Here is a 72,089-nt window from a genome sequence, read left to right on the forward strand (position 1 = left end):
CCACTGCCTCCACCCTGCTCTCCTCCACAGAACTGCCCCTCCTCCTGAAGCCTGCCCCTCAACTCACACGTTCCTTATAGGACCTCACTGGCTAGTGATGACCTCACAGGCCTTCTCACAGTTTCCATGGCAGGGTAACGATGCAAACGTGCTGCTGCCCTCAGAGATACTTCCCTACCGGTTCTCCACCAGAGACCAATCTCTTTGGTTGTCTGAGAGAGAATCCCTCACCAGACCTTCTGCATTTACTCTAACCTGTCCTACGTTCCCTGAGAGGGCAGTGCACGAGGTACACCGACACCGGGCATCTGTCCAAGAGGCATGGTGTACGCACAACTTCCCCTGGCTGCCACATGTTCCCTGGGGCTTGCCCAGCACATACACCTGAGCACTTTCCCAGCTGTAACGAATACCAGTGACCCGCGGCACCTTCAAGGACCCACAGTGCTCACTGCTGAGGACAAGTGAAAGGTCATCCCTGGACAAGTGTGCAAGAAGGTTCTGATCTTTATCAAAGGAGCCTTCCCCTTTGGGCTACAGGATGCTTCCATTCAGACCCTTTCCTGATGGGCCTCTTAGCAAAAGACAAGTGCGTTGTTGTTGGCGAATGGTCAATGGAGCAGTTTGAGGAAGAGGGCCACCCTTGAACCGCACCTTCAAACCCAGGCACCTCTGTGCTGTCGTGTAGACATCTAGATCGATCCCGTCAGACACATCCCATACTGAGCGGCTGAGTACTAGGGCCGACGGTGGTGCCCTATTGATGGCAGGAGCGAAAGAACCAAGGGGGCGTGATGAAGTGCTAGTGAGACCGGAGGGCTGAGGAGATGGTGTCCCAGGAGGCTGGGTTGATGTGAGCCTAGACATGGTACTCAGAACCCGGTTCTGAGTCTCCCGATCACTCTGCCTCAGTATGTGGCCTGTTCTAATCGAGATAAAAGGATCAGAGGACTAGAGTTCCGTGTGGTTGAAACAGGCACTGTAAAAATGGGACCCAAGAGGGGTTGCCAAGATGGGAGGCGTTCTGAACCAACTTATATTAGATTACCTTTTTGCAAAACTTGAACGATATTTCCATTAAAGCCTCACAAGTGACAGACTGCAAGAAATGTTTTCTCTGTTGTGGAAGGGAGAGATGGAGAGGATCATGCTTGCAATGACTTTTCGGTTCTACTGTTTTCCCTGGAAACGGTGAAGGGACTCCCTCATCTGCTGCAGCCGTAGGCCCTAGGAATCGCTTTTGCAGCCAGGGTCCCTTCTCCAGGGACTCAGAGAGGTGATGGGCCAAGGCTGTGTTTTGGATGTCCAGTAGATGAAAGGTCTCTGGCCAGAAACTGGGAGAGACATGAGAGAGGGAGATTCGGCCAGGAGACTGTGCACAGCAGAAGGGACTGATCACTTTTGATTTTCTTTGCTGCAGCAGCGGCTCCCGTTCCTCCTCGTACAGCTGGTCACTGCCACGTCCTCAACCGAGGGTGTGGGGAAACGCAGTTGGGCTGCCATGGGGACACATACTGCCAGGCTGGTGGCTACCGGGCCTACGGGGATGTTCCTTCGGCCACGCCAGCAAAGGTGGAAGCGGAGCAGGAGCCAATCGCCAGAAGTGCGCCCAAGAGAAAGCGCGCTCCGCAAGAGTCGGACGAAGATCTTTGCTCCCGACCCCAAATCCGGCGATTGTAGCATGGTGCCAGGAGGCAGACTCCACAGAATCTTGCTGGCTGAGCCATTCTCAAGAGAGGGCCATGGCAAAGCTCACAAGGTTACCACCCGACCCCCCCCCACAACCCCCCATTTCCTGCTCCCCGAAGCAAGAACAGGATGGAGAGTCAAGCAGCACGCACCCTGCCCCGAGGTTCACATGCTCCTTTATTCCCAGCCCCTTCTGTCCCCAGTGGCGTCCCCTACTGCTCGGCAAAGTGTTTTTCTGTTACAGATTTCTAAAGGTCGCCACAGCTCAGACTTAGGTCACTACCCCTGTGCTAGGCACTCCTGCCACCCGGGAAAGGTTCCAAAGGTGGAGCAGCTCCAGGGGGTGCCAGGGATCAGAGCAAAAACTTGAGAGGCTGGGGATGAAGGAGTTTGGGCACAGTCCCTAAAGCATCTCAGTGGTTGAGCTTCTGTGAGAAGGCACATCCCCACTGTGTGGGGAGGTGGTGGGGGGAAGGGGTCCCTAGAGGAGGCAGCTAGGGGGAGGGCCTGAGGCTGGAAATGGGGAATGGCGTGCGGCCTCTGAGCGAGCACAGGCACTTAGCCCTTGAGGTTTCTGGGAAAGCTAGAGCCACAAGGGCCACGACAGAAGGCAAGTGGAGCAGCAGAAGCCAGGTGCCAGATCTCTCCTCAGAACCTATACTTTTCCACGAGGCCGGGCCTTCCACACTGAGGTAGGAGCGATCCTGGCCAGAAGGACAGCCAGCGGCAGCTCTGGGAGGAAGGGTGCTGCACTGGGGGCTCTGCTGCCATGGAAATGACTTCATTTCCTTCCACTCAAATACCGTATGGACTGGGTTCCTGCTCTGGTGAGTACAAGGGTCGCTGACTCTCCCCAGAAGGTTGTTCAGTTCACATCCCCAAAGTCCCTCTATTCGGGCCCTGGGGGGCGTGTAGCAACTCCTGAGGGCGCTCTTTCCTGAGGCTGGCTGACCGAAGTGGGGGAGGTTCCTGATAGGTCCCAGGTGCTGGTTGAAGTCCCCAGAGAATGGTCATGAAGGCTGGAGAGTCAAGTAGGTGGAGAGAGAAGGCCGGGGGCAGAGGGCCCCTACCTGAATCCAGAGCTCACAAGGTTATTACCCCCCACCATTTCCAGAAACTATCTCTTCCCCCATAGCAGACCCAATGGCCCGGTACCGGGAAACCGGGAGCCCAGAGCACTTGTGGCCACAGAGACACTCGCACGCAGCCCTCGGCGTGGGCTGGGCCTGCTGCAGGCGGATGGGGATGAGGTGTGCTCCCGGGAGGCCTCAGGCTGAAGGTGGCCCCCTGAGAGAAGCACCCCAGCTTGGACAGGAAGTTTAGAGGCGGGGGAGAGCAAACTAGGGCGCCCCCTCGGAGCAGTGGGAGTGGGAAAAGGGCCGGGGGCAGAGGGCACCCGCGATGGGAGGCAAGTGGACTCTCAGGAGAGGCCAGCTGAGCCCGCGGAACCTGCCTCTGAGCAGGGTCAGGAGGGCAGTGCTGCCCTGTGGCTTCCGGGCTTCGTGGATCACGGCTCTCCGCACACGGGTCGTTGGGTCCTCTGACCCTGTATCGCCTCCCTCAACCAGGGCCCCTCCCGAGGCTGCGCCGCTGGGTGGCCTGTGTCGACGGGCACAACCCCATCGCCCGCCCCTCTCAGACCCGCCGCCTCTGCCCACCTGCCTGGCCCTGTGCAGCTTGCGACCCGGGGGGCCTCGAGGGTCCCCGTGCACTCCGCCAGCGGCCTCTGCTGGGTCTGCTGCTCCTGCTGGGTCTGCTGCTGCGGCCGGTAGCCCGTGTGCACATCACGCCGGCCACCTCAAGCACCCCAAGTCCGTGGGAGCGCTCGCGGGCCCTGATGCGGGACTTCCCGCTTGTGGATGGGTGGCTGCAGTGTGTGAGGGATGCTTGGGGCCGTTGGGGGCCTAGCCTGGCCCTTGGCAGCGGAGGAGGTCCGGAGATGCCCACACAAGCATGGTGTGAGGGTCCCTCAGGCTGCCCCAGGCCAGGCAATGTATCCTGCCTGATCCCAAGAACTAAGGGGCCCACGCACTTGCCTTGACCTCCCTCCAGCCACAACGACATGCCCCTAGTCCTGAGGCAGTTGCACCACAATGGGCTCCAGGCTGTTAATCTGCGCAAGTTCAGCCACGGCCACACCAGCTTGGACGAGCTGAAAGACGGTCTCGTGGGTGCGCAGGCACCAAGGGGACACACAAGGTGTCACCGTGGCTGCTGGGGAATAGTGGGGTAGTTTGGGGGCCTCCGAGAACACAGGTTAGTCACATTGGAACTATGTTACCATAGTGACCTAGAAAGTGCCATGCCATAGATGCTGGGGGCTACAGGGGTCACCGTGAGCCACCCTGACGGGCATCCAAGTACCACAGAAAAAAAACTACGCGTTACAGGTGACTTCTGGGCACAGTGAGCGCTGTGCCAGCTGAGGAGGCGATGAGAAGCCCAAGGAGTTCCAAGCCCCAAACCAAGCCCTGGCCTTCCCTCACTTCTGGTCAGCCTACGTCCCACGCCACACCCACCAAAGGGATGCCGTGCGCCTCACCCCGGAGCAAATCGACCTCGTCCGCCTCACGTGTGCCTCCTATTCTGCGCTCGAGCTTGTGACCTCAGTTAAAGGTACACGGGGGACTTCCCTGGTAGTCCAGAGGTTAGGACTCCATGCTTCCACTGCAGGGGACTCGGGTTGGATCCCGGCTCACCGGGGAAGAGGCTCAGGTTCAAGGGCTCCTGCTTTGAACCATCTTCTACTCAACATGTAGAAAACAAAGCCTTGATCTGCCCTCCTAAGCCTTGTCCTCTCTCTCCAATTATGGAGTCAACAGACACTTACTGAGCCCCTAAGATATGTCAAGCACTGGTAGGCACTGGACATAACCTGATGAGACAGGAGGGAAAGGTTCAGTAGAACACAGGGTTATAGAAAAGGCACTTAAAAATATGTGAGAAATTCAAACTGTGTATGGTGCTATGAAGGAGCAGTTATGTAAGGCTGTGGGAGTCTACGTCAGCAGGAAAGAGATGGATGCGGCTTGAGGAGGGCCTCCCTTAAGAAATAAACTCTGGGGACTACCCTGGTGGTGCAGTGGTACAGAATCCGCCTGCCAACACTATTTACGGTGGCCAGGACAGGGAAGCAACCGAAGTGTTCATCGAGAGATGAACAGAAAAAGAAGATGTGGCACATATATACAATGGACTCTTACTCCGCTATAAAAGGAAATGAAACTGAGTTATTTGTAGTGAGGTGGATGGACCCAGAGTCTGTCATACAGAGTGAAGTAAGTAACAAAGAGGAAATCAAATACCGTATGCTAATACATATATATGGAATCTAAAAAAAAAAGGTTCTAATGAACCTAGGGGCAGGGCAAGAATAAAGACGCAGACATAGAGAATGGACTTGAGGACTCGGGGAAGGGGAAGGGGAAGCTGGGAGGCAGTAAGAGAGTAGCATTAACAAATATACAATACCAAATGTAAAATACCTGGCTAGTGGGAGGCAGCTGCACAGCACAGGAAGATCAGCTTAGTGCCTTGCAACCACCTAGAGGGGTGGGATCATGAGGGTGGGAGGGAGATGCAGGTGGGAGGGGATGTGGGGATATACCTATGCATGCAGCTGATTCCCTTTGTTATACAGCAGAAACTGACACACCAGTGTAGAGCAATTATACTCCAACAAAGACGTTTAAAAACAAAAACAAAAAAACAATCCGCCTGCCAAGGCAAGGGACAGGGGTTGGCTCCCTGGTCCAGGAAGCTCCCACATTCCGCGGAGCCAGTAAGCCCGCGAGCCACCACTACCGAGTCCACGTGCCACAATTAGTGAGGACCGCGTGCGCAGAGCCCGTGCTCCGCAACATGAGAAGCCACTGAACTGAGAAGCCCGTGCACCACAACGAAGAGTAGCCCCAGCTCGCCGCAACTACAGAAAGCCCGCGCCCGGCAACGAACACCCAACGCAACGAAAAATAAATAAATAAATAAATGCATTCATTAACCAAATAATCAAAAGTTATATTAAAAAAAGAAACAAACGAAAAGCAAAAATCTCTGCTGGGAATTCCCCGGTGCTCCGGTGGTCTAGTGGTTAGGACCCTGTGCCTCCACTTCAGGGGGCCCGGGTTCAATCCCTGGTTGGGGAACTGAGATCCTGCAAGCTGGCATCGCAGCCCAATTAAAAATGCAATAAAATAAAATATAACTAAATAAAACAAGAAAGCATCTCTGATTCAAGGTCTAAAGGGTGAGAAGGTGTTTATCGGGCCAGTATGTGGGCAGAAAACGTTTCCCATTTCAGTAAGTAGCACCTCCATTTACCCAATTACACACCCTTAACCCACATTCTCCCCATCCAATTCATCACTAACTCCTATTCACCTCCAAGCCATCACTAACCTTCCAAATAGGACTCTAACTTCCCTGCTTTACTCCACCTCCAAGGCCACCACTGTGCACAAAGCCAGTCTCCTAATGAGTCTCCCCAAATCCAGTGCTGACCCCTCCTAGCCATTCTCTTACACTAGCCAGTATGGTGTCTGAAAAAGGCATCTCTGCCAACCCCACTTCTCTCTTTATACCCTGCAATGGCTTCCCACCAAGTTTAGGATCAATCACAAACAGATGATGGACTGCCGGCTGAAAGACAACAAGGAGGTAGGGAGGGTGTCAGGTTAGAAAGAGAGATGAAGGGTCTGGACAAACAGCGAAAAGGGCTGAAAAGAAAATGATCAGCACTTGCACAACAGTCCTGATGCAGGCAGGAAAAATGCAGCAATAGTGAAGGCATACCAAGAGCCACTTTTGATTTCTGCAATGCCCTTTGCAGTTCCCCACGTGCTTCATTGATAACTGTGATTCTCAAACCTAGCTGTACATTAGAATCATCTGGGGACATTTGAAAATCTACCAATGGCCAGGCCTCACCCTAAGCCAATTACATCACAATATACAGTTCACTGGGGCAGGAATTTTGTCGGTGTCGTTCACTGGACATATGAAAACTAAGTGGCACATACATGCTGCTCAGAAAATAGTTCCTGAATGAATGAAGGAAGGAAGGAAGGAAGGAATGCACCACTATCACCTGAGATCCAAGGAAGAATTCTTTTCAAACCTTAGGGAGTCACCAGGCAAGGACAGTTACCATGGCAGCCGTGGGAAACACAATACCAAGTGACACTAACACTCCCAGGAGCCCACACTGGTTTCCACAGTAAGTAACCTTTCTCGTTTCTAAAGGACTATACTGGGAAATACGCATCTCAGTAACAGCTAGAGGTTACTCAATGTCTGCTGGGAGCAGGAGGAAAAGACAAGGGCCTTACACACTATCGAAAGCCACGACAGGAAGAAACTAGGGGCCACGGGCAGAGACAGACAGGCTCCGACAGGCTCCAATCGCTGTGACATTCCGAGGTGATCCCATTGGAAGGGCTCGAGCACGAGAAAGCAGCCACTAACCAGCTACCCTGTCTCAGATATTTGGAGAAAGTCAATGCAAGTACATACCTATGCATTATTCCTTTCTGATCATTCTTTCACTGTATCCTTTCGGGCTTTGTGCAAAGCGATTCTTTCTTTGGTACCTGAAAAAGGAGTGGCACGTGTCAACGGATGAAACATGTCAGAGCAGACCTCCAAGGAGCTCTGCAGCTCAAGAACGAGGAGCTCCGAGTCCTGGGAAAGAATCGTGAAAGTAGTGTAGAATCACAAGGTCTTAGGACATCCTTTATATCAGCCCCCACCCGCTATCATATCACCAATCAGTGGGCATCAGCCTATACAGGAACTCTTGAACTCTGCAGTGACAGACAACCCAGCACTCTCTAGACAGATCAAGGCATTGCTCGTTGCTACAGCAGTCTATATCAAATTCACAATCTGACTCCCTGGCACGCATCACTCCCAGGCTGCCTTCTGGAATGGGACACCCCAGGGCACACCTCATCTCTTTTCCATCTGGCACATTTCCCAAACACATGAGGACAATGTTGTTCTTCCTAAAGTTCTCTGCTCCCACGTCACCCTCCTAAATCACTCCTTCCTGTGTTTAGGACTTTCAGGAGCCCCCAAGGGTTTCGCACCCCAAGGACATGACAAGCATTGGCATCAACGTGCCTGCTACAGATTCTGGGAAAGGGGCAGGGCCGCACAACAGTCTGGCAAATGTGACTGACTCCCTGACGTGAGAGTACATCAGACAACCTCAGCCTCTCTTCAGTCCTCAGCCTCTATCCAAGGTTTCTCCATAGCACACTATTGACATTTTGGGCCAGCTCATTCTTTTGGGGTGGTGGGGAAAGGCTGTCCTGTGCCTTGTACGATATGTGGTACCATCCTGGCCTCTAACCACTAGATGCCTGCAGCACCGCCCCGACCAGATGTGAACCAAGGAAAATGTCTCCAGCCATTGTCAAACGTGCTGGGGGAAGGGTGAGGGCAAAATCACCCTCACTCAAGAGCCACTGCTCTATCCCATGGCGCTGTTCACCCATGAGTACTCAAAATGCTCTCCTCTGCTGGCTTAACAGCCAACCCTCCAGAAAGTCTATCGTGTATCAAAATGCTAATGGAAATTGAATAGTATTTATCTCTATAACGGTATCTCCTGACACCAAAGGAATACTCTTTCTCCAGATGGTAAGAACCTCCCAGGTGCTTAATCCGCATTTACCTTATCTCCTACCCCAGGCACTGGAAATGACAGAAATGATCTGACACCCATTTTCGGGATCCGTTCAAGAAGTACCAGTAGTGTAAGGCTTTCTGGCAACCTGAACAACCGAACTCACGTAGAATATCCTGCCTGACCCTGGCTTTGTGAGACAAGCCGCAAACCTGTAGCAGGACCCTCCTCGCTGCTATTTACGGAATCGAGGCAGCTGACTGGAAAGCCGGTGGAGGTGAACAAGCCAAGAAAGCAGTGGGCTCAGCATGAGAAGCTGGAAAGGGTGACAAGGGAGGGGAGAATGAGCCTCAGCTGAAAAGAAAGGGGAAAAGTACCAAGCGATGATGAGTTCTCTTGACTGAAGAGAAGATACGCTGAAGGCCATCAGCTTGCCCTCGGGGCCACCCTCAGCTCTCTGGGGAGCTCTAAGGGAAGGGTGAGCCTGGATCTAGGACTCCGGACTCCTGGTGTCGGCCCCCAGGCCTGACCATTCACTCAGACTCTCAATAAATAACTTGTATTCAAAGACCTTGCACGGGGACCCCATCTGGGAAAACATCGCCACACCCTCATAAGTTACAGGGGGAGACCCGAACTGGCCAAGCCATGACAGGAGCTGTGAGGGTGACAAAAGAGCATTGCCGGGATGCGACATCGGATCACCACAAGCCCTCCGCCCTCCTGGCTCCTAATGCCAGGGCCCCATCACCGCGTATCCTCGGACCCCCATCCTCCCTCCATCGCGCACCCTTCCCCAAGTTTGGCCGGGGCCTGGAGTCACCAGCCCCTGTTCGGACCTACCCACCTCGCCGCTGCCGAGTTCTACACATCCCGCTCCTTCCACGCACTTTGCCAATTCCACGGCCCTGACTGAGCCGCGCCAGCCACCGACCGCCAGAACTTGGCGCGCCCGTGAAGTGACTGTCGTGTGCCTCTCCCGCAGCAAGGGGAATAGGGCTCTGGCACCCCGGCTGCAGCTCTTGTCGCTCGTGTCTCGGTTGCTTCTGGCGCTTCGCCCGGACCTCACGGTCCGCGGTGCCAACGAGCCCCGGCCCGTGGTGCGCAACCCGCGGGCTCTACAGTGGCAGCAGGAAGAGCGGCAGAGCGGGCAGCGGAGCCCCCCGCGACCGGTGCTGAAGCGACCCGGGCCGCTGCTGATCTCCGCGTGGCGGCCCGAGTTGAACCAGCCGGTACGCCTCATGCTGGGCCCTTGTCAGCCCGCGCCACTGGCTTTGCGCGGCTGGAGGAATCCCCGCGCCCACGAGGACCAATTCTCAACATGTAGAAAACAAAAATAAAGCCTTGAACTTCCCTCCTAAGACTTGTCCTCTGTCTCCAATTAGGGATTCAACAGACACTTACTGAGCCCCTAAGATATGCCAAGCACTGGCAGGCACTGGAGATAAAATGATGAGGCAGGAGGGAAAGGATTAGTAGAACAGAGGGTTATAAAAAGGGAACTTACAAATGTCTGTGAAATTAAAACTGTGTATGGTGCTCGGAAGGAGCAGTTACGGAAGGCCGTGGGAGTTTGTGTCAGCAGGGAAGAGACTGGTGGGGCTTGAGGAGGGCCTCCCTTAAGAAATAATCTCTGGGGACTTCCCTGGTGGTGCAGTGGTTCAGAATCCACCTGCCAGCACAATTTACAGTAGCCAGGACCGGGAAGCAACCTAAGTGTCCATCGACAGACGAATAGATAAAGAAGATGTGACACATACATACCATAGAATATGACTCAGCCATAAAAGAAATGAAACTGAGCTATTTGTAGTGAGGTGGATAGACCTCGAGTCTGTCATACAGAGTGAAGTAAGTCAGGAAGAGAAAAACAAATATCGTATGCTACCACATATATATATATAAATGTATATAAATGTTCTGATGAACCTAAGGGCAGGGCAGGAATAAAGACGCAGACAGAAAATGAACTTGAGGACATGGGAAGGGGGAAGGGTAAGCTGGGACGAAAGAACAGTAGCATTGACATATATACAATACCAAATGTAAAATACCTAGCTAGCGGGAAGCAGCTGCACAGCACAGGGAGTTCAGCTCAGTGCCTTTCGACCACCTAGAGGGTTGGGATCAGGAGGGTGAGAGAGAGAGACGCAGGAGGGAGGGGATATGGGGATATAGGCATGCATAGAGCTGATTCACTTTGTTACACAGCAGAAACTGACACACCAGGGTAAAGCAATTACACTCCAACAAAGATTTTTAAAAACAAAAACAAAAACAAACAATCCGCCTGCCAAGGCAGGGGACATGGGTTTGCACCCTGGTCCGGGAAGGCCCCACATGCCGCGGAGCCAGTAAGCCTGCGCGCCACCTCTACCGAGCCCACGCGCCAGAACTACTGAGGACCGCGTGCATCATAGAGCCCATGCTCCGCAACATGAGAAGCCACTGCACTGAGAAGCCCGGGCACCACAACGAAGAGTAGCCCCTGCTCGCCGCAACTACCGAAAGCCCACGCGCGGCAATGAAGAACCAATGCGACCCAAAATTCATTCATTCATTCATTCATTAACCAATTAATCAGAATTTATATTAAAAAGAGAAAGAAACGAAAAGTAAAAATCTCTGCTGGGAATTCCCCGGTGGTCCAGTGGTTAGGACCCTGTGCCTCCACTTCAGGGGGCCCGGGTTCAATCCCTGGTTGGGGAACTGAGATCCTGCAAGCTGGCATCGCAGCCCAAATAAAAATGCAATAAAATAAAATATAACTAAATAAAACAAGAAAGCATCTCTGATTCAAGGTTTAAAGGGTGAGAAGGTGTTTATCGGGCCAGTATGTGGGCAGAAAACGTTTCCCATTTCAGTAAGTAGCACCTCCATTTACCCAGTTACACACCCTTGACCCACATTCCCCACATCCAATTCATCACTAACTCCTATTCACCTCCAAGCCATCACTAACCTTCCAAATAGGACGCTAACCTGCCTGCTTTACTCCACCTCCAAGGCCACCACTGTGCACAAAGCCACTCTCCTAATGAGTCTCCCCAAATCTACTCCTGCCCTCTCCTGGCCATTCTCTTACAGTAGCCAGTGCGGTGTCTGAAAAAGGCATCTCTGCCAACACCACTTCTCTCTTTATACCCTGCAATGGCTTCCCACCAAGTTTACGATCAATCCCAAACTGATGATGGACTGCAGGCTGAAAGACAACAAGGAGGTAGGGAGGGTGTCAGGTTCGAAAGAGGGATGAACGGTCTAGGCAAACAGCGAAAAGGGCTGAAAAGAAAATGATCAGTACTTGCACAACAGTCCTGATGCAGGCAGGAAAGAAAATGCAGGAAGAGTTAAGGAATACCAATAGCCACTTTTTATTTCTGCAATGCCTTTGCAATTCCCAAAGTGCTTCATCGATAACTGTGATTCTCAAACCTCGCTGTACATGAGAATCATCTGGAGAGATTTTAAACGCTACCAATGGCCAGGCCTCACCCCAAGCCAATTAAATCAGCATAGACATTTCACTGTATTGCATTTTATTCCCTGCCCTCAAACATCCATTTAGACCCAGGAGAAGGAGAAGGGGATGTGACTAGCAATAGAGAGAAATTTTCTGCACAACAATGGCCATGGCAAGCTTAGGTGCTTTGGGTGAAATCTCTCTGGGAAGTACTGGCAGTGGAAGAAAAAGCCAAACTGACACACAAGTATTGCCTGGTGTGCATTTCCAGCCTCTGCCTTCTTTCTCATCTCTTGGTGGCAGGTGGAGGAAATGGAGAAAAGCTTAAACTGCTTTATAAACCGGCAGAAGGTTATAGCATCCTCTCACTATCTCTGCATAGGTTCTAGTCTCTGCAGCACTACAGAAGCTTTGCCCAAAGTAATGAACAGTTCAAAGTCAAATGTAATACTTCATCAGACGACTTAAAAATGCTTGCACACTGGAAAGAATTGCAGAGAACACAAATGGACCCAGAGCAACCTTTGCCAAAAGAGAATAGTGTGCTCAATGTACAGCCATAGCTCTTTTCCACATGAGCAAACAGTCAGGAGGATAAAAGAACTTGGTCAAACTCACACAAGTAAGTAGGACAGAATCTGGTCTGTCTGTCCTAAGCGTTGTGTTCTTTAACCACCAGGCTAGCTTTTCTCAGATCTGATTCATGCATACTGTAACCATATACCTCTGTTTGCCTCGAATCTTCCCTGTTTATACGTATGCCTGCTGCCGTTTTAAATACGGCCCACTTGGACTCCCCAAAGCAACCGAGAAGACACAATCATTTGGTCACTCTATACATGGACCACTGTGGTGGGGCTGCCCAGGAAGCTTATTTAAAAAGTGCAGCTTAGGGCTTCCCTGGTGGCGCAGTGGTTCAGAGTCCGCCTGCCGATGCAGGGCACACGGGTTCATGCCCCGGTCCGGGAAGATCCCACATGCCTCGGAGCAGCTGGCTCCGTGGGCCATGGCCGCTGAGCCTGCACTCCGCAACGGGAAAGACCACAACAGTGAGAGGCCCACGCATCACACACACACACACACACACACACACACACACACACACACAAGTTGCAGCTTCCTGAGCCCTACTCCACATCTAGATAAGTTTTCTGAGGGTTGTCTCAAGAATCCAGGTACAAGTCTTTTTAAGTGCTTTTGTGGAACTCCCCAGGTGAGTCTTTCACTCTCCTGAGTTAAGAAACCGTTTATTCGGCCTCCCCCAGATGCCCAGCCAGGTCCTGTTAAGGTTGGAATCCCCGCACCACATCACATGGATGCTCCCAGCCAAGTCATCTCTGGAGCCTTGGAGAAGCTGAATGGTCTCATGCTGGCCCACCTGCCACGACAAACCTCCTCCAGAGCATTCCCCTTCACACTTCACCTTCTACCACTCCCAAAGGCAGTCTGCTCCAATGAGGCCTGACTTCGTCTGTCCTAAGGGGCACCCGCTGATTCAAGAACTTTAGGAGAACAAGGTGCTGTGCTTCTCAACCAGGGTGGCCCAACCTCTAAAATGGTAGTCCAAGCAGTCTCTACCTCCTGGGCACATCCCCTCTGCAACAGCCCAAGTACACGAATGTCCCATCTTTGCTTTCTCAAGGTCGGCAACAGGGAGTCCCCTCCTAAAGAAGGTCCTCTCTCATTGCCACACTATCCAAGGCTGCCCCAAATGTGCTTCCTCCCTGTGGGCCTGCTCAGGCTAAGGGCAGAGTCGTCTCTTTAGTCTCTGAGTCGGAGCAAATCGTCTTAGTAACACCTCTTCACGGTGTTGACCATGTCTTTCACGGGGGCTGCTGCTGAGCCTTTCTCTCATCCTTTCATGGTGGAGAGAGGGAGAGAGAGGATTCTAATGATATTTACCTCTAGGGGAGAGGGCGAGTGTCATGATTATGTGATCATTCGGTATGATGTCCTTTCGACAGGAATTTGTTTGGACTTTCACGTTAAAGTGGGCCCAACATTCCCACTTTGTGGGGTCATTCAGCACCCTCATTTTGCACCTTTAACATCTCTCTCAGTATCACCTTGGAAATGTTTGAAATGGCATGAGCTCTTCCTCACGTTCCTATCAGCTGTGAATCCGGGGGCCCAACATGAACCTAACCATTGAGTGCAACACGTCTCCACGACCTGTGTTAACACTGGGGAGGCCCCTTCACCTCTAGGGTTTTTGAAGCCCTCGGGTGTTAAAATGGGAGGGTTCTATGAATTTATATTTGGGGCAGGACAAGGTCGAGAAGAGTGTGTCTCTGCTATTCTTCTTCCAAAATGGAATGTCTGCCCTCTCTTCCCCATTGGTTCACATGTCACTTGTCCTTCAGGCCCACTGCCAAGGAGCCTTCCCTGATTCCCCAGTCCACACAAATCTCTGCCTCTTAGGGTCAGGGACGTACAACCTAGCTGCCTCCTAACGTTCATCTTGCCTCTCAAGCCGATCTCAGGATGTGGGTCTCTCTTGCCCTCCTGTGGCCCCTGGGGCTGTGCCAGCCCACCGGCATGCCCCACGTGGGGTGTCTACTAGACTAGGGCATGGGTGGGGAGGCCCCGGTGTGAGGGCCCAGGCAGAGTACCTCTGCCTCCACCCTGCTCTCCTCCACAGAACTGCCCCTCCTCCTCAAGCCTGACCCCCAAGTCACAGGTTCCATACGATGACCTCACTAGCTAGTGAGGACCTCACAGGCCTTCTCACAGTTTCCATGGCAGGGTTACGATGCAAACGTGCTGCTGCCCTCAGAGATACTTCCCTACCGGTTCTCCACCAGAGACCAATCTCTTTGGTTGTCTGAGAGAGAATCCCTCACCAGACCTTCTGCATTTACTCTAACCTGTCCTACGTTCCCTGAGAGGGCAGTGCACGAGGTACACTGAGACCAGGCATCTGTCCAAGAGGTATGGTGTACGCACAACTTCCCCTGGCTGCCACATGTTCCCTGGGGCTTGCCCAGCACATACACCTGAGCACTTTCCCAGCTGTAACGAATACCAGTTACCTGGGACACCTTCAAGGACCCACAGTGCTCACTGCTGAGGACAAGTGAAAGGTCATCCCTGGACAAGTGTGCGGGAAGGTTCTGATCTTTATCAAAGGAGCCTTCCCCTTTGGGCTACAGGATGCTTCCATTCAGACCCTTTCCTGATGGGCCTCTTAGCAAAAGACAAGTGCGTTGTTGCTGGCGAATGGTAAATGGAGCAGTTTGAGGAAGAGGGCCACTCTTGAACCGCACCTTCAAACCCAGGCACCTCTGTGCTGTCGTGTAGACATCTAGATCGGTCCCGTCAGACACATCCCATACTGAGCGGCTGAGTACTAGGGGAGAGGGTTGTGCCATAGTCATGGGAAGGACGGAAGAACCAAGGGGCGGGGCGTGATGAAGTGCTAGTGAGACTGGAGGGCTGAGGAGATGGTGTCCCAGGAGGCTGGGTTGATGTGAGCCTAGACATGGTACCCAGAACCCAGTTCTGAGTCTCCCGATCACTCTGCCTCAGTATGTGGCCTTGTTCTTATCGAGATAAAAGGATCAGAGGACTAGAGTTCCCTGTGGTTGAAACAGGCACTGTAAAAATGGGACCCAAGAGGGGTTGCCAAGGTGGGAGGGGTTCTGAACCAATTTATGTTAGATTATCTTTTTCCAAAACTTGAACGATATTTCCATTAAAGCCTCACAAGTGACAGACTGCAAGAAATGTTTTCTCTGTTGTGGAAGGGAGAGATGGAGAGGATCATGCTTGCAATGACTTTCGGGTTCTACTGTTTTCCCTGGAAAAGGTGAAGGGACTCCCTCATCTGCTGCAGCCGTAGGCCCTAGGAATCGCTTTTGCAGCCAGGGTCCCTTCTCCAGGGACTCCGAAAGGTGATGGGCCAAGGCTGTGTTTTGGATGTCCAAGAGATGAAAGGTCTCTGGCCAGAAACTGGGAGAGACATGAGAGAGGGAGATTCGGCCAGGAGACTGTGCACAGCAGAAGGGACTGATCACTTTTGATTTTCTTTGCAGCAGCAGCGGCTCCCGTTTCTCCTCGTACAGCTGGTCACTGCCACGTCCTCAACCGAGGGTGTGGGGAAACGCAGTTGGGCTGCCATGGGGAGACATACTGCCGGGCTGGTGGCTACCGGGCCTACAGGGATGTTCCTTCGGCCACGCCAGCAAAGGTGGAAGCGGAGCAGGAGCCAGTCGCCAGACGTGCGCCCAAGAGAAAGCGCGCTCCGCAAGAGTCGGACAAAGATCTTTGCTCCTGACCCCAAATCCGGCGATTGTAGCATGGTGCCAGGAGGCGGACTCCACAGAATCTTGCTGGCTGAGCCATTCTCAAGAGAGGGCCATGGCAAAGCTCACAAGGTTATCACCCGACCCCACCCCACAACCCCCCATTTCCTGCTCCCCGAAGCAAGAACAGGATGGAGAGTCAAGCAGCACACACCCTGCCCCGAGATTCACATGCTCCTTTATTCCCAGCCCCTTCTCTCCCCAGTGGCGTCCCCTACTGCTCGGCAAAGTATTTTTCTGTAACAGATTTCTAAAGTTCACCACAGCTCAGACTTAGGTCACTACCCCTGTGCTAGGCACTCCTGCCACCCGGGAAAGGTTCCAAAGGTGGAGCAGCTCCAGGGGGTGCCAGGGATCAGAGCAAAAACTTGAGAGGCTGGGGATGAAGGAGTTTGGGCACAGTCCCTAAAGCATCTCAGTGGTTGAGCTTCTGTGAGAAGGCACATCCCCACTGTGTGGGGAGGTGGTGGGGGGAAGGGGTCCCTAGAGGAGGCAGCTAGGGGGAGGGCCTGAGGCTGGAAATGGGGAATGGCGTGCGGCCTCTGAGCGAGCACAGGCACTTAGCCCTTGAGGTTTCTGGGAAAGCTAGAGCCACAAGGGCCACGACAGAAGGCAAGTGGAGCAGCAGTGGCCAGGTGCCAGATCTCTCCTCAGAACCTATACTTCTCCATGAGGCCGGGCCTTCCACGCTGAGGTAGGAGCGATCCTGGCCAGAAGGACAGCCAGCGGCAGCTCTGGGAGGAAGGGTGCTGCACTGGGGGCTCTGCTGCCATGGAAATGACTTCATTTCCTTCCACTCAAATACCGTATGGACTGGGTTCCTGCTCTGGTGAGTAAAAGGGTCGCTGACTCTCCCCAGAAGGTGGTTCACTTCACATCCCCAAAGTCCCTCTATTCGGGCCCTGGGGGGCGTGTAGCAACTCCTGAGGGCGCTCTTTCCTGAGGCTGGCTGACCGAAGTGGGAGTGGTTCCTGATAGTTCCCAGGTGCTGGTTGAAGTCCCCAGAGAATGGTCATGAAGGCTGGAGAGGCAAGTAGGTGGAGAGAGAAGGCCGGGGGCAGAGGGCCCCTACCTGAATCCAGAGCTCACAAGGTTATTACCCCCCACCATTTCCAGAAACTATCTCTTCCCCCATACCAGCCCCAATGGCCCGGTACCGGGAAACCGGGAGCCCAGAGCACTTGTGGCCACAGAGACACTTGCACGCAGCCCTCGGCGTGGGCGGGGCCTGCTGCAGGCGGATGGGGACAAGGTGTGCTCCCGGGAGGCCTTGGACTGAAAGTGGCCCCCTGAGAGAAGCACCCCAGCTTGGACAGGAAGTTTAGAGGCAGGGGACAGCAACCTAGGGCGCCCCCTCGGAGCAGTGGGAGTGGGAAGAGGGCCGGGGGCAGAGGGCACCCGCGATGGGAGGCCAGTGGGCTCTCAGCAGAGGCCAGCTGAGCCCGCGGGACCTGCCTCTGAGCAGGGGCCGGGAGGGCAGTGCTGCCCTGTGGCTTACGGGCTTCGTGGATCACGGCTCTCCGCACACGGGTCGTAGGGTCCTCTGACCCTGTATCGCCTCCCTCACCCAGGGCCCCTCGCGAGGCTGCGCCGCTGGGTGGCCTGTGTCGACGGGCACAACCCCATCGCCCGCCCCTCTCAGACCCGCCGCCTCTGCCCGCCTGCCTGGCCCTGTGCAGCTTGCGACCCGGGGGACCTTGAGGGTCCCCGCGCACTCCGCCAGCGGCCTCTGCTGGGTCTGCTGCTCCTGCTGGGTCTGCTGCTGCGGCAGGTAACCCGTGTGCACACCACGGCGGCCACCTCCAGCACCCCAAGGCCGCGGGAGCGCACGCGGGCCCTGATGCGGGACTTCCCGCTTGTGGATGGGTGGCTGCAGTGTGTGTGGGCTGCTTGGGGCCGTTGGGGGCCTAGCCTCGCCCTGGGCAGTGGAGGAGGTTCGGAGGTGCCCACACAAGCGTGGTGTGAGGCTCCCTCAGGCTGCCCCAGGCCAGGCAATGTATCCTGCCTGATCCCAAGACCTAAGGGGCCCACCCATTTGCCTTGACCTCCCTCCAGCCACAACAACATGCCCTTGGTCCTGAGGCAGTTGCACCACAATGGGCTGGGCTCCAGGCTGTTAATCTGCGCAAGTTCAGCCACGGCCACACCAGCTTGGACGGGCTGAAAGACGGTCTCGTGGGTGCGCAGGCACCAAGGGGACACACAAGGTGTCACCGTGGCTGCTGGGGAATAGTGGGGTACTTTGGGGGCCTCTGAGACCACAGGTTAGTCACGTTGGAACTATGTTACCATAGTGACCTAGAAAGTGCCATGCCATAGATGCTGGGGGCTACAGGGGTCACCGTGAGCCACCCTGACGGGCATCCAAGTACCACAGAAAAAAACAACGCGTTACAGGTGACTTCTGGGCACAGTGAGCTGAGGAGGCGATGAGAAGCCCAAGGATTTCCAAGCCCCAAACCAAGCCCTGGCCTTCCCTCACTTCTGGTCAGCCTACGTCCCACACCAGACCCACCAATGGGATGCTGAGCACCTCACCCCGGAGCAAATCGACCTCATCCGCCTCACGTGTGCCTCCTATTCTGCTACCAGGGGACTTCCCTGGTAGTCCAGAGGTTAGGACTCCACGCTTCCACTGCAGGGGGCTCAGGTTGGATCCCCGCTCACCGGGGAAGAGGCTCAGGTTCAAGGGCTCCTGCTTTGAACCATCTTCTACTCAACATGTAGAAAACAAAGCCTTGATCTGCCCTCCTAAGCCTTGTCCTCTATCTCTAATTATGGATTCAACAGACACTTACTGAGCCCCTAAGATATGTCAAGCACTGGTAGGCACTGGACATAACCTGATGAGACAGGAGGGAAAGGTTCAGTAGAACACAGGGTTATAAAAAAGGCACTTAAAAATATGTGAGAAATTCAAACTGTGTATGGTGCTATGAAGGAGCAGTTATGTAAGGCTGTGGGAGTCTACGTCAGCAGGAAAGAGACGGATGCAGCTTGAGGAGGGCCTCCCATAAGAAATAAACTCTGGGGACTACCCTGGTGGCGCAGTGGTTCAGAATCCGCCTGCCAACACTATTTACGGTGGCCAGGACAGGGAAGCAACCGAAGTGTCCATCGAGAGACGAACAGATAAAGAAGATGTGGCACATATATACAATGGACTCTTACTCCGCCATAAAAGGAAATGAAACTGAGTTATTTGTAGTGAGGTGGATAGACCCAGAGTCTGTCATGCAGAGTGAAGTAAGTCACAAAGAGTAAAACAAATACCGTATGCTAATACATATATATGGAATCCAAAAAAAAAGGTTCTAATGAACCTAGGTGCAGGGCAAGAATAAAGACGCAGACATAGAAAATAGACTTGAGGACTCGGTGAAGGGGAAGGGGAAGCTGGGAGGCAGTTAAGAGAGTAGCATTGACAAATATACAATACCAAAGGTAAAATACCTGGCTAGTGGGAAGCAGTTGCACAGCACAGGAAGATCAGCTCAGTGCCTTGCAACCACCTAGAGGGGTGGGATCAGGAGGGTGGGAGGGAGACGCAGGAGGGAGGGGATGTGGGGATATATGTATGCATGCAGCTGATTCACTTTGTTATACAGGAGAAACTGACACACCAGCGTAAAGCAATTATACTCCAACAAAGACGTTTAAAAACAAAAACAAAAAAACAATCCGCCTGCCAAGGCAGGGGACAGGGGTTTGCTCCCTGGTCCGGGAAGCTCCCACAGGCCGCAGAGCAAGTAAGCCCGCGAGCCACCACTACCGAGCCCACGTGCCACAATTACTGAGGACCGCGTGCAGAGAGCCCGTGCTCCACAACATGAGAAGCCACTGCACTGAGAAGCCCGTTCACCGCAATGAAGAGTAGCCCCGTCTCGCCGCAACTACAGAAAGCCCATGCCCGGCATCAAAGACCCAACGCAACCAAAAATAAATAAATAAATAAATAAATTCATTCATTAACCAATTAATCAAAACTTACATTTAAACAAATCCCAAACACATGATGGACTGGAGCTTGAAAGACAAGAAAGAGGCAGGGTGTCAGGTTAGAAAGAGGGATGAAGTGTATAGGCAAACAGCGAACAGGGCTGAAAAGGAAATGATCAGCACTTGTGCAGTAGTCCTGATGCAGGCAGGAAAAATGCAGGAATAGTGAAGGAATACCAATAGCCACTTTTTATTTCTGCAATGCCTTTGCAATTCCCAAAGTGCTTCATTTATAGCTGTGATTCTCAAACCTCGGTGTACATTCGAAACATATGGAGAGATTTTAAACGCTACCAATGGCCAGGCCTCACCCCAAACCAATGAAATCAGAATATACAGTTCACTGCGGCAGGAATTCTGTTTCGTTCACTGTCCATATGAAACGTACCTGGCACATACATAGTGCTCAGAAAATATTTCCTGAATGAATAAATGAATGAAGGAATGTACCACTATCACCTGAGATCCAAGGAAGAATTCTTTTCAAACCTTAGGGAGTAACCAGGCAACGTCAGTTACCACGGCAGCCCTAGGAAAAACATTACCAAGTGACACTAACACTCCCAAGAGCCGACATTGGTTTCCACAATAAGTAAACCTTTCTCATTTCTAAAGTACTATACTGTGAAATATGCATCTCAGTAACAACTAGAGGTTACTCAATGTCTGCTGTGAGCAGGAGGAAAAGACAAGGGCCTTACACAGTATCGAAAGCAATGACAAGAAGAAACTAGGGGCTGTGCGCAGAGACAGACAGGCTCTGACTGGCTCTAGTCCCTATGACATTCTGAGGTGATCACATTCTAAGGGCTCGAGCATGAGAAAGCAGCCACTAACCAGCTACCCTGTCTCAAATATTTGCAGAAAGTCAATTCAAATACATACCTATGTATTATTCTTTTCCGATCACTCTTTCAGTGTATCCCTTAGGGCTTTTGCAAAGCGATTCTTTGTTCTGTACCTGAAAAATGAGTGGCACAGGTCAATGGATGAAACATGTCAGAGCAGACATCCAAGGAGCTATGTAGCTCACAAATGAGGAGCTCTGAGGTCTGGGATAGAATCGTAAAAGTAGTGTAGAATCACAATATCTTAGAGCATCCTTTATATCAGCCTCCCTCTATCATATCACCAATCAGTGGTCATCAGTCTATACAGAAACTTTGCAGTGACAGACCACCCAGCACTCTCTAGACAGATCTAAGCACTGCTAGTTGCTAGAGCAGTCTATATCAAATTCAGAATCTGACTCCCTGGCAGGCATCAGTCCCAGTCTGCCTTCTGGAATGGTACACCCCACGGCACACCTCATCTCTTTTCCATCTCGTCCTCAGACCCCGAATGGCCTTGAACGATGCTCTGCGGGCTTTGTTAGCTCTTCACAAGCTAACAAAGTGAAGGCTTTTAAGAAGAGGAGTGGCATGACTGATCACATTCCCCATGATCACGGTGACTGCTGGATGAAAAACAGACTGTGGGGGCCACGGTAGACACAGGCAGATCAGTTAGGAGAAGGCTCTTCAGTCACCGATGTCAGAGATGATGGTGGCTCAGGATGGAGAGATAGTAGGGGAGGTGGTGAGAAGTGCGCACATTCTAAAGATATTTTGAAGGTAGAGCAACAGGAGTAAAACGAAGAAAATCAAAATCCCATGTTCCAGAGATAACTGTTACTTTATTTATTCTAAGCAAACATGGTCCCCTCTAAAAACCACAAAGCTTGCCAAGGATACTCTTCTCAGAGGTACTAACTCTTTACTCCTCACCCTACTCCAGCCTGGCCTCCCCCTCTGCCACTCTCCCAAAACTGCTCTGATTAAAGTCACCAATTCCCTCGAAGTTGCTCAACCTATGAGACACTGACCTGTCTGTCCTCAATCTTGTTTGGCTGGCAGCACATGGCATGGTTGAGCCTCCCCTCTTCCTTGATCTCTCTCCTCCCTGGGTTCGTCGACCGCACACTCTCCCAGTTTTTCTCCCTACCCCTGCTTTTCACACTCTTGCTGGTTTCACCTCTTCTTCTCACATGTTGAGGGTGCACCTTAGTCGGGGACCCTCTTCCCTTCTAATTTCACACATCCTCCCTCACAAATTTATTCACACCCATGGTTTAAAATATTGGCCATGACCATCTCCAAAGGCATCCCAATCTCACAACAATTGCGCAAAACACATCCCCACTCGGATGTCTTAAGGGCATCTTCTACTCAACATATAGTAAACAAAGCCTTGATCTTCCCTCCAAAGTCCTGTCCTCTGTCTCCATTTCTTTGTTCAACAGACACTTACTGAGACCCAAAGATATGCCAAGCACTGGTAGGCACTAGACATAAAATGATGAGGCAGGAGGGAAAGGTCCTTTAGAACACAGGGTTACAAAAAGGGAACTTACAAATATGTATGAAATTAAAACTGTGTATGGTGCTAAGAAGGAACAGTTATGTAATGCTGTGGGAGACTATGGCAGCAGGGAAGAGACTGATGGGGCTTAAGGAGGGCCTCCCTAAAGAAATAATCTCTGGGGACTTCCCTGGTGGCACAGTGGGTCAGAATCCGTCTGCCAGCACTATTTACAATAGGCAGGACAGGGAAGGACCCTATGTGTCCATCGACAGACGAATAGATAAAGAAGACGTGGCACATGTATACAATGGACGACTACTCAGCCATAAAAAGAAATGAAACTGAGTTATTTGCAGTGAGGTGGCTAGACCTAGAGTCTGTCATACAGAGTGAAGAAAGTCAGAAAGAGAAAAACAAATACCGCATGCTAATAAATATATATGAAATCTTAAAAAAAGGTTCTAATGAACCTAGGGGCAGGGCAGGAATAAAGACGCAGACATAGAGAATGGACTTGGGGACTCAGGGAGGGGGAAGGGTAAGCCGGGAGGTAGTAAGAGAGTAGCATTGACAACTATACAACACCAAATGTACAATAGCTAGCTAGTGGGAAGCAGCTACACAGCTCAGGTAGATCAGCTCAGTGCCTTGCGACCACCTAGAGGGGTGGGATCAGGAGGGTGGGAGGGAGACAGAGGAGGGAGGGGATGTGGGGATATACGTATGCATGCAGCTGATTCACTTTGTTATACAGCAGAAACTAACACACCAGTGTAAAGCAATTATACTGCAACAAAGATGTTTAAAAACAAAAAATACAATCCGCTTGGCAAGGCAGGGGACACGGGTTTTCAACCTGGTCTGGGAAGGTCTCACATGCAACGGAGCAAGTAAGCTCGCGAGACACCACTACCGAGCGCACGCGCCACAACTACTGAGGACCACGTGCATAGAGCCCATGCACCGCAACATGAGAAGCCACTGCACTAAGAAGCCCGTGCACGGCAATGAAGAGAAGCCCCGGCTCGCCGCAACTACAAAAAGTCCATGCCCGGCAACGAAGCCCCATGGCCACCAAAAATTAATTAATGAATTAATTCATTAATCAATTAATGAAAACTTATATTACAAAAAGAAAAAAAATGAAAAGCAATAATATCTGCTGGAATTCCCCGGTGGTCCAGTGGTCATGACCCCGTGCCTCCACTTCAGGGGGCCTGGGTTCAATCCCTGGTTGAGGAACTGAGATCCTGCAAGCTGGCATCACAGCCCAAACAAAAATGCAATAAAATAAAATACAACTAAATAAAACAAGAAAGCATCTCTGATTCAAGGTCTAAAGGGTGAGAAGGTGTTTATCAGGCCAGTATAGGGGCAGAAAACGTTTCCCATTTCAGTAAGTAGCACCTCCATTTACCCAATTCCACATCCTTAACCCACATTCCCCACATCCAATTCATCACTAACTCCTATTCACCTCCAAGCCATCACTAACCTTCCAAATAGGACTCTAACCTGCCTGCTTTACTCCACCTCCAAGGCCACCACTGTGCACAAAGCCAGTCTCCTAATGAGTCTCCCCAATGCCAGTCCTGCCCCCTCCTAGCCATTCTCTTACACTAGCCAGTATGGTGTCTGAAAAAGGCATCTCTGCCAACCCCACTTCTCTCTTTATACCCTGCAATGGCTTCCCACCAAGTTTAGGATAAATCCCAAATAGATGACAGACTACAGGGTGAATGACAAGAAGGAGGTAGGGTGTGAGGTTAGAGAGAGGGATGAAGGGTCTAGGCAAACAGCGAAAAGGGCTGAAAAGAAAATGATCAGCACCTGCACAACAGTCCTGATGCAGGAAGGAAAATGCAGGAATAGTGAAGGAATACCAATAGCCACTTTTTATTTCTGCAATGCCTTTGCAATTCCCAAAGTGCTTCATGTATAACTGTGATTCTGAAACCTCGCTGTACATTAGAATCATCTGGAGAGATTTTAAAAACTACCAATGGCCCGACCTCAACCCAAGCCTATTAAATCAGAATATACACTTCACTGTATTGCATTTTATTCCCTGCCCCCAAACATCCATTAAGCCCCAGGAGAAGGAAAAGGGGATGTGACTAGCAAGAGATAGAAAATTCCTGCACAACAATGGCCATGGCAAGCTTAGGCACTTTTGGTGAAATCTCTCTGGGAAGTACTGGCAGCGGAAGAAAAGGCAAACTGACACAGTATTGCCTGGTGTGCATTTCCAGCCTCTGCCTTCTTTCTCATCTCTTGGTGGCAGATGGAGGAAGAGGCGAAAAGGTTAAACATTTTTACAAAACCGGCAGAAGAAGCTTATAGCATCCTCTCACTATCTCTGCATAGGTTCTGACCTCTGCAGCACTATAGAAGCTTTGCCCAAAGTAATGAACAGCTGAAAGTCAAATGTAATACTTCATCAAACGACTTAAAAATGCTTGTACACTGACTGGAAAGGGTTAAGTTGCAGAGAACACAAATGGACCCAGAGCAACTTTTGCCAAAATAGAATATTGTGCTCTATGTACAGCCATACCTCTTTTCCATATGAGCAAACAGTCAGAAAGATAAAAGAACTTGGTCCAACTCACACAAGTAAGTAGGATAGATTCTGGTCTGTCTGTCCTAAGCGTTGTGTTCTTTAACCACCAGGCTAGCTTTTCTCAAATCTGATTCATGCATACAATTACTATACACCTCTGTTTGCCTTGAATATTCCCTGCTTCTACATATGCCTGCTGCAGTTTTAAATATTGCCCACTTTGACTCCCCAAAGCAACCGAGAAGACACAATAATTTGGTCACTCTATACATGGACCACTGTTGTGCGACTGCCCAGGAAGCTTATTTAAAAAGTGCAGCTTAGGGCTTCCCTGGTGGCGCGGTGGTTGAGAGTCCGCCTGCCGATCCAGGGGACTCGGGTTCGTGGCCCGGTCCGGGAAGTTCCCATGTGCCGCAGAACGGCTGGGCCCGTGAGCCATGGCTGCTGAGCCTGCGAGCCCGGAGCCTGTGCTCCGCTACTGGAGAGGCCACAACAGCGAGAGGCCTGCGTTCTGAGAAAAATAAATAAATAAATAAAATATGTTTTTAGACCTGAATGTATTATCTTTTCTTTCCTTCTAAGGTGCTATTATTTTTGTTCCAAGCATTATCAGTCTACTAGTGACCCTAAACTAAAAATTTCAGAATTACATTTGACCCCTATTCTTGCTTCTGCTTTTCTTACATCATCATCAAGTATATAGATCCTTACTATCTTATTAGTCCAGTATCTTTGCTGCTCTCCCAGGTTCTAATTTTTACTTCCCAATCCATATCCAGGAGACCAAATAATCTTCTCAAAGACTGCTTTCATGCTATTCCCTTTCACAGAAATCCTTCGATGGGCTCCTGTTTATTTTTACTGCCACACAAGTCCAATCTCCCTCTACATCTTTATTACAAATAACCCTCTTAAAACTATAATTTTAGACCGGAATGAAGTGAAAGTGTAATCATATAAACCAATTTTGACACAGTGAATCCATATCTAGGAATTTATCTTATAAAAATACTTGCAATGCAAAAAGATACACGTATGGGTTGGCCATAAAGTTCGTTTGGGTGTTCCATTAAGATCTTATGGAAAAATCTGAACGAACTTTGTGGTCAATCCAATACAAGTATACTCACTACAACATTTGTGAAATGTAAAAAAAGTAAAATAAATTATCCATTGAAGTGACATTGGTTTAGTAAATTATGGGACATTTATTTAAAACAATAACACAGAGCTGTTGAAAAGAAGCAAATCTATATGACCTGACTTACAAGGATACCCATTTTATATTGCCTCAATTTCTTGGGAAAACCCAACAACTCATATAATAATCCTTACTCTCCCATGGATAAACGTAACAAACTTTAACAAACAAATTTAAAACAGAAAGATAATACCTGCAGAAAATTCAAGCACTGTAGATACGTATAAAGAAATAAAAATTATTTAAAGTCCCATCACCTAGGGGCTTCCCTGGTGGCGCAGTGGCTGAGAATCCGCCTGCCAATGCCGGGGACACAGGTTCGTGCCCCGGTCCGGGAAGATCCCACGTGCCGCGGAGCGGCTGGGCCCTCAAGCCATGGCCACTGAGCCTGCGCGTCCGGAGCCTGTGCTTCGCAACGGGAGAGGCCACGACAGGGAAAAGCTTGTGTACCGCAAAAAAAAAAAAAAAAAAAAAAAAAAATTCAGGCAAGACTTGTTATCTACATCTTTTCAGTTAAACAGTTGCTACCTTGTAACAAAACTGTAGAATGAAAATTAACTGTTACATAAAACTGTTAATAATTATATACAAAATTAAAATTTTTATTTGTATCGCCAGTCTGCCCTCCAATAAGGTTATACCAACTTATTCTTACATTAAAGCATTATTTGAGAGCATGTGCCCTCACGTCTCCAACTAGAAACTCTCAACCCTTTGTAACTGTTGTCAAACTACTAGTCAAAAGTAGTATCTCTGATTTTGTTTGCGTATTTTTGAATACTAGTAACATTGAATATCTTTTAAAAAGCTTACTGGTCATCTATATTTGCTGCTTTAAGAACTGTCAGACTTTTACCCATTTTTTCTAATTAGATTGCTTATGTTTTTATTAACTGCATATTCATATTAGCCTTCTGTATGTTACAAATATTAGCCCCAGTCCATCATTTGCTTTCAATTTTAGCTTTGTGCAGTATATGATTCACTTTAATTAGTCATTTTTATTTTATGCTTTCTAGCTTTTGTAGCATACCTAGAAGGGCTTTCCTCATAGCAAGATTACATTAATATTCAGCTATATTTTTTCCCAAGTTATAGAGTGTTAATTTTCACATTTACATTTATGAGCCTTCTGGAATTTATTAGGTCTAAGTTTATTTCCAGATGGCTAGAGACCAATTCTGTCACATGGATAATGAACAGTTTATCTTTCCCACACAGATCTAACACCAATTTTATCATAGATTAAATTCAAAATATACAGGTCTATTTCAAGACTACGCTTCAGTGATGGGCTTATCTATTGCTAAGATTTTACCATAAATTTAAGTTCTTTTAACTTTATACTATGTTCTGTTATCTGGTAAGTAAAGGTTCTCAAAAAACTTTTCCATAATTTTCCTTAGTATTATTACATATTGTTCTAGGTTAACTTGAGACTAATTTAAGGCTTAAAAAAATCAGGATTTTGCTTGTGCTGGTACACTGATCTAATATATTTAGAAATAAATGACATTAGTATTCTGATGAGTCTGCCTATCCAAGAAATGTATGTATGCCTATTTATTTTTTAAGTCTCTTAGAAGACTTATTTTAAGCCTGCTTCATCTAAGATTTGAAGATTTCTTGATAAATTAGTCATATGTTACCTGCTGTTACTATGAATGGAATTGAAAATATCAGTTAACATTTATTGAGCACTTATTTTATGCCAGGCACGGTGCTAAGCATCTTTAATTATTTCATTTAATTCATCAATTCTATGCCTTGTTTCACAAATGAGAACACCGAGACACACAGGGAATTAAGTAATTTGCCAGATGCCACATAGCTAGGAGTGGAGATTTGAAGCTGGCAACCTGGTTCCAAGGATGATGCCTTCCATTAAATACTCTGAACTAGATAATTTTGACTTGTGTTTTTCAAAGTATAAAAAAAAGGACTTCTTCCTTCCAATCTGAATTCCTTCCAATGTGAATTTGCATTTGGGGAACAAAACATCAATAAAAAATGGGAGTTCATAACTATAACGTGCTCAGTCTTCTAAGTAGTCCATACCTTCCCATCATAAATAGTCTCCCATGTTGCTCTTTTCTTGCTTCTTGGACATTCTTCCATTTCCTGCATGGCTACTTCATATTCCCCATCTAAAAGCTGTAAGCGCCTGTTACACAAACACATACACTTTAAAGTAACCTGACTATTATTGTAAGTACACAAATTCTACATCTTTAGATTTATACTAAAAAGCACTTATTAAATTTATAAACTAGCTTACATGCCCAACAAGACTTAAAGATATACCTACACTCCATTCCTGACAAAAGAAATTTTAATGATTTGTACTGATAATTATTACTAGAGAATTATTTCATTACTGTAGCTACTCAGATATAACTTTAAACATTTAAAGTATAATAGGCCTAAGGTCTTAAAACTTGCTAAGTTTTAAATGTTAAGTATAAAGCATGTGCGCAGGCTTTATACTTTTAAAAACAAGGTAACAACGGTGTTATAATACTTGCTTTAGGGAACAGCTAAGAATTAGGTCTCTGTTATCTTTAACTACTGTAAGTACTTGAACTAGAATTCTTGACTTTTATACTTGACCAGTAAACTAATTAACTGTAAGATCCTGGGGGGCACCTGGCACATACAGGTGCTCAATAAACATTTCATAGGTGAATGAATAAATGGAATACTGGTTGAATCGATGAAATTCTACCCATACTCACAGTATACTTTTAATGTGTGTGTACATATCTGTGTGTGTATACATAGTTTATGTTATTTTCTCCATACAATTAAACACTACTAACCTAAATACCATTCTTCAACCATACTCAATAATTAATTGTATATCAAGAATCTGGCATCTCTTCATCAGTCTTAGAGAAATTCTGTTAGGTGGTATTAGCTGACATTTATTGAGTGCTTACTATATGCCAGGCACTATTTTAAAGACTTTACAGAGTTCATTTAATCTTCCCAACACCTCTATGAAGTAGATGTTATTACTCCATTGTTCAGAAGAAACTGAGGCATAGAGAGGGTTAAATAACTTGCCTTAAGATGACACAGTAAGTAGCCAGAGCTAGCAACAGAATCTAGGCAATCTGTCTCCAAAGTCTGGCTCTTAACACCGCATGATTTTGAGCCTTAAGAATTCTTGTCTTGGGCTTCCCTGGTGGCGCAGTGGTTGAGAGTCCGCCTGCCGACGCAGGGGACACGGGTTTGTGCCCTGCTCTGGGAAGATCCCACATGCCGCCAGAGCGGCTGGGCCCGTGAGCCATGGCTGCTGAGCCTGCGCGTCCGGAGCCTGTGCTCCGCAACGGGAGAGGCCACAACAGTGCGAGGCCCGCGTACCGCAAAAAAAAAGAAAAAAGAAAAAAAGAATTCTTGTCTTTATGCTGTGCTACTGAATTTATTCTACTTCAATAATTTATCAACAAGGCTGTTCAACTTAATAATTTAGAAGATAATTTTATTTACTAATTTGAATAGGTAATACATTAGTATACTTCTAAAATGGAAAGGACTTTTTCCTCCTGCATGTTTACATGGCTACATAATATTCTATTTTATGGCTGAACATGTGATAGCTACAATCCAATGTACTCTCCTACCTGTAGTCTATGAAGAGGGCCTTTTCCCCCACAGCCTCATCAACAGTGCTTTATCAAGTTTTTTGATATCTGTCAAACTGCTAAGTGAAAAAATGACATCTCAGTGTACTTTTATATTCAGATGTTTTACCTTTTAGTTGTTTAAAAACCATATATATTCTCTTTTCTTGTAAACATTTTCACGATATCCCTTCCTCATTCTTCTACTGGCCTGTGGTGTTTTTCTTTTTACTTAGTATAATCTTTTTATATTAAAGGAATGAGGCATCTATCTATACATTATGAGTTGAAATTAATCTTCTCCTGACTTGTTATCTTTATTTTGACTTGGCTTATGATGGTGTTTTTGTTTTCAGAAGAAGGTTTTTTTTTTATTTCACTCCATATTTCATACTCTTTCAATATGGCTTTTGAATTTTAGTCATTCTTTAAGGAGACTTTAGCTTCTCAAGAGATTATAAAAAGAATTTTTAAAACATCTAACTCCTCAGATCTTGGTTGGCAAATACTTCTCCTCTACTGAAAAGAACTATGACCCTTTGAAGAAACAGCCAATTCCAGAGCAGAGGTAGGAAAAGGAGAATGTAAAGCCTGGAATATCTAGAAGAATATTGCAGAAAACAAGAAAATAAATAAATAAAAACAAGTCAAAGGGACTTAGGAGCCTGCTTGGAGGGGCTCCTCCTCACCAAATTTGGGACAATTTGAGCATTAATATAGCAACATCAATAGATTAAAACAGACTGAATAAAAGTGGAATTCGTTAATCCATACTGATTTAAAAAAAGGTTGAGAAAAGGAACGTTCTTCTTCACAGAAAAATGCCAACAAACCAAACATGGAAGAACTGATAGAAAGTTACCATGTGGCCACCGCCATAGAATAATTTATTCAAGTAAGAATCATCAATGGATGCTAAACTATTGCGTTAAAAAATAACTGTTGGGAGAAAAAGGATATTTATCCAGTTTCATGTATTATTACAGAGGTTGCATATTAATTAATTAAAGTGAAAAGGGACCATTACAATGGAGAAATATGGTAAACACCACTTTAGCCAAGCGATCAAACCTAATATCAGCTGTGTCTGTGACGTCCACAAAGAACACATCACCAATGAGTGTTCCTGCCCAAAATGTTTAACCTGAATCTAAACATAAAGAAACAATCACAAAAGTCCAAACTGAAAAACATTCTGCAAAACTACACGCCTGTATTTAAAGTGTTGTTACAAAAGGCAAAAAAAAAAAAAAAAGGCTGGAAAATGGTTCCAAATTGAAGGAGACTGAAAAGATATGGCAACTGACAGATCGCAATCCTTAACTGGGGTGAGTAGGGAACAGAAAAGGACATTATCGAGGAAACTGGGGAGAGAGTACTGTATTTTTGGTATCATGTTAAATTTCCTGAATATGATAGGCGTACTGTGGTTATGGAGGGAAATGTCCCTGCTCTTAGGAGATACACGCTGAATGAAGTGTTTATGAATAAGGAATGAAATCCAGCGTCATGATCTAACCCTCAAATGGTTTGTCACAAAAATACACTCACAAATAAAGCAAATGTGGTAAAATGTTAACAACTGATGAATCTAGGTGAAGGGTACATGGGTATTACTACCTGCATTGTTCTTTCAACATGTTTATAGGTTTGGAAATTTTCAAAAGAAGTTTGGGGAAAATTCTCCCATGATTTCCTCTTGGTACTTTTTTAAAAAGCAGTTTCTTTGTTTTAACGTACAAGGAATATGTTAATACAAGGAAGGTAGAAAGAATTCTTAAAAGAATGTACCCTTACCCTCACGCTGCCTAAAATATATAGAACATTTACCAACACTGATGAAGCCCAGTGTGCAACAACAGCCTAATTGCTTCTCCCACAGACACAACCCCTATCTCTTAGCATATATGTTTCTGTTGTTCTCCATTTAAATTTTTGATCTACATTCAAATTTCTGACTTTAAAAAAACACTATATTGGTTTCTGCTGGTAACATTAAGCGACATTAAGTGATATATTCTAAGACAATATGGTAGCAAAATCCATGGCATTATTCCTAATCACCTTTGCTTTCCCATTAAAAGCCCTATAACCTGTCTTTACCCTAGTGGCTAATAAGTGGATTACATTAAAGCAACAAGTTACTTTTTAAAGAGCAGGAGAAACACACTCATTGCTTTTCTTGGCTCTTTCTCCTATACCTGATGGTGGACTGTGTTAACTACCAGTGAGCAGCCTAGGACAAGAAATCATGACATATTATAAGTTTCACCCTTCAACCCTATCAAAAAAGAATACTGTATTTGCTTCCCAGAGGTTCTTTTACTGGCACTAAGATGCTTCATTCCCAACTGAAAACTGCAGAGATGATTATAAATCCAAGTGCTCCTTGCTACCCTGTGCCAAATGCACACAGAGCCAAACGATGATCTCACACACTTTTCTTCCTTAACTCTAGTAAATACATAATCTCAAGATTTGCATGGGGCCCACTTTATTCAGGTCTCTGCTCAAATATGACCTTTCCTCAGAGGCTTTCTCTACAAAACCACCATTTATTCTCTTTATTTTTCTTCACAGCATTCCCACTAAGTGACATTAGTTGATACAATTTTGGGGGGTGGTGTCTATTTCCTCCACTAGAAGTTAAGCTCCATGAGGGCAGGGGTTTTGTTGCCTTCTCACTGCCTAAAACAGTGTCTGACAAAGAGGACACACTCAGAAAATACTGGCTGAATGAACAATCTTAACTGAGCCGTTCAAATAGTTCCTCGTCTGTGTTTATTGCTTTCTAGGTGATAAAGACAAAAGTTCAGTATTTGCAAATTTGTTTTTTCATCCATAAGAATAAAGAGAAACAAAGGCAAAGAAACAGTATCATCACTATATTCTGCTTCAAAATAAAAACATTTCTAAAACATGGGAGCCTTGCTTGTCCATCAACATTACCTGTTTTTATCAAATACTGTCATTTGTGCAACAAATGTTTTTCCCCATCTTCACGATTTCGTTTTCTTCTAGCTGCAAGTTCTTCATTGACATCTGAATTTGACAAACATTTCTCATGAATCAAATATTCAAGCAAAAACAGATTTATGATATATAGTCCCTTCACATAACATACTACATTTATCCCAAATGAGGTACAAATAAACTTAAGTTGCAATATAATAATATCCAAACACTCTTCAACTTTATGTCTCAACCTTATGTGTATGTCCTTACTTTCTGATATTCATTGACACTATTAACTCCACATTTTTGCAAATGTTATTTTCTGTTCAGAATGATCTTTATTGCTAGGCAAGGAGAAAAAACCCTCCTCATTCATGGTTACTTTCCAGGAACTTCAAAGGATACTTCAAGACTCAAAGATTATTTCTTCCAAGCTGCTTCTCCCCTGAACTTCACAAATACCTCTATTATACCACATATCATTTAGCTGCAATTATATTTTATGTTTATCTCCATACTCTAGGTTATGAGCCTTTGGAAGATGGGACTGGACTTTTTAATCATCTCTGTGTTCCCAACACCTATATGTTGTTTGAATGATTACCTCAAAGGTGGATTCAGAACTGTTGGGAGGATACAAGGATAGATGTATGTTAACTGTAGACTCTAAGTGGTGGGTAGATAGGTGCTCACTACCAAATTCTTTTGCCTGTTCCATATGTATGAAATTTTTCACAATAAAATGTTGAGGGGGGAATGAATTCATTGTTTGCTGAGAGACTAATTTAAACACCAGTCTTTTCCATCCAGTGTTTTATATATACATATATATATATATGTGTGTGTGTATTTTCATTTTGCTGCATGAAATGTTTCATCATACAACAATGAGAATTTTACAGATTAAATACCTAGTACAACATAATAGCCAAAAGTCTAAGAGCAAGGCCAATGTACCATAAAATTAAGTATCTCATTAGACTATAAGAGATTTGCAAATAAATAAAGGCCATGCTATTAGAACACATGCATTTATTTCTAGTTCTGTACCACTTTTCCTTCTAAATAATTATGAAAATAACTAAAAAAAGAAATATTCTGTACACAATTACGAATACTATGAAGATGGATTAGTTCAATCATTTTCACTGATCACCTTAATCTCCAACAACAAACTCTAGTAAAATTATTAAAATAAAAATTACCAATATTTTCATTGGTTTCTCCATTAATCATTCCATTAAACTCTCTTCTTCCTGGACAAGTCACTCTAAATAGCAATGAGTAAGACTTCACCATATGGCTGTTACTAGGTTCAAATTCATTACTGGAAACTGCAAGGGACGGGAAATTTCCAGGTTTTGTTTGATTGAGGTCAGGATTCAAAGGCACCTGCTTTTTACCTGTAGGAACTTGTCTTATTGGACAACGTACATCCTGCAAAGGCAAAGATTATTATATTTATTTATGCATATGCAATTGTAAGAATTACAATAAAACCTCTAATCACAGCTATAGGAAATATGGTATAGGCCGTGATTTCCAAATGGCATGCTAAAATTCTAACCATACATCTGAAAATTGTGATGAAGCAAAAAGAAAATTTGGATCAACTATCTTTCAAATATTAGCCCAATTGAGGATATCCTCAATACAATGAAAACAATGATATAATAGTATATCTAATATTTAGCTGATGGTCATCAGAAAGTTTTAAGTTAGAAATATAGAACTAAAACCATGCTTAAAATATTACAACTCATGTAAATTAATCTTTTCCCCTTAAATATTCTATTTTAACAAAATGACTGATAGGACTATTAGAAATGAAAAAAGATTATTACAATAACCCCACTGTCAAAAACACTGAGAAATAGTAAATCCATATATTTAAATAATTGTTTATAAGAAGTAACATTAATCATCTTATGAGTAATGTTCTGTAATTATATAACTAGTTATGCCGAAAGAACAAAGCTGAAAAATTGCAAGATGCAGAAGACCTTTTTAACAAGAAAATATAGTACATATTTTAGGTAACTTCTTTTTAAAAACAAACAGAATACATGCTTATGGTCTTAAAAGTTTGCTCTACAAGAATATAAAATGAGAAAAATAAAAGTCGCCTCCACCCCCCTCCCCGGGTCTTATACTCCAGAGAAGACTAATATTAGCAATTGGTTGTATTTATCCTCTGAAGAAAATATGTATGCCTATTACTTTTTTTTAAACACAAAAAGGATCATACTATAGTTACAGGCACATTTTTTTGTCTAAATAATAATATTATTTTGAATTTTCACATCACTACTTGTTGTGTATGGGTGTTGGGTGAGAGCGTGGAGTATTACTAGCTAACTTTATAGAGTTTTTAATATGTACTTACACTGCTGTCTCCCATCACCTTGGTCTATTCCATACCAATGCTCTAGCACAGTTTTCACCATATCACCTTACTGTGATTGATTTTGGAAGAGCATGAGCAATCAGAACCTCTATACAGGTCATTCCTCGTTTTTTTGGTTTCACCACATGGCTTGTGGGCTTTTACTTCCCCGATGAGGGATGGAGCCCAGGCCCCCTGCAGTGAGAGCATAAAGTCCTAACCACTGGACCGCCAGGGAATTCCCTCCCATTCTTAAAATACCCAAGGACTTAAGGCTACTAAAAGTATCTCTGTTGGCTTTGGTGGGTTGCCCAGAAATTTAACCACCATAATACTTGTTTCGACGGTGAAATGATTTCATCTTATAAATAAAAACTTGAAGCAATATATTTATAAGTTAATGGCTGATAATTCTAGAAACAGAAATTTCTTTGCCTGAGAGTAGTGTTACAATATAATCCTTTTGGGAAAAACTCTCTCTTAGACCTTATTTAAAACATTAATGTGTACAAATAGCTACAAAAAATAAGCTCAGAGGCTGAAGTGGCAGGAAGCAACTGAATTTATGTCCTAAGATGCTAAAAGATAGCTTCTTCCCTTCACTGTCATACTCCTGTAACAGAAGGTTCTATGCAGATACCTATAGCCAGATTAGAAAAAAACATGAAGATATGGGAGGTTGGCAAAAGAGCTTATCAGTTTTACAATTCAGCCATCAACATATTTAAAAGCTTTTAAGGTTTATATGCATAAACAATATATATGCATAAACATATTCAATGAAAAAAATTATTCCATTTCATCTACCAGTAGCATCCTATACATTACCTTTCCTTTTTTGTGGCAAACTTTCACAAGCAGGACTTCCAGGGTAACAGAATTTTGTTCATTTTCTGAATTTTGTGATGGCTTATCTAAATAGAAAATCAATACTTTAAAATCTATTTTACACTTGATCTTAGCCAAAAGGCCGAGAAATGATTAAAATCTATTTTTAAAAAAATAGTATTCATTTTCCTAAGAAGTCTGAGAATTTACAAAAAAGACTTCCTATAGTGAAGTCTTCTCAGAAGTTTACTCATTCCTGTTTCCCAAAATCAGTTTCAAATTTGACAAATACAGTTAAGGCTTCTTAGTAGAAAGCACAAATGAAATAGTTCAGGCGAGGTAACACACAAAATAAACATTAAAAATTTTTTTCCTTCTTCTAAAATCTATCAGAAAAATTATTTAGTTTAAGATACATTTAAATTGAACTGGTTACTATTTTTACATATTTCATTTCATTTTGAATGCTCAGATATTTAAACTTAAAAGGCTCTTTGATTTGATCGAAACTTATAACCAAAGGGATTAAAAAAAGTTTTCAAAAAATATTAAACATAAAACTTACATGCCTAAATGGGATAGCAAAAATTAAGATATTATTTACTACCTAGGGAAATCTCTTGGTTTATAATGTTTAGGAAATTTAATTTTAAAGTAATAGTCTATATTCTCTATATCAATGAACTCTAACAAAGGTTTCTGCAAATTAAGGTTCCAGAATACTTCCCTACAGCTTGTCTTTAATCCCAAAGGCATTAATAGTCCAAAAAACTTTAATATTTAATCATTCATTCATCATTAAGTTCCTAATATATTGAACTACTATGTACACTTCTATATAGTTCTCTATATATTACAGAAAAATCTATAAACATATACAGAAATAAAATAATTTTTGTTCTGAGATTTTGGACAATACTTCTTTCTACTTGAAAACATTCTTCTTACTCAGGGTATATACATAAAATACATTTCAATCAGTCTCTTGAAAGTTGCAGCCAGGATAAAAATAATTTAATATACCAAAAAATAACTGAATATCTAAAATGCAGTAACAAAAAATACTCTCTGAACAATACTCACCATGAAAATAGTACCCTAATAATCTTTGTGTATTCATTCTAAGCAGTCTCAAGTAGTAATTGCTAAACAAAAGTCTTCATTTAAAAACAAAAGAAAAAATAATCATATTTTAGGGATTGTGATGTTGCTTTTCTAACCTGATTTCTTAAAAATATTATTTCTTGGGCTTCCCTGGTGGCGCAGTGGTTGAGAGTCCGCCTGCCGATGCAGGGGACGCGGGTTCGTGCCCCGGTTCGGGAGGATCCCACATGCCGCGGAGCGGCTGGGCCCGTGAGCCATGGCCGCTGAGCCTGTGCGTCCGGAGCCTGTGCTCCACAACGGGAGAGGCCACAACAGTGAGAGGCCCGCGTATCACAAAAAAAAAAAAAAAAAAAAAAAAAAAAAAAAAAAAAAAAAAAAAAAAAAAAAAAAAAAAATATTATTTCTTTAAAAAAAACTACAAATATACCTTGAATAGACAAAGGAGGCAATATATCTGCTTCTTTCCAACTTCCACTCATTTCAAAGTTACAATGGGAAATTATTTTCTGGAAATAGAAGTATCAACAGAGTTTACTTTCTCATTTACTTCAGTAATATCAAGAAAATAAAGTTTAAGTGAATTTGTGCAATTTTTGAACTTTTTTGCCATGTAGATGGGAAAGAAGTTTATCCTACCATGTTCCAGTTAATTTCAACTAACTAATTCAAGTAAATTCAATTACTATTAATTAAATAATATTAATTAGTAAATATTATTCGATTAATATCCATCAATGATTTCAGTGATGAATAATTTATATGTTTTATAGAAGTCCCTGAGAACAAAGGGCAAACAAACCTATAAAATTCAAATTATAAGCTTCTAAAGTATTAGAGTTCATGTACTTTTTAAGTATCACAGAAGACAAAGTATGATGAGTGATTAGAAATATGATCTCTACAAGATGATTATAAATGATTTAGGAGGAAAAAAACATGAAAATGCTACTGAGGTTACTTAAATAGACCAGATGTAAGGCAAAACTATAAGTAAAGTTACATTAGCTGCTAATACAGATATGACCAGACTTCAAATTTCTTACATTAAAAACCTGACTAGTTATCAAACTGTTCTAATATAACCATTCTGCTTATTATTAAACTTTGTTTCTTACTAAACAATACCAAGGATGACCAACTTGACCTGTTTCTTATAAAGGTTTTATCCCATTACCTGATTATTAAAGGATACACACACAAATTTAAGATGGACAAGCCTAGAGGCATTTTATTCATTCTGAAACCAACGGAAACTTTACCCAGTATGCTTTCACCTCTTTTAATGAAGTAACATTTACGACTATATAATTTTCTTTATATAATATCTAACACATTGATATATCCCATTGGTAGCAGTGGTTGTTTCAGTTGTTTTATTATTGTATTAAAAATACTCAAAATGTTTATGCAGAAAGGGCTCTACTCAGGAGACTCTTCACCTATTCCAGGTTCTAAGGCAATTAATTACAATTCTCATCATTAGTCTTTATAATTTAAAGTTTGAAAAACGTTGGAAATAAAAAAATGACAAAAATCTAAGAAATTGAATTTCATTACAAGTCCTTCCCGTTATTTTCTACTTACAATCTTTGGAAAGATGATGGCTCTCAGTTGGGTAAGATAATGTTACACAGCATTTTTAAAACTGTGATACTTAGAGCCCTAAAAGGTACGGTTGAGCGGTAAGAGCTGGGATTTCATCTATTTAGATATGAGCCAGATGAAGCTAACATTTACCTTCAAGAATGATCCCACACAGCACTGATTATTTTAATAATTTAAAAATCTACTTAAAACTTAAATAGACAGCAAGACAGCAATAAGAAAACAAGGCGATGAACACAACCTTATGTATAAAGTCTACCTACAATTTTTAAAAAACTTTTAAGGCAGAGTTTCTTATTTATTTATTTTTATTGAAATGTAGTCGATTTACAACGTTGTGCCCACCTCTGCTGCACAGCAAAGTGACTCAGTTACACACATATATATTGACACATTTTTTTTAATGCCAGAGTTTCTTAAAACTTGTTCCTCAGACAACCTACTTCTGAATTACCTTGGTGCTTTATTACAATGCAGACTCCTAAGCTCCACCAAAACCCTGCTAGATCTGAGTCCCTGTAGGGTCCAGGTATATGTATTTCAAACAAACTGTCAAAATGCTTCTACACACACTAAAATTTAAGAACTACTACTTTTAAAGTTTAATGAGTTGCAAGTTACCTCCTCCATATCCCACCATTGACCAAATAAAGCAATAATTGAAACTGTTGGAGAAATCCACTAAAGAGAAATTAAATTATCAACATCAACATCTTTTCCATTAAATATAATTTTCTGAATTTACACGCAATTTTTTTCAGTCACAAAGGTGTTTTGTTGTTAGAATGCCAATATGTTTAAGTACATACCATTTTTGTGGAAGAAACCAGTAAATGTAAGCTGCAGATGAGTTGACAAGCTAAACAGAACAAAAAAATTTTATCACTTTAATATTCTATAATAAAAATAACCTAAACTTTAAAATATAACACTGAAATCAAAGCTACTTCAGCTAATATATAAATATTTGGCTGCCTAATTCTTAACTCTGTTCAAGCCCATGACCCCATGCTCTCCCTGTTAAGTATGACATCCAATACAGTGTGTCTATACACATTAAACACACACACACACACACACACACACACACACACACACACACAAATAAAAACAAAAACACCAAAGAAGCAAGGCAGAAAAAAATAAACCACCAAATAAGAGGCAAGATAATTTACTGTGCTTCAGTGTTCTACCTATAAAATGGGGACAGGTTTCCCTTCCCACCCGTCAAAACGGTAGCTGAATCCAGGCAAAAGTTTTTGAGTATTTTCAAGCTACGAAATTTCAACCTCCTAACAAATGATGCAGAACCATCACTTTCTACTTCAATTAGGGATGAAATATTACAATCACAAATCTGCTATAGATTTGTAATTTACTGTTTCAACTTGTCATTTTCACTTTTAGTTTTAGAAGCAATGAAAAGGAAGCATAAACTATAATGATCCTTTTGTTTTGAAAAATATTTACTACCAGTGGAAAAACTAGTAAGTTGGGATAGAATAAACAAAAACATCAACAGGCTTTTATAGTACCTTTCAACTGGAAAAAGAGCAATCTATCTCGTGATCAGGAACCATTCATAACTTTCCAGAACAGATGTTGGGAAAAGGGAAGCAGTACTTTTACTCAAGAAACTTACTAAAGAATCAAAGTAAATAGCAGTAAAAGGGCAATAAGGATCAATAAAGGGTATGTTTTTGTGTTTTTTTTTAAATGATGGTGACAATCTACGCATCCTTATAATCAGAGGGGAAGAGTTATGTAAAGACTTTGAGGCAAGTGAGTGTTAAGGAACAGGTAATGACTGGAAATGAGGACATGTTATAAAGAGGTTAGCTCTGTAACTTTGCCCAGGACTCTTCTTCTTAGAGAAACAGGAGGTAAGTGAGATATTTCAACAGAAGATGTGAGGATACCTCTATTTTCTTAGTGAGGTAATCCATGAAAGCGTATGCTTAAAAAAACTACAAGGTGGGGGTCCTGAAGGGCATTTCTAGAACAGTACTAAGAAAAGTATGCTAGGATATCAGTAGAGAACAAAATGACTATGGTAGAGTAGAAGTGTAAGGGTCCAAGCAGAGTTAGAAAGCATAAACATAGAAAAGAAAAACTAAGAACAGCAACTATAACTTAAGTATCAAGAAACTAAAATGGGATTCTTGAAAACAGTTAATTCATGTATCTTACTTTCTAACACGTATCAGATACATTTCAAAAACACAGAGGAAGTGGAGAGTTGACTATAAACGGGGCATGAGGGAATCTGTAGGGTTTATCTTAATTGTAGTGGTTGTTACCTGGCTGAATGCATCAGAACTATACACCAAAGAGTGAACTGGACTGCATATCATTTATACCTCAAAAAAAAAGTACATTAAGGGGATCAACTGTAAAGGAGCTCAAAGGACTTTTTCAAGGTAATGAAAATGTTCTATATCTTCACTGTGGTTATGCTTGTGCGAATGCATACATTTGGCAAAACTCAAACTATATACTTAGGGTGAGTGTATTTTATTGAATATTAATTATACCCAAAGTTGATTTTTAAAAAGTATATCTACCATCTATGAAATCTACGTGCCATTTTACTAAAAGATAATTAGCATTTTCCTATCAAAACTGTTCCATAAATGTAACCTAACAATGCAGAATTGGTGAAACTCCAAAACAAAACTGAAAGAGAGAAATATTCTACAGTTTCCTTGCTAGAAGATAATCCATTAGTCCCAACCAGTTTATCCTATTCTTAGTTGCTTCAGTTAAACCTACCTACTAAGGCCAGGTAAATTTTCTTAAAATGATTTTGTATGAATCATTCCTTTCTCCAATTTTCTAATGGGTCCCCAACTGTGAAATCTTTTGTCTAACCGCTGTCTGTAATATGGTTCCCATTCCTTTTTACCTCTAAAGCCATATATAGGAAAGTAGAATAGGATGACAAAATCCAAGTTTGAATTCTGGCTCCAGTTATTAGCTGTGACCTGATATCTATAAAATGAGGAGATAACCTCTCTCAAGATTGTGAGGCTTGGATAAAATACTAAACAATCCATCAAAATACCCTCTCCCTCTTCTACAAAGACCCATCCCCAAACATCCCAGAGCTTAATTTCCTTTACAAGCACCTGTATTTACCACTTTTTTTGTCACAATTTTTCACACACATTCTCTCTTGACATATCAGTGTCCTTAGCACCTAGCAGTGTCTTACAGAAAGGCACTCAACAAATGATTTTCAAAAGGATAATGATGTCCTCCCTAGAGTAATAAGATTTCTAAGGTCAGGGATCAGGACCCATTATACTGTAGTACTTATAGTATTATTTACATTGTTTTTATAGGGAATGCGATTCTAAGTTCCAACTGTGAAATGACAGAAATACCTTGCATTGATCTACCCCAGAAAATATTTTAAATTAGTGTTATTCAAAGCGTGGTCTGCAGACTGAGGTCATCCAGGATACTGTTACCATTCCACAACACGGCAAGAAGTTGAGAATAAGACTTTAACCACTTTCATAAAAATTTAACATTGCCATAACATCCAAGTATGTGATCAGTACATTTACAAAAGTATCCATCTACAAAAGACTGGAAATTAAAAACAAACAAAAAGGTCACCAAAGGATGGTCTGAGACACAGTTTTAATTGCTACATTATAAGTTAAATAAGATGGCAAGCACACACACAAAAAAAGACGGCAAGGACATTCAGCCACCATTACAACATTTCTTTGAGAAAAGGAATTCCAAATTTCAAGTAACCAACTTAAAAAACAAACTTGGGAATGTGATTTGCTATGCACAATTTCCCCTCCTCCTTCCCCTCCTAAAAGTAAACACTCTTGATATGGACCTAGAATGAAATGTAACAATGAGGCCTAGTTGATGGCTGAGTCCAAGGAAAAAGGGCAGTTTTCTTTCCCTTTCTGATTTACCCTCTTCCCTCTCTTGTTGCTACTGTGTCCACATCTTAATAGGTTAAACTGGATCAGAAGAGGGGAATGAGAAGGGAAGAAACAAACAAGGTCAGGCCTCTTTAGTTTTAGGCAGCAAAGGATCTAGCTTAGGTGATCAAGATAAGATATCAGATAAGGATTTGGTTCCTCTTCCTGATGTGTTCCCTATCTGTATCTTAGGAAGCAAGCAATATGGCAACAGGAAACTAGAGGGGGAATGTGAAATTTGGGGATAAGAGTCTAAACACAAGTACCTGACAATTCTAAAGAAGTCTGCAGAATAAGGTTGAGTAAATTTAAATTCATAAGGGACTAACATTTTGCGATGAGATTCATGTAGGAAACTCAAATTTTAAGAACAGCCAGATGCCACAGGAGGACCAACATTTTTATGCAGGAAAGAAACCAAGATTAGGGCCTTGAATTTGTACACATTAATCTGATAGTGGCAGGTGTAAGGCTTCATTTCTAGGGTCACGGCTGTATCACCTCAAAATAGCCCAAGTGTGATGATAAGCTATTTGGCATCTACACTGTTACATGTCATGCTGTGATGTATTATAAAGCTGAGGAATTGGTGACTGCATCAAGCCCATTATTCTGGAATGACGTCTTTTTCTCCTAAATGCCAATAAGTTCCATACAGGCAAGGTCTTCATCTGTTTTGCTCATTATTATATCCCCTAGGACTTAGGATAGGGTCTGGGACATGGTACACTGAGGAAATGGGAATCCCAGAAAAAAATCCCAGACTTTGTTACAGTACAAAAAGATGATAAAAGGAAGATTACTAATTCAGAACTTTAGGTTGTAATAACAACAACAAAAAGTGATGAAAGGTACTTTACCTTATCAACCTACTAAAAACATAGGTTTGAAAATATATCTAGTAGATGTTCTAGTTCAGTTACCTTTGGAGGGGATTTCTCCAGCTACTAACAGTAGACCAGGAACAGAAAATGATTAAGTGGAAATGCTTCTAATCTGACCACAGGAAATACTTCTGGAAGCAATTCCAACTTGGAAATCTTTTCATGATACCTTTCAGTCAGTGGAGATGCACTTAGAAGACAAGAGATATGACTAGAGAATTCCAAAACTGGTAGGATTAATAGCCCAAGAGACCCCCTGGGATCCTGCTAGAACAGAAAACTACAGAAAGATCAGAGATTTATACCAATAAACCATGGCGCTTGGTCAAAACTCAAAATAAACTCAAAACCCACAATATACTGGCATGCCAGAAACAAGAGACGGAGAAGACAGAATATAAGGCATTACATCAGAAATTCTAAAAAGAAAATAAAGATATTTTAAATATACATAACCACACCAAAAGAGCAAGGAGAAAGATTAGGAAAAACCTGGAGACTAGAGGTCTGGTCACTAGACTATGTGAAAAACCTGGTCAAGTAGTTTGACCACTATGAATTTCTAAAATTTGCTAATTGCTGTGGAGTTTTTAGAAGCCACTGTTCGAGAAAAGAAACAATCTTCATAGTTGGTGGGTGTTATGGTTGAGTTTTAAGGTTACAAATGCAATTCTGGTCTATTGTCACAAATGGTTACCTTAAAGAAGTGAAAACCATGAAATGTCCCATGTTTCTTTTTTCTATCAGCTCCTTCCCCTAATAAATTTCTGCCATTATCTGAGACAAGTAAGACAAATATAGATCTAGAGTATAAAACACAAAAGAGATCCTGGGACACCAACTTTATTTTGTACAGACAATGCCAGGAATTTGGGTTTGTTTGTAAGTCACTACAACTGTCATAAACAGGTCAGGCATTTGACTGTTCTAAGCTTTGGGCTGTAGTACTACAGTAATTTGGGGTATCTTGATATTCTCCTGGAACTCTGAGAATGAAATACATTGGGTTTGAGAGTGGAGACATTAAAACTGTGGAAGTACTAAAACAACATGAGTTCCAGTGGGAGACATCCAGACAGTAGCTACTGAACAGACCCAGGATCCAATTAAACTGAACAAGATCTCTATGTTTGAGATGGTAAAGAATAAACATACACATGGAAATACCTTTGTGTATGTGATTTAAGATTTTAACATCTACGAATTAACAACAAAGGCTTATTTTGTTCTCTCAGGGAATTTGCCCATAGATTTTACAAGTAAAGTTTTACAATGCTGGCATTATATACTGGTATCTAGAGAACTTCTTACAATCCTATGTGATAAGTTTAGTAGACCTATTGGTCTACTAAACCAATTATGCCTAATTTGAGATGAGAAATACACTGAAGAAATTTAATAATACAGGGCCTTAGGGGTAAACTTAAAATGAAGCAACTTCTCAATTAATTTTAGTGACTCGGGGAGCAACAATGAGACATTCATAAAGATGGCGGCCAGGGGGGCGGTTGAAGCACCTAGTACAGTAACTCAGTACCTCCTGGGCCTAAAGTGCCTCACTGGGTATTAAATAAGCATGGTCAGCTCTAACAGTTAGGTCTGTTTGAAATAAAAAAGATCTTGGGTGTTGAAATGACCAACTCACTGGTCCCAGCTAGATCCTAAAGAGTGAAAAAGTTGCTTTTCAAAATTACAAGCAGGAATTCTATGCAACTCTCTGATGTTTCTGTGAGTTGGTTAACAATACCCCTGTTATAGTACTGGCCTAGCTATTGAACCCATTGGGTCGAAAGAAATATAATCATTGGGTGAGTGATTATTCAGAGAGAACTGACCAGTATAATCTATCTTCCTCACAACACACACTATCAAGGAAGTTCTGTAATATTTATCAAAGCCAGGGTCACAATGAGATAGTAGTAAGGTTTAGCAGTGATGAAGGTAGAACCCTGATGGGGAAGATGAAGAAAAGGGTCAAGTTTTCTTCCTCTTGGTTCATTCTTCCTTCTCACATGAGCCCTGAAAGACCTGGAGGGCAAACTATTAAGGTGTTTAGAAGAAAAGAAGTGAGGATGTCACATTAGGTTCTGACTACAGCTTTATACTTTATAAGTTAAAAAGGCCCTGAGGATCCCAAAAGCTCTGTCCAGGGTAGGTAAACAGCCAACGATCTGGAATAGAAATTCAAGCAAAGAATAGAGAGTGCATGCGCTGGGAATATTCTCAGTCTTTATAAACCTGTATTGTAAGGTATTCCTTGGGCAATAACAGATTAGGTAAAGATTTGGGAATGGACTATCAAAGTCTATTTACAAATCAAGATTGCCTAGATATGGAAATATAAATTACACTTCAGTCCTACAAGACTGCAAGATACTGATACAAAAATTTTAAAATGCAATAAAAAATTCCAGTAAAATAACCTAATTGAAAAGGCAAACTTAAAATAAAAGCAATTGAAAAATGACATCTTATACTAGTCACAAAAATGAGAAAGTATAAATGAAGCATCATTAAGTCAGTGTACATCCTATCTAAACTGGCAAGATATGATTTAAAACTTCAAGAGAAAAAGAAAAATCCATGTGGCAATTTTCCCAATTCCATTTTTTTTAATCCAGTATTTTTAGTTCTACATTCTTCCTAAAAGTAGTCAATGAATAAACAAATACCACCCAAGTCCCTGTTTCTCTTTAGAATAATATTCAACTTTCTTTAGTTTTCATATGAAAGAACAAATAGAAGCATACTGTCGAGGAATGGAAGCATACTGTGTAGCCTAGGCAGATATTAGGCTAGTCAGAACATTTAGGGATTAGTTCTGGGTAACACATGTGAAAACAGACAATAAGAAGGTTCCATCCAAAGGGCCAGGTTTCTGAAACTATCATGTGATAAACATATTTCAAATATAAACTAAAGTTAAGAATATTTTGCCTGAAAGTTATAAATAAGAGCAAGGACAAGATGGGGAAAAAAAAGAGAGAGAGCCTCTCTCAGAATTGTAGATGATTACTTAGAAGACATGTGATGTTGTGAAGCAGCTGGCACAGTACCTAGCATATACCATAAAAAATGAGTCTCCATCATTCTTTAGAGGAGATAGTAGGATTAACACTAAATACAGAAGTTACAGAAACTCTGATTCAGAATGCAAGAAATTGGTAGTAGAGAAAAACAATAATGAACAGAACTGCCTTAGAAAACAGTGAGTTCCCAGCATTAGAGATATTCAAGATGAGGCTTAAGAACTGATTCTCTGCCAGGGATGCTACAGAAGTAATCCCTGATCTGTGTATGAGTTTGGACCAAGTGAGGTCTAAGGTTCATTCTAACTCCTTACAATATTGAGGTGATCACTAGGAAAATGATCACTGTACTTTTTCCTCTTTCCTCAAGTATGTCACTTCATGTAAACTTTTAGGTTATCTTACCTATGAGATTTTTGCTCTCCTTTCATTTTCTCTACTTTTGATAACATATCATCAACTTTAAATGTTTTCCTGGAAGAGACAGATAAACAAAATAATCACTTCTCAACTGGGAAAAACAAACAGATTATACTTTACTGTCACTATAATAGGCAAGTTGGAGATCTGATTTTATTTATAATAAGATAAATTATGGGATGGTTAGCCATAACAATGAATACTATCGAGACAGTGTTATGTTGTAATACAGCAAACAAGCCCTCAAGCCCCATCTCAAATGCTAACTTTTCTACGAAACCTTTTGTAATTATTCCCAAACCAGAGTGATTTTTTCCCCACCTATGGCACTTGGCTTACATTTATTTTGACATTTAGTCTCCTAAACGTGAAACTTGCATAAATATTTTATTTCTACTAGATTATCAGCTCCTGAAGGGCAGAGATTTGTTTTCTTCAAGGAAAGCCACATAGTGCTTGGCATATTGCCTTATACTTGGTAGGTGTTCAAGCATTTGTTGGACTGAGCCAAACAAATGCAAATTATGTATATTTTGAAACACTTGTATTTCCATTAAGTAACCTGACAAATATGGATATTCCATAAAACAAATATGAAGTTAGTAAAACATCCTCCAAGATTAGCAGCAATGGCTAAAGTTAAGTATGTCATTTTAAAGAGATGGTTGTCACCATCACGAAAAAAATTTGAAGTTTAAAGGACATACCCATCAAATCATAACAAAATTATCAGCTTTTAACTTAACAACTTTAAGAGAAAAAAGTAATTTCCAATAAAATAGAAGCTTATATTAAGAATAACCACACCCTTAGCAACCAATTTAAGAATGAATGGATTCTAGGGCTTCCCTGGTGGCGCAGTGGTTGAGAGTCCGCCTGCCGATGCAGGAGACACGGGTTCGTGTCCTGGTCTGGGAAGATCCCACATGCCGCGGAGCGGCTGGGCCCGTGAGCCATGGCCACTGAGCCTGTGCTTCCGGAGCCTGCGCTCTGCAACAGGAGAGGCCACAACAGTGTGAGGCCCGCATACTGGAAAAAAAAAAAAAGAATGAATGGATTCTAAAACAAGCCTCATCTTAGTTCTTAAGGTGCTCTACTATATACATTTTCTAGAGGCTGAACAATTAGACCCAAATATGTTAATTGGAAACAAATATTTCTATTTATACTCATATATTTTCTTCAAATATAGAACTTGGAAAGATTCATGTATTCTTATAAAATTTGAATTCAGATATTAGAAATTACTAATATGCTCATTCCTCAAAAACAGCTATTGTACTCAACTACTATAATAAAAATTATCAGTAGAGAAATGTTAATGTAAATATACTGTAGTAAAACACTGATAGGAAGAGCAGAATTGATACGATCTATATTTCAGGTGAATAAATAGCCTCCATTAACAAAAGATCTTTTTTATAAAAAAAGCTTCTCTCTTTACCTTTAGAGTTACTGAAAACCTCAATATTAAAGTTTCCCCCAATAAAGCACAGTAAGGAGTTCTTTATGAAGGATGGCAGGCAATACATTTTCAATCTCCATAGATAAGAGAGAAGAAAGAAGAAAAATGTAGGATTCTTTTAGGCTAGTTACAAAGAACTTTTCAGTATAAATACTGAAATGTACTACTGAGGAGGGTTGTAAAGTTACTGAAAACTTTTTAGAATAATATGTTTATCTTTGTGTAATGATTAAGAAGAAACCCTGTCTGTAGGAAGAAAAGTTAAGACTGTAGGTCACAAGGTTCACCTCTTCCAACTTTATGCAGCTGTACATAGGAAAACTGAATATTAACAACCATTTGAATAGATCATACAGGTAACCCAGCATTCCTTAGGAAAAACAAAACGAACTGTATAGGCAACTATACAAAAGCAGCCCCACCTCCCAACACCAAGTATTTCTGTTTCTTTAGAAAGGTACTGCTACTGTAGCTCAGATTTAACAAGGGAAATAGTTATCAAAAGGTCATCATAAAGGAGAATATTCTTAAAATTCAAGACATTTTCGGGGGAGGATTCAGAAACAGCTTACATAAAACCTACTAAAATGGATTCAATAAAAGACGCCGTTGTCCTCACCAGTATTTCCACTGTGCCAGTGTAGTGTCAGGCTACAGAATCTGAATACCTCTATGAAGTGCAACTAAAGTAAAAGGCAAGTTTAACAAATATATCAGATTAATGTTACACCTGCTTGTACAACTTCAAAAGGAGTGATAAGTGTACTCCAACAGTGAATATGATGTTGTTGTGTAACAGTACAAAAGGAGTTCCAAAAACATTCTGAGCAAAGGGATTGTACTAAAAGCAATTCTGTAAAAGCAGTTCCAAAAACATTTGGAACAAAGACCACAATCGCTGGGCTGAATTCATCACCTTCCAAATTCACCAACTTACTTTGAAAAGGACAGCGTTCATTTGAAGATATTAAGTTGTAGTATAATTTGTTAAAAATCAGTCTTATTGTCTTATATATGCCAGGCATACAACAAAAGAATTAAGTGATTCCTAATGCATTTTTACATGGAAGTAAATTAAATGGAATGTATGTTTCTTGGCTGGCAAACTGCTTCAAAACTGTCCCAAAGGAAATTTTTTTACCTAAGGGGTACTAAATTAAGAAAGTTCATTTCTACTGCCATGCTTTTGAAATTGCCTCCACTCATTAGCAGACAACAGAAATGTATCCCACAATGAGGCAGTCAAATAGTCTAATAAACAAACATGATGTATATTTTTAATACACTTATGGATTAAACTCAAATTTATTCTGAAAACACTTTATCATTTTAAAATTAAAATCAGGAAGCATTCTAGATGATAACTGCAGTACTTAAAAAACAATTTTTTTTGGCCACACCTCAGCATGTAGGATCTGAGTTCCCTGACCAGGGATCGAACCTGTGCCCCCTGCAGTGGAAGCACAGAGTCTTAACCACTGGACCACCAGGGAAGCCCTCTACATGGTAACTGATCTTCCATATTAAAAATACTTAAAGAAAAAGTTTACTACTAAATCAAATTCACCTAGATTTATAGAGTAAATCAAGGGTCTGCAAATTATGGACCATTGGTCAAATCCAGCCTGTTGTCTGTTTCTGCACAGCCCATGAGCTAAGAATGGTTTTTACAGATAAAACATTTGCAAGTGATTTGATAACAGAGAATAGTAACTCTAAATCCCAATTAGCTAAATGTTATCCCTCCCACCCTACCCCACAAAAATAAAAGAATCCCACATTTCTCACTAGTAGGCACATATTATAAAACACTGTACTCCCTGGCTCCAGTGGTTAGGACTTGGCGCTCTCACTGCCAGGGCCGAGGTTCAATCCCTGGTCAGGGAACTAAGATCCCGAAAGCCGTGCAGCAACCCCCACCCCCCAAGAAAGAAAAGGAAAAAAAAAGAAAACACTGCACTCAATTATTATGTTTTGAATTTCATCAATTAAAAAAAATGTTGATATTCGTTTTCTCTTTCTGTGTAAGTACCTACATACTACCTAATATCCTCAATTCCGTTTCCTGGACCACAAAGGCTAAAATATTTACTATCTAGTCCTTTAGAGAAAAATTTTCCTGATTCCTGGCATAGAGTAGACAGGTAAAGAGCTGACATAATTCTGCTGCTTAATTCATCACCTTCTTCCTAGTTATTTAGGCACCTGGCAGGTTTCACCCCTTAAATGCAATGCGCGCTCGCTCGCTCTCGCTCTCTCTCTCTCTCTCTCTCTCTCTCTCTCGCTCTCTCTCTCTCTCTCTCTCTCTCTCTCTCTCTCTCTCGATTCAGAAAGATTACCAGAAGACAAATAGTTTTAACGTTTCAATCCTTCAAAATACATCTAGATATATCTACAAAGCTAAACTATGTCTTGCTGTAAAAAAAGCGGTGCTTATTTAATAACCAGTAGGAGTCTCCAAAGGAGTTTAGTTTCAAAGTTTATTGAAAAGCTTAATGGTTTTACTAAGTCAAAACTATGACAATACCAAATGCTTAGTAGAGGTTCCCTCCTTTAAATGTAAAGTTGTTCACTTGATATGCTCAGTAAATAGTCATGGGTGCAGAACAAGAAACTACCATTCTATAATTATATACGGTTAAATGTTACATAGCAAAAACAAGCTCTCTGACACCTTCAGATTCCACTTTAAGACTAGGTGATTAAGATTAAGAAGTTTTTAAAGACATTCCTCCTACTGACTTCAAAAGTATTTCCCTTTTAATAAGACAACCACCAAAGACATAAAATGAGACTTTCTGAACCTATCCTCATAGAAGTGAATTCTTTATTGTTAGAACATATAAGAAATATTCAGACATTAACTGTTAAATTTATGTATCAAAGATAGTTCCCATGAGCCCTTTAGTAAATACTTAAATCCTCAACTTCTACCAAACTTGAAAATAACTATTAGCACAGAGTAAAAAACATTAGTCAGTAAAATCACTTCATTTACTCCATTACCAAATCACTTGTTAGGAAAAAACTGGCAATCAACTGGGATTTACAGAAATGATACTATTAAAAATCACTTTGCAACCAATTCACTCTTTCACCTCAGTTTTCATATTTAATCTTTCATTAGAAATCATACTTTAAAACAAAATTTTAACATGGTTTGAACAACTTGAAATAAGATTCATAAAATGTACCTTTTGATGTTTGTTCTGGAGTTTCGATGAGACATGTAAGTAAGAGTTCTATGCAAAAATACTGGCTATAAAAAAAGTTAAAATATTAAAATTAAATAGGTGAAATTCTAGGAAAAAAATAATATCAGTAAATTTTGTTGATTACTTACCGCGCTATAAGATTTCGCGTTCGAAGAAACCTATAGATCTGTGTTGGTTCTAGGTAACAGAAACAAAATCCAAAGTTATCTAAATTTACTTATTACTTAAATTGTTAAGAAAATACCAACCCAGACCATGTTATATAAACCAATATATAAACCCATAACCTATTATGGAAACTATGTAGTGAACATTTACATCAAGAAAATAAGTAAGCACGATCAGATCAAAAGACATTCAATCTACAGCATACATTCACAAAATGCATCTACATTTACTTTAAGTTTCTCTACAATCTAGTTCTTAAACCTTGCATTTCTAAGGTAGCTATTTTTAAACTAGCTGTATGAAGAACTGAAAAGAAGTAGTTATATTCATTTAATTTATTTAATTAAAACTATTTATAACCCATCTCCTTCTAAAATGTAGCTAAAGTGAAGGAGTTGGATTCAGTAAAGGAACTCTTTATTGAAGCCAAATAAGAAAATAAAATGTTCACTTTTTAACTGGTCTTTTCAAAAGTCTGTACAGTAGTAAGCCGAAATGGAAAAAAACCGTTACCTGGATAGATGTCCTAATACAGATATAATCAAAGTGAAATCCAAGACATAAATTAGCTAAAATTTTCGATGAATACTGCTAGTTATAGTTCAGGTTTCTACTTTGCTCAGTGTAAATATTACCTCAGTATGTAAATACTGCCTCAACACATATTTTTAAAGTACCAGATTCCCACAGTGTTTTTAATGCTGTTTAGTTAAAATCTGTTATAAAGGACTTAGGTTACAGATAGAAAATATTTTATATACAAGTACCATAATAGCAGTTACATTAATGACCTGTTAGTATTATGTTTCTTTAAATAAAGCGGTATAAAAATGACCTAATATGACTAACTATATTAGTAAATACATCAAAGCATATAAACTTCTCAGAAACTAAGATCAATATTAGAGAACAATCAAGTTGTTTTGTGACCATATCTAACTCTTAATGACAGTTCATCTCTCTGAAGTAGACTTATCAAAAAAGCAAAACAGCTAAAACTTTCTTGCAGGATTTGTCTTCTCACTACATATGGAAAGAATTTTTTAAATTTCCACTTAATCTTCAGTTAGTTTAGTTTTAGTTTCAAATAAACTAAAAGGAGATGAGATGCTTTAGAAAGGCTGCAAACATGTATGTTTACTGTCATCACTGTGCTGTAGTTCTCCACCATATTTCCAACTGAAAGCCTCTCCAGATTTCTGAAAGTATATTGAACAAACGCTAGAATAATGTGAATCTTTCTCAAGCAGGTTCCATACGAATTTCAATAAAAACCGAAATTCCTTGTATTAAAATCCAATTAGAATTTCATGAAGCACTAATGAGAGAGAATGAAAGAAGGGTATTAAACAACGTAATACATCTTTCCAAGAACAGCTGATACCAAGCCCTTAACATATGCCACAAAAAAAATTGTAAATAAAGACACTGAGTGGTAGAGCTGAGTTTTTTCAAGTCTCTGTAAGATATCTAGCTATTAAAGGTCATCCAAATTACAACATCCATACAAAAGCAAAGAGGAAAACCATCAGGATGTAATATTCATTCAAGAACAGTTCAGCTTACTCACAGTCATGACATTTCTTATATATTTTATTGCTCCTTTCCAGACACCTTGCCCCCTTCCCAAATTAAGTCGTAGCTTTGCCCTCGAAACAGACCTTAAAAACAGAAACTGACATCAGAAAATGTCCCGAAATGAAGACAACTACAAACGGACAGAAATCCGAGATCGTCTAGAGAGAAATAAGATGCTTAAACACTGCCTGTCTCAGTTTACGTACCCATGAAACAGGTGGAAAGATGTGAAAGGTGTAGAGCATCAAACGGTGCCATGTTAATGCACCAAGTTAGTGCGAAGGCATTTCAGACTAATGACAATTTGGTCGATTTTACTGCACTCCTCTCTTCACAGGCTTAATTTGGCTCCTCTAACCCTACAACCGACAGCCTTGTACTTCTAGAGTATGGAAGGCATGAAAGAAAGCAAGAACTAGTCCTGGGATCTGACGGTAGATCCAACTGTACAGTCCAACTGTGACCTCCCCACCTAAAAAGCAGCCTGCTCTCAACGCGGGGCACCATGCCTCAGCTCGCGTGTAAATCTTCGGGGAGGCACGAACCTCACCTGGACCCCCAATCCACCTTCCTCAAAGGCCCTAGACTTCGGGCCCCCTCGAGCCATAACCCCGGAAGGCGGAATGGCCCCCTCAATTTCGCCCTCCACTCCCGAATCAAACCGACTCCCGGTGAGGAAGGGGGTCCCAGCACGAGTGTCCCGGCCCCCTAACGCTGCAAGAGTGGGGATTCCTGCCCTCAAAGCCTTCATCACACTCACTCTCAAAGGCCTGGAGAAAAAGCTCGTGGTCAGCCTGGACGTGCTCCATTTTCGGCTTCTTCACCGGTAACACCGCGGCCCCCGCCGCTGCCGCCACGGAGGAAGAGGAGGAGGCCAGGTAACCACCGCCGCCTCCACAGCCCCCACCACTGGATTTGCCGCCTGACGCCGCCGCCACTGAACCCCCGAAGCCGCCTCCCCCGGACGCCGCGCAGGGCCCCGAGCCGCCCCCTTCCCCACCGCCGTGCTCCTGAGGCGCCCTCGCGGTTCCTGCCTCCTCCCCCACGCCAGCTACCCGCCGGGCGGCCCCAGAGAGTAAGCGCCGGCAATACCAACCGCTCGCCCCAGAAGGCTCCGGCGGACCGAGGGGGGAAGGACGAGAGAGGCGAGGGGAGGGGAGGGGAAGGAGGGAGGGGAAAAAAAGTGTCTCCTCCTGAGAGCCCCGCTCCGCTCGGGAGACCGCTCACTTCCCCTGCCCGGCGCTCTGATGCCCAGCCTGTTGGCCCGCGCATTCCCCCGTCAGTCACGCGGAGGCGCTTCTCGCGCAGGCGCACCTTGGTTGGCCCGTGCGCGCTGCTGACCGCGGGCCATGCGGCCTCTTTGAACTGAATTCGCGGGAAAATTAGGGGTTGGAGCGGCCTTCCTGCTGGCCCCGGTGCATTGTGGGGTGAGAGGGACCCAGCGAGCGGCTTAGGGAGCCGTTTCTCGCCTTCTGAGCGTCGTCAGTCGCCACCCCCGGGGGATACAGGACCCCTGAGGAGAGGCAGGCCTCTGAGGAACGGCGGGGCGGGTGCTGGGGGGTCGAGGGGCTCATTAAATGAACTGAGATCCATGCCGGATCATCGAGTCTCTAACTTCACAGGAAGGGGCCTGCCTGGGGTTGGTCGGGTCGCTTCTGGTCTGAGGGGCTCGCGGGGCGAGGATCTCTTCCCCTGTCCCCTCGCCACCACGTGACTCAAGCCACCCTTGGCCGAATCCCACCCAGCGAGCCCTGGAGAGGACTGGGGGCAGCCAAGGGGTTGCGGCTGCTGCTCTCGGACACCGCTGGGCTCCACCAAAGGGAGCGATTTCTAGGGAGCAGGAATGTCCTGTCAAATGAGGAAAAGGATTTTCTGTAGATGCGGTGAGGCATCCGGATCGTTACTGAGAGCGGTCGTGGCTTCTCAACGTGTTGGAAGCAACACTTAGATTTTTGATTCCCGGACACCACAGGAGTGGCCAGAGGGACAAACTGGATGATTTCTTAGAAGTACCTACACCCATCTTTGAGAACCTGCTCATTTTGCGCTCCAAAACTGGAGAGGGGATCCGGTGTTCAGCCGGTCTCGCTTAAAAAGAGAGATGCATAGGCCCGGACGGGTTTGGAGTTGAGCTAATACTCGTCAAGATTTGAATTTCAAGTCGGACAAGATGATCTCTAAGGATGTTCTTCCAAGTCAAATCCTGTAATCTTGTGTTACATTAAAATGAAACATTATGTTCAAAAATTCTAATCTGTAAACAGAGCCGTTTCATACTTTCAATAATATTTTTAAATGCCTGCTTTGAGCCCTTTAGAATTCACTTCAAAACGCTGTTTACAAAGCAAGTACCTTTGGAATGGTTATTTAAATAACCAAAGTGCTGATTTTACAATGCATTTGCTACATAAGAAAGTGAGCTCTACAAATGATGCCTGTAGTATAAAATTTGGCATTTCAGGAACACATCTGAAATTATGTATACCTGTTGCTGATTTTTAAGTACAGTCTATATTTTTAGTCGGACAAAAAGTTCAGAATGCTCTCTTTGTTATGCTGTTCTGTACTCAGTATTTTAAAAAAATATTCGCCCCTACCAAGAAAAAAAAAAGGTTTTGTTTTGTTCTTTAGATTTCTCAAATAAGCCTTCTCTGACTAGTGCCACCCCTAGAGGCTTGTGGGGTTTTAGATCTTGCTAAACTGCTCATCTTTAGCTTTACAGGGTTAGAAAATGAAGTTTCATCAATTCAGTCAGGGTCTGGAGAACTAAAGCACACTAAGCAAATCGCAAGATATCAAATTATAAACCAGAATGCTCATTTATGAATTAACAGTAAATGTAACTGGCAGAATTACCAGTCTTTGTCATTTATACAGGGTTCTTTGGGATGACGGGAGGGTGGAGATACAGGTACAGTCAAAGAAAAAGACCGAGTCACAGGTTATAAATCTTTGATGAACAGAAAAATGCGGCCAAAGGAGTTGGGATGTTCTTAAAGGGTATTTCCTTTAGGAATGCCATGGTAGCGTTCTAGGCTTCAGCATGGACATGGTTTTAACGTACAGTCGCTTACCAGTACTGGTCATGAGAATCAAAGCCATCCATTCCATGGGAGGGGCATAGTAACAAATTCTCCCTTTTTGTAGTCTGCTTTGTAGAACACTAAAAAAAATCCTTATACCCTCGGACAGATTAGAATTAATTGAGGGGTTTTCTTGGTTACATTACAGTACTCTTAATCAGACTCTGTCCTATAGGTAAAATGTCTGTATATCACCTCAGTATTGGTCACTTCTGTGGCCAGCTTATTTATTTTGTGTTGTTATTTTTAAGGTTGGTGTGGCAACAGTTTTTGAGACTTTCGATGCCAATTCACTGTCAAAGACAGGTGTATGTTTAGTCCCCTAACTCACACTGAATTTGAATTGCTTTCCAGGGTTTCCTTTGTTTCTGCCTTCATGCATATTTGGAATTGGTAAACTCCTAAAAGGCAAAGGCCCCTGTTCATTTCTTTTATATTTCCTAGCACAGGACTAGATATACATGCAAGGAAAGAAGAAGAGCAATCATTTTGACCTTTATAGTTGTGAGTATGCTTTTATGTATATTACCTCACTTTGTCATAATGATCCTATGAAATTGGCACTAGTTTCATTTTACAGAAGAGAAAATAGTCTCAGAGACGTTAAGTGATTTGATCATTTAGTGGCAGAGCTGTGAGTTGGACCCAGGTTTTTTTTTTGTTTTTTGTTTTTTGTGTTTTTTTTTTTTTTGGCTGCACCCAGCAGCAAAGGGGATCTTAGTTCCCTGCCCCCTGCATTGGGAGCACGGAGTCTTAACCACTTCCCTGGACCACCAGGGAAGTCCCTGGACCCAGGTTTTTAAAATTCAATTTCTATGCACTTTTGCAATCAGCATAAAGTTACCCTTAGTATCTCAAGTTGATGGTTTTTAAGTATGTTTTAAAAACTGAAGACCACTTAGCTTCTCTTACCCAAAAAAATCATTTTATACTCCTTCCTATTGTGCCCTTTTTCATCAGTGTCCCCACTTGGCCTTACAGAGACTTCTGTGCTGGGATTTTTAACCTTTCTTGTTCCATGGACCCCTTTGGCAGTCTGATGGAGCCTATGAAAACTTCTTTTGTAAATGCACAAATATAAAATGTATTGGATTATAAGGGAAACCAACAAAGTTGTGATGTGTTAATATAGGTGCTTCTTTTTAAATTTACTAAATAAGATCTAGCAGCAGGTCAGTCTTATGACTATCATAATTTCAAAGCAGTGATGAGGGCAAATAATATTTTGAGATACCTGCAAGAAGTGTAATGTGATATGAAAATATCTGTAACTTCTCTTGGAAACAAAGCCACAGGCATTGCTAACACTACTGTGATTTGTCACCTATATTAGTAGTTGAAGGAAATGCTAAATTTCAGTTAGAGGTTAATGTACATAAAGAGGTAATTTATTTTCTCCTCTAAATTCGGGGACTCCCTGAATTTGATACAGATTTACAACTTGGCGTCACAGCATCAAGTCTTTTTCTTTCTACTTGGCTGTAAGCTCTTGGGGGCAGAGATGATGGGTGATTTGTTTTAGCAACTGAGGTGTCTGTCACTGTGCCTGGCATAGAAGAGGGGCTCATCCAATGAGTTTTGATAAATAGGAATGGACACCAGTGCATAAATATAAATACTGATAATAATAATTAAGTACTTACTATGTGCCAGGCAGTATTTTAAGCTTTTAACAATTCCAACTCATTCAGACCTCCCACCAACCCTCTGATGTTGGTAACTATTATTTTTCCCATTTTATAGTTGAAGAAACAAAGGCAAGTCTTGTTAAGTAACTTGCACAAGACAATTAATGGAGCTGGTATTCTAACCCAAACAATCTGCTTCCAGAGCTCTCACTCTTGACCATCATGCCATGAAACTGGAGAGCTTTAGAGATATAAAATATTGCACGTGTCATTTCTAGGTCAAGAAAAATTAGTAAATATTGCCTCTGATGCACTGGAATGAATGATCCTCAGTATTGAATGCATTTGCTGAAAAATAACCTAGGTATCAGTTTTCCTTTTTACTTGTATAGTGTCTTTCTATCCTCCATCCACTCCCATCACCTTAAGATTAAGCACTGAATCTAAGCCAACAAAAGCTATATCAGAAAAAATATATATATGTTTAAGTCTTGCTTTGAGTGAACTGAAGTTATATTTGCTGATAAATTCTTGGAGAGATATAATCAAATTTGATTTTTAAAAAGGAATGGCCTCCAAAGTAAAAATACTAATAACCTCCTAATACAAGTTAGTGTGAAAGAACAATTTTAACAGTTCTATTTGAAGTTTAAAATCAAAAGCTTGCACATTTTTGTTTCCTTTGTCTAGAAAAGAAAACTATAAGAACCATGGAACATTCACTGTGTATTATGGGGTTTTCATAATAAACCCCTGATTTGTGTGTGTGTGTGTGTGTGTGTGTGTGTGTGTGTGTGTGTGCTTATCTAGTTTTAACTAGATATAATAAGGGTGCTAGTAAGGCATAGTTAGAACCCCTGAGACAAAAAGAAACTTGACACTAATAACTTGAGGGAGGAAAAACCACCTGAGACAAATTGGAAATATCTAAACCTGAATTTTGGGAGGCCTACATCTGGAGATAGCTACTATGCCCATTTTTAAAACTATAGGACAGGTGGTTTTATCTTTAATTTTAAACAAAAGCAGGAGTGAATTGATATTTATTGAGCATTCTATCCATACAACAATCATAAACAGTTATGTTATTTACTATTGTTAGCCTCTTACACATGAGTAACTGAATCTCAGTAACTCTCTCCCCATCTCACAGCTTTTAAGTGGGTGAGCTGAGATTTGAACCCAGTTACAGGGAACTCAAAACCCCATGTGTTTTCCAGTATAACAAAGGTATCTAGGAAGCATTTTGGAAGCCCCAGAGTTTCAAAAATCTACCTCAAGGGAAACAGTGTGGACTCTGCTTCCCCTTTTGTTCATCTTCAATCAGATCTGTTCTGCTTTTATGTGTTTATAATTTGTTTGAAGATAATGGATCTACTTGCTGAAAAAATATTTTTTGAAAACCACCGCATTACACTCAGCTACCTTCCCAAGCCTGATAATGAGAAACAATGAGCTAAAATGACACTAATAATGCATTCTGGGCTATACTCACCTCAAAATTTGACACCATTAAAAACAAGAGTATGCTAAGAGTAATGAAGATTACTTTAATAGTAATGAAATATAGATGAAAAAAATCTGTGTATATCTCACGCATGCCCTGCCCAGAAAAAAAAAATTCAGTCTTGCTGTTGTTACCCCTTATCTTTGTGTGAACTGATTGTTTCCAAACTAAATGTTTCCTTCATTTTCTGAGGAAAAAAAGAGCATTACTATGTCACCATTCTTCATAAATAATATCAACAAAACTAGGTATTATACCACTTCCATAATAATGGTATAGTCTGGATTTCCATTTAAAGTTTATAAGTTCACCTTCATTTTACAATTGCTGATTACTACTTTTAATCAGAACAAATTAAGAGATACAGGTCTTTAGTTTTAGCTAGTTGTCATTTTACAAATATTGTTCTTCTTTCCATGATATGGTTTTTGTTTGTAGGATACATTTAGCAATTACTGTTTATAACTTAATTTATTAGATGAAAACAAATTTTATAGCTAGAGGAAACTTAGATAGTATCTAGCTTAAGCCTCTTTTTATACACCTGAGGAAACTGAGTTCCACAGTTTAATTTGCCAAGATCACACAGGAGGTTTAAGTATATGCCGAGAGAGAATCTATAGGGCTAAATATTTGTGGAAAAGCTGCCTCTTAGCTTATACATTCAGTATTCTTTAGGATGTTTGGTATGTACTTCATTAAAAAAAAGTCCTCATCCACCTTACTCGACTCAGAATTTTATTTCTGCTTGCACACTATTCAGTGGAACTAGACCCTGGGAAAACATTGCTGTTATTCCTGGTTGAACTACTTTTTTTCTTCATACTCAAGGCTTCCTACAATAACTTATTCACGTGACTAATTTGCGAAAGTTGCCACCCTCATGGTTGAGCTGAATAAGAGAGGTGTCCTGAAGAGACCGCAGAGTGCTTTAGCAGCTGTTTTTGATAGAACAGCACAGACCTTACCTGTTGCCACTGGGATAGTTAGTACTCTACGTGCCTGGAAAAAATTCATTGAGGTCATAAAAGCATTTGACAATAGATTTCAGAATTCTGTAACCATTTTCTATCACAGAGGCATTGTAAGTGACGAGAGAGAGAGCGATTGGGGGAGTGTGACTTCAACTTGATATCAAGATAAATTGTTTCTGTACTTTTAGTGTATCAGGATCAAAATTGACACGCAGAGGCGAATTTTAATTTGGTTGAGCTGTCTTCAGAGCGTACTCTTCGAGGAGAATTTTCTTACTAGGAGAGAAATGCTTCTGGCTCTATTTCTATTTTTAAAATCTATTTTTTTCCTCAAGTTCCACTTTGCAACAAACTTAGGAGAAAGAACATTATACTATCAATCAAGACTTGACTTGGTCATTATTTCACAGTGTGAGTTTGAGAAAGTTATTTACGTTCTCTGGTCTTTCTTTTCTCAAATATAAAATTAAGGATTGATTTAGACCAGTGATTTTTGTCCATAACAGAATCCCTGGAAGTTGAAGGTAGATCATGTGTAATGTGGAAAATCATGTTCAACATTATAATTTTACTTTTGGAAAGCAAAAACAAAGCTATCTGCAGTTTTTACCCTATAATCAGTGAAAATAAAGTTCTGTATCAGTGGGTACATGAAGAGATAGACAGTTTTCCAGATATCAGTGTTCTTAAGGCACATCTCCCTATAAAGATAGACATGGGTTACAGGGTTAGGGGAATAGGAAGTTTTCAAAAATCAAATTAGATATCGAGGGAAAAAAATCAAGAAACACTGATATAGGTTATTGTTAAAGTTATCCCCGTTCTTTAATTCTAAGAAAATCACAGAAATCACCTTCTAGTGTGCTATAACAAAGTTAAATTCATCCTAATGTTCCTTTTCTGTAAAAATCATAAAACTTGGGTTCTACTTTTGGTTCCTGAATGATCAATAAACAAAAGGCAAATAGTGTTATCTTTTCTCCAATGGAGCAAAAAAGGGTTAACAAATTCAGCTCAAAACATGTCAAATGGTGCAGAATAGTGCCGGGTAAGAAGGTGAATTGCACAATAACCCATCTTCTATTAATTCTGTGTTACACTATGGTAAGAAGAAAAAAAAGCCCTGTATAAATTGCTTTTGGGAATTTGTTCAGTCTTTTTTTTAATTACCTTTACTTCTTTTTATTTTTTAATTAATTAATTAATTAATTTTTTGGCCATGTTAGGTCTTTGGTGCTGCGCACAAGCTCTCTCTAGTTGTGGCGAGTGGGGGCTACTCTTTGTTGTGGTGCTCAGGCTTCTCATTGCAGTGGCTTCTCTTGTTGCAGAGCATGGGCTCCAGGTGCACGGGCTTCAGTAGTTGCAGCACGCAGGCCTCAGTAGTTGCAGGACATGAGCTCGGTAGTTGCGGCACGTGGGCTCTAGGGCACGTGGGCTTAGTTGCCCCATGATGGCGTGTGCGATCTTCCCGGACCAGGGATGGAACACATGTCTCCTGCATTGGCAGGCAAATTCTTAACCACTGTGCCACCAGGGAAGTCCCCAGTCTTTTTTTCAGGGCCCCAAATGGTCAATTATTTTTAATGTTCCATGGATGTTTCAATAATATGGATATTTTCTGTTGTGTCCAAAGTTAATCATCTAGGGAATTCCCTGGCTGTCCAGTGGTTAGGACTCAACGCTTTCACTGCAGGGGCCTGGGTTCAATCCCTGGTCGGGGAACTAAGATCCACGCAAGACACTCGCGGCAAAAAAAAAAAAAAAAAAAGAAAGAAAGAAAAGAAAGAAAGAAAAAGAAAAGAAAACACATACACAAATAAAGTTAATCATCTATATCTGTCTACCTATCAATCCACCTGTCATCATCCAAGATACCACATTACTTTTGTTCCTCACGCTCCTTAGTCTCCTCTGGTCTGTGGCCTGTGACAGCTCTCAGACTTTCCTTGTTTTTGATGACCTTGACAGTTTTAAAGAGTACTGGTATTTTGTATAATATTCCTCAGTTTGGATTTGTCTGATGTTTTTCTAATAGAGTGGGGTTATGGGTCTTGGGGAGGAAGATCCCAGAGACGAATTGCCATTTTCATCACTTCATATCCAGGGTACCTGCTATCAACATGATTGTCATTGATGATGTTAACCTTAGCCACCAGAACAACTAAGTATTTCACAGTCTTCTCCACTCTACTCTTTGAAAGCAAGTCCCCACGTGAAGCCCACACTCAGGTGTGGTGATAGAGGTTGTGGTGGTGAATTAAGCTCCACTTCTTTGATGGGGGAGTAGCTTTGTAAGTTATTTACAATTCCTCTGTATAGAAGACTTTTCTCCCTCGTTTCTGTATTTATGCAATCATTTATTTATGGATATTTACTTGGATACTTTGGGCTATATTCAGTACTACACCATTTAATTTGTTGTTCAGATCGTTGCTGCTTTGGCCATTGGGGAGATGTGCCCCTTTGACACAGCACCATCATTTGTGTTTTGCTTTTAGCCATTTCTTACTTTCTTGTACTATGACAAGTGCCAGCCTCATCTTGTATATTCCCTACCCCAGTCCTAGAGCAGCCATTTCTCTAAGGACCTCTGGTTCCTTTCATTATGATAAAATGATGGAGAAACCAAGATGTGGGTGCTGGGTGTGCTCATAGCTTCTGAGGTGTCATTTCTTCTAGGCCCTCTCAGTGGATAGGATATATGTGTATGTATTCTAGCATGTGCATACACACAAATATGTCATTATTTCTGCCTGTCATCTCTATTACATTAAGCTAAACTTGAGTTTGTACTGATGTCTCAGACTCTATTTCTTTTATTTTAATGTTTGCTTTTCAATAGTAGTCGTCGTGTTCTTTTCAATCTCTCTCCCTTTCCTGAGCACTTACCCCAAGAAGCTCCAGATGGTGCTGTTAATATAATTACTTGTGTGTTTAACAGGTGCTACCACCTTTTCTTTTTTGCAACATGCAGGTTTTCATTTATTTTAAACTTGAGATATAATTGACATATAACATGATATTCATTTTTTTAAATAGATCTTTTTTGGAGTATAACTGCTTCACAATACTGTGTTAGTTTCTGTTGCACAACAAAGTGAATCAGCCATATGCTGGAGAAAGAACTAATTTCATTTTCCCAGGAAACTTGAAATGTTACAGAGGAGAGAGGTGACAACCAAATCCCCCAGTAAAAGGAAGGGTGGCACAGCTCATTGCCCTTCCCAGCAAACACTGAGAGAAACAGGCAATGGGGACAGCAAACTAGTTGAAGGTCTACTTCTCAGTTATCCTTCCTCTTTCCTGGCAGAGCTCACTCTCCAGACTGGGGGCTTCCTCTTTACTTTAACGTGAGTCCCCATCATAAGGGGCATGTTTCAGGTTTCTCACGTTAAGGGATCCTGGAAAATTGTAGTATCAGTTATATCTTTCTGATTCTAATTATGTTTCTTATACACTCAATTATATACTCAAGAGTTCCTTTTCTTTCTCGTTAGAAGCTAGTTTTCATTTCTTGGAAATCTTAAAATTTTACTGACGTGTCTGAGCAGAAGAAGGGAGAACAGAATATATCTTTTTTTTTCGGACGCACAGGCTCAGTGGCCATGGCTCACGGGCCCAGCTGCTCCGCGGCATGTGGGATCTTCCTGAACCGGGGCACGAACCCGTGTCCCCTGCATCGGCAGGCAGATTCTTAACCACTGCGACACCAGGGAAGCCCCAGAATATATCCTGAACAGAGGGAACTTCACCATGAAACCCCAAACAGAGTTGGGGAACTTGTTTTACTCTGGGATAAATGTTTCCTGACACTGTGAATTCAAGAGTATCTCATCGAGGAGTATGGCATATAGCGAGTAGTCTGGAAAGTCATGAGTCTTGAAGACTTTTTCAAGTGCCTAAGCTACTGAATCCTGCTTCCAACAACACTATGATCGGGCCTTTTGCAAAGTTAATAAATATCCCTAATTTCTCAGGAAAATGGCTTGCAAAATCAGAGTCCTTCTGAGACAGGCTGGGACCTGGGACCCTTTGCTGCAGTGCTGCAGTGTTTGCACATGGACACACCTCTCCTCGAGCAATAAAATACAAAGAAACTATATGGGACTGCATGCAGGCACAGCTGGGGCAAATTCTGGATCCAAAAGATACAAAGAGACCAAAAAAACCCAACTGCCAATTTTGAAGAGCCTGGAGCAAAAGCAGGGTACTGCGCACTCCCCCTGCACACAACACCACTTAAGGAGTGAGCAAAACACCTAAGCCACCCCTGGACACACCCCTACCCTCACCCGGTATAAGGAACAAGCTTGCTCCCCCTCAGGGAGCCAGCAAGCAAGGGAACCTGTTACTTGTTTTCACTCCCCCCTGGTGCAGCAGGGGCCCCAATAAAGCCTTGCCTGAATTTCTTGCCTGGCCTCTGGTCAATTTCTGTTGATTGGGGTAGGCCAAGAACCCTTGTCTGTAACACTTCCTACTTTCATATTTCATCTCTTTCTATTCCTGGCTGTACTGCCTGCTCTCCAGTCATACTGGTTTCAGCATTATTCCATGAGCACTTCTATACTTTCTTACTGTGCTTGGAATGCCTTCCCCCCTTCCCTCATCAAAGTTCTGCACATTTATCATTTTCACTTAGATGTCACCTCTGACATGAAAATACTGCCTAATCTTGCCAGATAGAATAAATTACCCATAGTGTATGTGCTTGTCTACCCTATTAGCTAACATCTAATTCATCTGTGTATCTTTAAAGCCTATTGCCGAAAAGGCATTCAATAAATGTTTGTTGAACTAATTAACAAAAAATGAATATATCTACATAAAGTTGCTTCAGCGCTGCTTGGTGGACATCAGAGCTTGCCCCTAGGTAAATACTGAAAGTATTTAAAGGGAAAGATACACTGAAGTGGGAGCCAAGTCACCTAGCTTCTCGGATCCTAGCTCAACCAACATCTACATAGCCTTAGAAAAGTCGCTTCAACTTTCTGGGCCTATTTCTTTACACAATTAGAAGATTCCGCTGGATCAGTTATTCTCAGTCTGGAATGAGATCATAGCCTCAAATATTTGGGGTCAGAAAAATCTCTGTGATCCTCTGATAAGAAGATTGCTAGTCCTATGAAATTCTACCTGTATGATTTCTTGAAAGCTTCTTAGAGCTCAGTTACAACTTTTAAGTGTATTTCATCCACTGCCTTATATTCTATTACTTCCATTTATGTTTTACATTATTTCTATGACATTTCTTCTATTCATACATGTAAATATGGTCCAGAAACTTAGCACCACATACTTTAATATGCCTATCTTTCCCATACATAGCTTTAAAAAATCCTCTGTAAGTTCAGTCTAAAATTTGTGCACTTAACTGGATTAACCCGCAGTTTATTCTGAGGACATCTCTTGTAGCTAAAAAAAAATACACTAGCACTTTTCAAAATCAAAACTCCATTTTACCCTTAGAGCTTGTGATGAGAAAAATATATAATGCTGAATAAAATTTAAAAACCTGACCCACTAGTAGACCTAGAAGACAAGGAAAAACATGCTGAGTTTTTTCTTGGTAGATCACCCAGGCTGAATTATTCATTTGCTAGACATTCCTATAGTACTTTGTACATACCTTTTTAAAGGTACTTACCACATTCTATAGAATGTATTTAGGTTTCTGCTTCTCCTACTACACTGGGACTACATCAAAGAAAGGAAATGTATATTATTCATCCTTTTTTAAAAATTAATTTTTCTTGGAGTATAGTTGCTTTGCAATGTTGTGTTAGTTTCTGCTGTACAGCAAAGTGAATCAGTTATACGTATACATATATCCACTCTTTTTCAGATTTCCTTCCCATTTAGGTGACCACAGAACATTGAGTAGAGTTCCCTGTGCTATACAGAAGGTTCTCATTAATTATCTATGTTAAATATAGTAGTGTTATATTATTCATCCTTGGATCCTCAGCCTCTTTTAATTTAGAACTTAGCAGATACCGGATCAATATTTTTGGATGAACAAATAAGAAAGGTAGAATGTGAATTGAGCCTTGAATTGAGGGTTTCAGAGGGCAGAGAAGCAATAAAGAGTTTCACTCAGGGGAATGATGTGATCAGAACTGCATATGGAGGATTACTCTGATTTAATTTTATGACATTCGAGACCATGGTTTTTTTATTTTGAAACAATAATTTGCAGGAGCTGGCTCATACCAGCTTGCAAGAGCCAACTGGTGGATCTTGAGGAATTTTGTAAGCCATTTGTTAAACACAGTTGTTATTTAAAATTAGGTTATATAAGGTTAAAATTAAGGATATTAAAAATAAAAGTAATACTCAAAACCCATCACTTCCAAATTATTTTATTATTGATATTTTATGATCACCTATGCTCTTGAGATTGTCTCTTGTATCTATATTATAGAAATACTAAATTGTATACTATTGTGCTTCTCTTCCCAATTCTGCATTCAATGGTATAATGTTGGTAGCTTAAAATCAGCCACTGTGCAAATATTTACACTTTGAAAATGGGCAAGCACTACCAATCAAGGCTCCACACCCCCCCACACACACACACCCCGCCTTTGGAGAGTTGGTTGTTAGTCATTTACTGGCACACCATTGTTTAGAAGGCAAAATTGGCCAAGGGGTAATGAAAAGTTTGGAAAATAGAGATGAAGAAATCTGCAGACAGTAGGGAAAATAAAGACATGAGAAGTGGAAGAGAAAAGATGAGAGAATTAGAATTATTTGGAGAGTCTGATGTACAGATAAGAGAAGTTTGAGAAAGTAAGAACAGAGAAGACATCTGGATGGAATGGAGCAGAGTATGTGTGTGTGGAGGGGAGAGATCTAATGAGTAATGCAAGGAAAAAAAGAAAAGTGAGGAATTTTCCAGAACTAAAGGGCAAGAATTTCTAAATTGAAAGGGCCCTTGAGTGTTTAACACAATGAATGAAAAGATGTATAGCAAGGTATATCATTGGGCATTTTCAGAACACCAAAGATAGAAGATAATCAAAGTTTCCAGAAATATAATACAGTAATACACAAAGGACTATGGGTCATGTACAAAAGTAAGAATTTCATTAGACTTCTCAACAATAACTGTTGAGATAACTGGAAGCTAGAAGACAATTCATAGTTGTAAGGAAAAATGAATTCCAAACTAGAATTATATACCCAGACAAATTATCACTTCAATCAAGTGAGGAGGTAAAATAAAGATATTTTCAGACATGCAAGATCCCAAATAAAATTACCTCCTTTACACTCCTTCTCAGGAAGCTAGCAGAAGATGTGCTGCACCAAAACGAGGGAGAAAAAACGAGACATGGGATCCAGGACACAGGGGACTCACACAAAAAGGTAAGGAAAATTCCCAGGATGACGATGAAGGGAAAGCCCAGAACAACAGCTGTGCAATTGGCTTAGTGAGCAACAGTTAAGATTGGAATGGGGGGAAGATTCCCGAGAAAAAACAAAATAAGATGTATTTTACCTGATGAATGAATGGAGATTTACAGTTTGGGGGGAAATGAGTGAGATACGACATGTAGAATGCTTAACAAAGAACTGAGACAGTGATTAACTCTAGGGACTAGACAGGAGATACAATCATAGTGTATTACTCAGACCCACTGTGAAAAGTATTTTCAATGCATAATAATGTAAATTAAAAATTGTTTTAACCCACGGTGTGGGGAGGATGAGTGTGTGTGGAGAAAAGGGGACAGAGTTGGTGAGAGACTGCTAAGAGGATACCACATTGAACGGGAAACAGACTGCCCCCTCCATAAACAAAGGACATTTCCCTCAGAAACTGCTCAAGTCTTGGACCCCTTTAGTCTGAGAAAGGACATACAAACGGGGCCAGAAGGGAAAAATGGAGGGCTTGGTTGCAGCAGCTCTTTGGAGCAAGGCTGCGGGATTGTGGACCCTCTCGTCCCCCGAGGAAGGGACAGGGGTGCAACCCTCGACCCCGAACTCGGGGGCGGCTTTCGGGCCGAGGGGCCGGGAAACCCGGAGCCCTGGTGCCTGACTCGCGCCACCTGCGACCCGGGCCGCCTCCTGCGGCGAATCCGTGGCCTGGGAGGCCAACGGCCTGCGGGCAGCAGGGGAGGGCTGGCGAGTTGGGCCCGGGCTGCGGCGCCGAGTAGCTGCGGGGACCAGACGGGAGCGGAGGGCAGCGCCCTGTCCACGGGGCTGAGGCCGCTCTATCGACGGCCGGCAGGAGGCCCCCGAGGGCCACCGCGGCCCGGTGGGGAGGCGCCCGCTCCGCTCCGCTCCGCCTCCCTTCCAGTGCCCATCTCCGCCGCTGCGCCCGCTGGGCCCTCTATCCCTGACTCTGTTCCTTGTCCCCTGACCCCGGCCCTCGGCCCCCCACCCAGACCTTCTTCTCCCGCTGACACGGATCTTCATCCCGCGGGCCAGGCCCTGGGCCTCCGACCCTCCGACCCTGACCCTCTCCTGCGACCCCAGCCTCTCGCCCCCGCCCAATCCTCGCTCACAGACACCGACCGCCGCCCGGAGCCCTCCCTGTCCGCAGCCCTCGAGGGGTCTGGGGTGAGCCCTGGCCGGGCCAGAGGAGGCTGACAGCTCAGCCCGCATCCCGGCCCGGGTCCCGATGGTGGTCCCTTGGACCTGGCCAGCCTAGTTACCGCAGCGGAGGTGCTGGAGACTATGTGAGCGAAGAGAGGGGCCCCGATCGAGTTTCCAAGCTGGGCGGGGTGGGGGACCCCAGGAACCAAGAGCAAGCAAAGGGAGTGGACGGTAGAGTGGTGTTTTGGTTATACCGTGGTTAAATCTGTGCAACACACGGGTCATGCGTTTATCTAGAAATCTGGAGGTAAACCAGTAGACAGAGCTGAAAACTTTGCACGTGGTTGCACAGGCGCGTTAGAATAGGAGAGAGGGGACGTGTGGGGTAGGGGAAGGCTGTTTTCCTTTACATGTTCTAGAGTACTATTTGACTTTTAAAACTAGTTAGTTCAAAAAAAGGAAAAAGATAAAGAACCATTGGAGACCTTTAGTAAGCCTAGATTTCCCAGCAGACTCCCCCACTGACTAGCTGTGTGAACTTGGGCAAGTCTCTTCACCTTCTGGAACCTTGGTTTGCTCATCTGTGAAATGAAGCTTCACCCACCCACAGAGTTTCAGTAAGGATTAGTGTGACAGGTAGGCAAAAATGCTTTGTCAGATTCAGTGATGGGCACAAGCTAGTTGTTCAATGAACCTTATGAATGAAGTTATTTTAGAGTGAATAAAGGGGTTTGCAGCCAAAAGCAGCCTCTCTGCCACAATACCTGTGTGCAGAAGGGCTGGAGTGGATGTGATCCAATTTGAATATGGGTTTTTGAGCAGACCAAGGCTGTAAAGGAGAGAGCAATAATAGAGCTGCTTGTGTGAACACCTAGAGGTCTTTGTACATGTTAATTTGTACCTGGACAGCTCCCAGGTTGTGGAGGCTTGGGGTGAGAAGGGGAGAAAAGGGAGCTGGATTTTCGAAAGCAACAGAATATGCCCTCTTTATTATGAATACCTTATTAGCAAACAGATAACTTAAGGAATGAAATTACTCACCTTACAAAAAGTATTCCTCACGTGAAACACGGATCCTAAGTCCCTTAAGGCAGAATCTTCTCTGGTGTTTAAAAACAATGTGCACAGTAAAAGTTGAGGTATTTCAAGCAATTGCTGTGAAGTCAGTCAGAAGGTAAGATAAAGCACGTTTTCGTTTTAATATCCCAAATAACCTGAAAAAGATGACACAGCTGGAATTTGAACCAGAGTTTGATTCTGAAGCCTCTTCCTTCATTTTTCTTTTCTCTTTATTGAAATGTTTTATTTAAATAAAAATGACAAAAATAATACACCTTTGCTATATTGCTCCACAATATAGTAAGGTAGAAAGTCACCATTCCACTTCTCAGAGGTAACCAATGTGTGAATGGTTTGGTGGACAATCCTTCTAACTCTTTATTTTGCTCCTAACACGCACATACACACATTTAAAATGGATTATACAATAACTGCTGTTCTGCAACTTGCCTTTTTTAGATTTAACAACGTGTCATAGGCCTATTTCCATTTCATTACATAACACACTCCTCATTCTCTTTAATAGTTGCCTAGTATACCACTGTATGGACGTATTCTAATTCATTTAACCACTTCCCTGATAGACAATGTAGGATCTTTCCAAGGTTTTGCTATTACAAACATTGCTTCAGTGACCCTGCTTATATGTATATGTTCGTGCATTTTCGTTAGTGTTTCTGTAGGATAGACTTGTAGGTGTCAGAATGGCATCAACGGCTGGGCCTTAAGCATGCATGTTTAAAATGTTGGTAGATACTGCCAAAACGTATTCAAAATAAAGCTGGTTGTGTTAACGGTTATGCCCCACTGCCCCTTGAGCAAAGTAGTGAATGCATTTTGAAATAGCTGGCTTCCTTGGGTAGTGGCAGCTGTGTGGACCCATGGGGGAGGGCTACTCATGGAGAAGGAAAAAGAGAAAGATTGTGACCAAGTCTTTGAAGCAGAAAGCACCTTTCCTTGGGTGCTTTGTGTTTACCCAAGCCAATGGTAGTCCCTGAAACATAGCAAGGGAACTTGAGGTTTGTGGCTCTCTTGTGGTTCATAAATCCTCACTATTGAAAAGAATATGCTTTGAATTTCTAACAGTATGTGAATTTTCTGATTAAATAAATAAATAAAAGATTGTTAAAAGTGACCCCGTAATAATCTATTGCTGTAAATCCAGAGTTTCAAATCTGTTTAAAGCAAGGTACATTCACAGTATATGTGGATCCTGGCTTGCCACAGGAGGGTGACTTTAAGGGAAACCAAACAGCTCTGAAGAGAACATTTGTCCCTGTGCCTCCCAATAAAGGTTCAAAGCTCAAAGGGTCAATTGTCAAAGGCTCTGAAGAACATCTCAAGTGTATCATTTGGTAGAAAATACGAAAATGCAATACTCTCACTCTTTGACAGGTGACCGCAACTGTATGAACCAAGAATGGTGTTTTAGTTAGGTTGAGGGTTGTAAATTACAGGGACAATCTCTTTAAGGCACCTCAAGCAACTGGGCATTATCATGACACAGAGAGCAAGAAGGGGCCCAGAATTTCAAGAGTATTGGATTCAAAACAGTTCAAATGGGACTTCAATTGCCGGAGTCTGTGGATCCTCATTCCAGGGCACGCTTATTAATGTTATTCAGTGACTCTCTCTTAGGTACTGTGTTCCTTCCCCCATCCCCTTTTACTCTGTACACCTTTTCTATATTTCGGAGTTTCTACTTAATGTAGTTTCTGCTACCTTAAAACTTTGCCTTGCCAGGCTCCTCAAGCTCCTATCTTTAATTCTTGGATTCTCTTTTGTTTTAACTCACATGTTCCCATCACGTAATTTTTTAAAAATATTTATTTATTTATTTATTTCTGGCTGTGTTGGGTTTCGTTTCTGTGTGAGGGCCTTCTCTAGTTGCAGCGAG

At 42.5% G+C, this 72,089-nt stretch overlaps 1 pseudogene; it reads right to left on the reverse strand.

The window, feature by feature from the left end:
- Positions 1 to 28,230: 28,230 nt before the first annotated feature.
- LOC131765158 (polycomb protein SUZ12-like) lies at positions 28,231 to 54,751 on the reverse strand (annotated as a pseudogene).
- Between the last annotated feature and the right edge of the window lie 17,338 nt (positions 54,752 to 72,089).

This window comes from Kogia breviceps, chromosome 11 (genome assembly GCF_026419965.1).
Source record: "Kogia breviceps isolate mKogBre1 chromosome 11, mKogBre1 haplotype 1, whole genome shotgun sequence".
NCBI classification, from domain to species: Eukaryota; Metazoa; Chordata; class Mammalia; order Artiodactyla; family Physeteridae; genus Kogia; species Kogia breviceps.